General features: G+C 42.1%; 1 protein-coding gene across 1 annotated transcript; it reads right to left on the reverse strand.

The window, feature by feature from the left end:
- Positions 1-33,901: 33,901 nt before the first annotated feature.
- MYL10 (myosin, light chain 10, regulatory) lies at positions 33,902-56,306 on the reverse strand. Its single transcript, XM_009885119.1, has 7 exons — positions 56,118-56,306; positions 48,228-48,314; positions 45,367-45,442; positions 43,802-43,906; positions 40,164-40,242; positions 35,170-35,218; positions 33,902-34,416 (listed from the first exon to the last, which is right to left on the reverse strand). Exons 1-7 carry the CDS (start codon positions 56,118-56,120, stop codon positions 34,318-34,320), a joined length of 498 nt encoding a protein of 165 aa, XP_009883421.1. The 5' UTR covers positions 56,121-56,306; the 3' UTR covers positions 33,902-34,317.
- Between the last annotated feature and the right edge of the window lie 15,783 nt (positions 56,307-72,089).

Raw genomic sequence — 72,089 nt, forward strand, 5'->3', positions numbered from 1 at the left:
TACTCCTAATGTTGGTAGGGCTTTGTGAGCTTCTTATAGATATGATAGCAACAGACTTCATCAAACATATTAAAGCAGATGAAAGTCTTTTGGTTATTATTGATTCTACTCCATAGCTGCTTCTTTGCAAAATAGTTTAATTCCTAACGTGACATTCAAAAGCACAAATCTACTGTTCTCACCACTGAAGAAGTACTCAGTGGTGCTTGCAAGCATTGCCTAGTCATATTTTGTACCTGGAGCACTATTACATTTAGCAAAGTAGATTTACCCCTAAAGGTATACACATGGATCTTAAAGTTCTCTGGAAAGCCAAAGCTATTGGGGGCTTCCTGAACTACTTGTTATCGCTTTGAAGCATCTGGCTCGTGGTCAGCTGTTTCATGTTACTAACTTCTACATTTGTTTCTGAAGAAATTAGCACAGCTTCCTTCAATGCTACATTCTGCAGCGGTTTTGGTTTTGATTGTAACATCTCGTTGTTCATCTTGAAATCAAAGTCATTTATGGAAGCTGCAGAATTTTAATGTTCCTCAGACTCAAAAGCATTTGTTTAACCACCACCAGACAAGGGGATGAATAAGAGAGACTGTCTGCTCTTGATTTAGTGGGACCAGATTTTTAGAAGAGCTCAGCAACCAGTGTATGTCTTCAATACATTAACTTCTTTGGACAGCTTGAGTATTTATTACAGTGCTTAAATGAGAACAACTCTCGTGAAAACCATGACCTTAGTGAACTGGACACTATACATTCCTATATTTCCATCTGAACGAGGGGATTTATTCATAACTTCAACCTGCAATTTAAAAGGAGCTTTTGATTCTCATTATTTCTGCATCTGTTTTACTGTTCACCCAAAAGGCTTGTCTACACGATTATTGAGCTATGAACTGCATTTAAGAATCACCGCCTAGTACAAAATGATATGCAGGACAAAAACAAAGAGACAGTATCTTCTTAGGTTACTTTTGTTTAAGCCCTACACAGAGAACAGAATAGATTAAAGCAGTGGGAAAATAAGAGATCGAGCCTTGTGATGTGGCATAGGGTGCTCCTTCCAGCCAACCGCACTTCATTTTTCTCCACTGATGCTTCCAAGTGGTTTTCTAGGATACCCCTGAGCAGAACTCATTGTAATAACTGGAGGAAATAAATTAATGGAGAATTACCGCAAGGTTCATCTAAGAGAAGTTCTGATAAACAACACTTCCAGGCTGAGATATTCAGCGCAGCCTGAGGAATGCGGACTTTCCCACTCCCGTCGAACTGAATGGGAATCTGTACCTCTGAGTCAAGCTGGGAAGCGGCTGCCACAACCACCAAAAGCAATTCTGGATTTCAGGTGCAACCAGAGATCAAGAAGTACCCTTAAACCGAAAAATTCTGACAAAGAAAAAGGTGAAACAAAAAGTGTTTGACCTATCCAGCTGGCGTCACTGCCAGACTTAGTCTCAGCAAGCAAACTCTCAACTGAGTTGCAATCTCTGTGTTCCCAGTCTCAGTCAAGAAAATTGCACAATCTTCAGATGGAGGAGGCAGAAAAACGAACAACAGTGGAATCACAGCCCAAATGCTGCCACAGACAGAGAGATGTCATACACACATGCAAGCCAGAACAGAAGCTTATAAAAATCTGGGCAAATTAAATATTATCGTATTGCTTCTGCCTAGATTCTCCCCAGGCAGAGACCCCCCTTAGCAAAGAAACAATGCTCAGGGTGAGCTATCCAAGTCCTTTCCAGACCAAGATTTAGGCAAACCTTAATTGGTGCATGGGCTTTAGGCTGGCTCTCTGTACGGACAAAGTGTTTTCCACTTGAAATGGTTTTGAAACCACCTCCGACACCTATGCATCCACAGGTACATCAGATACTTCTGTACCTTTAAAAAGCAACACACACACCTGGCACTCTGAACCCAGATTCTGCCTCATGTGTACCCATGGGATGCTGGTGAAGTCATCTTGATTGCACAGGATAAACGAAGGTTGAAGTTGGCCTGTTTAAATTAGGATTTTTTTTTTTTTAAACCTGTATATTCTTCCTATTGCTAAATCTTTTACAGAGGCTACTAAGGCAGAGAGCTGCTGAGCTAATCCTCTTTGACTCCCTGCCATCCTGGCAGGTACAGCAAAGCCTAAGGTAAAGTGGAGCATCAAAAGGAAAATTAATGTCTTCTAACAGCAATTAGAGGAAATTATTTAGATATAAATCTTGTTTTATATCTTCTCATACTTGTTTTTCAATCTTTCCCCTTTGATTTTTTTTTCCTTTCAGGCTTTTCAGAAAGAAACATTTAAAATCCCTCCTGTAAACCAGTGGCATAATTAGCTGCATGTTACACCTGGTATTTTACTCTTCTACAGAGTAATTCCTTTGAGCTTTCTTTTTTACTAAGCCCCGAGGTCTCCCGAAACTGAATCTACTTGTTCTCTCATCTGCTGGCTGACAGGAGTTTGAGGGGAACCAAAACCCAGGCAGGGACTGCAGGGTGCCCTCCCACCGCCTGCCAGACCCCCCCCGCCACTGCAGCGGGTGACCAGCGGCGCCAGGCGTGCCCAGGGCCTCCGATGGCAGGCAAACGCACCTCTCGGTCGCCCGCACTTGGCCTGCGCCATGAAGCAATGCATGTAACCTAATTGTACTCTGATAACATCAAACAAAGTCTCTCTGATCCAGCACCTGGCAAGCCGCCATCCTATCTGGGGTCCGATCTGACAAGCTCGCCGATTGATCAAATCATTATCTGGTAGTGTAGGTGTATCGTCTAACACGAGCCAAATTCCTTCAGCTGCTTCTTCTCTTTTCTAGAGAGGATGCAAGGCTCCAGCAGGCTCCGTCCCCCCACGGTACACGACTGATGGCTTCAGCAGCATCTTTTACAAATGCAGCGAGTGGCTCACGTTCACCCAAGGGAGGCTATGCTTTTTGCTTCCCGAATGTAGAAGAGTTACTTTGCCCATACTGTTATCATAGAAAACTTGCAAAAACAAGAAAGAAAAAGTTAGCTCTTCTCAGTGGCACAGCGCAACAATTGACATTTCCAGAGACAGCCAGGCACAGCTAAAACTGCTGACCCTTCTAGTTTTGTTCATCCTCTAAGCTGAACTCGTGTTGCACTAGAACTTTGGGGCTCCCTTTCCACCTCATTACTACTCATGGGACAACCTGTTGGTAAAAATCTCAATTTTTGCACCTCCGCAAACCTGACCTCCACATGCAACCTCTCCCCTGACCTAGGCAAAAGGACGTGCCTTCTCCTGGAAATACATCCCCTCTCACCGCTCGCAAAGGATAAGGCCTCACTTTTACGCTTCCCTCATATAGCACCAGGCTTCTTAAACTCTTTGCAGACAATTTGGAGACAAGATGTCCCTCTCAGCAGGAACGTCCAGTTGCTACTGATTTTGAGAAGACTGAATTGGCCATTTGTCTGGAGCTGAACAACTACACCTAAATCCACCAAGACCAGAAGACCAAAGACACCCAAGTTACACAGGAGCAAGGCACACAGGGACTGCAGATCCTAGCAGGTAACCCTTCGTTTCAAGCAGCTTTGCTTTTGTTCCCATCCTAAGAGGCTGAGTAGAGCATGATGGGGTCCAAAGTCTCAGACGGGCATTTCTCAGACAAAAAAGGGTGCCAGTCAGCCACACTGCAAAACTCCCCAGGCATCGCTTGTCGTTAAGCTCACGGTGAAGCTATTCAGTTTCTGGTGTATCCCTCTCATCTAATCAGTCCCAAAGGAATGAAGATGACATAGGTGGATGTTTTTCCTAACAGCCCTTTTCCTCCTTTTGTAATCTTCAATCTCAGAGTTAAAGGAAGGGCCTGGCAGGGGCAGGAGACGGTATCCTCATTTTAGCACCACCAATTCGGGTCAGCATTTCATCTGGCCACCTCATGGCACTTCCCGGAGTCCTATTTCAAAGTAAGCTATCCAAGGTAATTTATTTGGTTTATATGCTTTATTTTAGCCACATAAATCATGAAACAAAGTCCATAGGGAACAGGCACTCTATACTTATCATAATATGTAACTTAGTTCCCCAGAGACTGAGTATGTACAGAACAGCTAATAAATGGTTCAAAAAAAACTGGGTCATTAAATCTTGTTTTATATCTTCTTGTTTCCATCAAAGTATGCAGGAGTGGAAATTCTCTTTCTAAGACAGGCTCCTACTTTTCAGCCAACTGGGAATAGAGCCAGCTGAAAAGAGAGAACCCCACATACAGCACTGACAGCTGTGCTCAAAATTCATGAGCTCAAGAGACAGACTGCTGCAGAGACAGGTGTCCGAGATCTAAGTTTAGCTTGAAAGATTAAAACAGCATCTACAAAGAATGCATTTATTCTAATCCTCTCTGTGCTAGAAACTACACATGCATCACTGATGTACGCATCCTGGAAACATTTGAGATATGTCTTTCTTCTGCAGGATTTCATCCTATTGTGTTCAGGGATAAAATAGGTTAGTGTTAAGACCACAGAAATGCACAAACCCAGCAGAGAGAGATGTTCCTGCTGTCTGAGGAAGGGTTGCAAGCGGTCAGGATCTACGGTTACAGAGGAGGAAGGATTCAGGCTTGCGCGGCAATGACGGCTGCCCACCCTGGCAGCAAGCAACCCCACCCCAGATGTTCTCAACACAATGAGGATGTCTTATGTAAATAAGAGCTGGGAGGCAGATCAGGTGTGGTTCCTGCGAGACAAATGCGCTTGGGAATTATGTATGATTCCATGTTTAGCTACCCTGGTATAAATCCAGAGTAATTCTTTTGATCTTAAAGTAGCACTCCTCTAAATATACATTAAATGGAAGAACGTATCCACTATTCCTCAGAAGAGCCAAAGGTACAGGAGGACTCTGCCTTTGCACCTCCCCAATGCAGCTACAGGTTTGAGAGAGGCTCTCATCCCCTCACTGGTGTAATTGGGTGAAGAATCAATTTCCTTGTAACAAACCACAGATATAGCACAGCAGATTTTGATGCCTTAAGCTTGTAGTCTCTAAATTAGAGACAGCCTGGGAAGGCAGGAGACCCAGTTTTTAGATTCACAAGGAACAAAGGATGAATCACGCAGTTGTTTAGTATCATGTGATATAGGGAGTTGCATGTATAATTGTCTATCAATACAGGTAGAAATTATCATATGTTAATACAAAGAGAATTTGATAATCTGGAGGACATCAAAGGGATTAAGTCAACAACAAGACAGGCTTAATAAACCTCACCTCCTTCACACAATAAAACAAGGGGCAGGTGCTCACCTTTGGAAAGCTACAGAGCAAAATTCCTGGGTTGATAACAAAAGGTTTACAGATTCTTTCCCCTCTGTGATACAGAACATATTGAACCATAATGCTGGAATTTATAGAACAATTCTCACTCCCACAGAAACAAAAATAACAGAGGGCAGGGTATTTTAAAAGGGCAGAGTCACTGTTTAACCACAGAAATGCTCTATATATCTAATTTCCACAGATTCAAGAAAATTCCCCAGTTTGTTCAGGGAATGGAATTTTACTGACATGAAAATTTGCAAATACTTGTTTAATTCAGCACTTTCACAGGGAGACAACATATCATTTCTAAGATCTCATGGCAAAGCTGCTCCTAAGGCTATCACAGAGATTACTTAGTTGGCGCCAACTGGCACAAAATTATAATACATGGCTGGAACTGCCACGCAATTCTTGCAAGCAGAAGTAATCTCTGTCCTTGCATCATCAGCTCTACCAAGCAGGAGGTCATGTGATGGGTGCTCCAGACAATGTGGGGGAGGACAGAAGTAGGGAGGATGTTTTTAATTTATGTATTTAACATATCTGTAATGGGCACCTGAGAACCGAAGCCACAGAGTAACTTTTCTGCAGCCTCTGGGAAAACCTCTTTGGGGAATTGGCTGGACGGAGAGGGGACGCAGAGGAGAGGAGCAGGGCACAACTGCAGCCAGTAGACAAACCTACCTATGGCTGGTCATGACCACACACAACCACCGAGTTTAGCCTTTTGAACATTCCCACGGCATGCAGAAAAACCTCTTGTCACTGAGGAAGAGCTCCCCCAGACCCATCACTTGAGATTTGGTCATGTTCTCCCGCCACTCCAGCATCCCAGACAGCCAGTGAATAATGGTGAGTATTGCCCTTGCAAAACACCTGTGTGGTAGGGGAGCACTGGCTGTCCCGACTGCAGAGAGGGACAGAGGGGGCACACACTACGCATCTTGCCTCAGACTTCGCCAGTACGAGTGTGGCAGACTTCCAGCATGCAGTGCTTTCACAGCAGGATCAGCTTTCCATGCTGAAGAATGGTTTGGAGGGGGGAACTCCGTGGGCTGTACGTCAAAGCTTCCTCCTAGGGCTTTCCCACAAGCAGATGGCAAACTGACTCCCAGTTAGCAACTCATCACAAAATGAAAAACATCTTCCCCTTCCCTTCTCATTCGGGGCAGGCTCATGTGTTAACTGTTTAGCTTTGTTTACAGGCTCCTTGGGGTTGGGCCTTTGGTTTTTTGCAGATTCTTGCCCTCATACAATAGCAGACACCAAGAAAAAAGAATAATAATGATAAAAAAACCCATCAGTCCAACACTGAAATTCACAAACATTGCTCGGGTTTCTGACAACCCAAGCGTTTTGGCTTTGTTGAGGTTCCTCAGTAATTCACAGCTGCTTCTTCCCTCTGCCTGGCTCGCCCCCGGGATCCCAGGCGCTCACAGCCCCACCACAGCTTCAGGACATAACAGACCCAGGAGGGGTCCCATGCCTCACAGCAGTAAGGCCCTCCAAGAAGTGGTTTCCTCAGAAGTATAAGATTAAAACTTAAGGGGAAGGAGCACTAACGTTTATTTGGAAGGGAGACAACCAGCCTGGGTAGCGAATCTAACAACGTTGTCCCAGAGTTCAACCCCGAGAGTGGCTCCACATCAAGAGCAAATGGTTGTTTCTCCCTTCCAGGGCTGGGGACACCATTACCACCCTGCTCCACCCATCCCATGTCAACACAGGAAACGCAGACCCAATCCAGCCACCAGACTCATTCTTTTCTCCTCCTACTCAGTAGCATATTACAAGGCCACTAAATTAAAAGGAATGCTCTTTAATTCTTCAGCTTTCAACCCTTCCCTTCCCAAGCACTGCTTTTTTATAGATTTCAAACCAGTTCGACCATAAACGGTTCTTTTGGTGTACGTGTGGGTTTTGGAGCAATATTTAACAACTAAATTAGATGTACGCGTAAAATACACACAAGGGTGTCTAGATATTAGGTGGGGTGTTATTATATAAAGGTAAGAACAAAGACCATTTATATTACAGTACGCAAAACCAGCATACAGATTTGTGCACAGGTACACTGTTTATAAGTGAACTAATAGCTCAGGCATTTTATGCAGCATTATTCATGACTTTCATATTAAGCCATCCGTATTCTTTTAAATTCCATTTTATGTTACCCATATTATTTTTAATCCGTGCCATTTACGAGGCCTTAGTGGACGAGGTCTGCAGTTATGTTGTGGTGAAACCTCTGTAGCGTGGCCACAGACGTGTGTGGTGCAGGACTGCGCCATTATGCTAAGCAGCCAGCCGTGAGCGTATGCTCTAAGTACGAGATCATCATCGCTTCAGACAAAGCATAGTGCAGCGTTAGCTCAGTGTCCTCATTGTTTGCCTATGCTCCTTGCAAGCAAGAAGTCGCTCACTGGCCAGAGGCCAGCGCTCTTCAAACCAATCTGCAAATGGCCTAATCAGAGCTGCGATCTGTTCTGTATACTCAATTTGTTGAGTCACATCAATTTGTTGAGTTTCCTCTCCCATTAGAAATACATGCAAGTGCCGTTTTCTAAACATATTAACTCTCTTCAGGCTATTTTGTTGTGTAAACAGGAAGACAAGTGACTAGGCACTGCAGTCAAGAAACTGATGTTCACTGTGGCCTAAATTCTGTTCAACTTCACCAGTTTTGTTGCACTAATTTTATGTATCTTTTGTTTGATGATACCATTTTGAGAATTATGCTGTGCCCTTTTTCCTAGGCAACTCCAGCTTAATTGCAGTTAGAAAATAAAACAATACACTATGCAGGGGAAGGATGCTCTTCAGTAAAATAGAAAAAGTTGCACCTTTTTCAGCCATGTTCAAAGACCCACCCAATACCCAGAATGCCAATGGGATTAACCTTGAGGTTGCCAAAGCCACAATTTACCAGCGGTCCCACCACGATCCTGGGATCTTTACTCAGTTCAGATCCAAGATTTTCCCATCACTGCCAGTCCTCCAACCCCGTGCTGCCCATTTCTGGAGCCAGCACAGGCTCAGGGCACAGAAGCCAAGCCACAACAACCCACCGTTCCCACTTCTCACCACTCCTCCCCAGCTCTGCTTCTCTCTACTGCCCACAGGGAGAGGCAAGCTGGCCTTCAAACAAGTCCTAGGAGGGCCCAACTTGCAAATTAGGAGGGCAATATAACTGGCTTTGCTGCAGGCTGCCAGAAACAACACAGACTGGTTAAGGTAACTTCAAGGTCAACATCAAGTACTGCTGTAGACATACCATTTCTCCTGAATTTTCTACCAGTATCTTCTGTCAGCCTCTCCCCATCACTTCTGAAGTACAGTCATCTTGATTGCTGTTGTCCATCCCAGAACTGGTTCGTTTTGGATAAGGCTCTGTACACTGTTTGTGAAGCAAACCATAAAATAGGATTATTCATAGGCTGCTGCTTTGCAGGATGTTTTCCATGCCACCATGCACAGCTTGTACAAAGGTAAAGATTTTCAGCTTTCTTCCCTCTGTATGGTAAAAACTGAAGGCCAATATTTGTTCCTTTTTGTGTTAGAAGATCACAACCAGGCTGCCAATCATCTGGCCAAGAGGGTTATGCAAGAGTCAGGTTTACAGTAAAGTTGTACAAATTTTATAGCACCACAAACACTTTAACTACCATGATGCTTAAAACTCAAGAGCATTTGGAGAACAAGGAGAGTTATTCAAGCTCCACACCATTTTGGCTGCATGTTTTCCAGGTGTATGATTTCACCACATGGAAAAACACAGCCATTGCCAAAGTGAACTCATAAAAAGCTTTGATGAGTAAAGTTTGGATAAGCACAAATCATTTGAACCGACAGTTGGTCCAATTCTCAAAGGGGTTTGGCAGACATAATATAATTCGTGGTTTCACACACAGGCCATTTTTCCCCTCCCTCTCCTCCCTCCCCCCCCAGTCTTCACAAATTCGGAAGACGATGTTCTAGAAGGTGCAGTGGGTTGGGTTTGCTGTGTTTTTCTTTTCCCCCGAAGGGTTAGGCACCACACTATTGCAACTCATTTGGGGCTGTGAGTAAGCTAGCAAACAGGTTTTCCAGAACTGTGTTTAGATAGTTGCATGATCTGCCTAATAGACATTAAAAAAAAAAAAAAGGAAAAAAAAAGAAAAGAAAAAATTAAACTCTAGGTCTCTCACCACCCATTTGCTAGCAGGCAGGTAATATAAGGCAAACGCTTTAACAATCTCTTCCTCTGACACATTTGGACATGTTATTTCAAGATGTGTGGCGTCATTTAAGTCTGTGCCATGAGATAACACAGTATTTACATCTCTGGGCTGGGAGCAATATTGCTACAGCTTTTAGACATTATTGACATAATATTTTCTTTGATAAACAATCTATCAGGAAATTGTCAGATTCATAACTGAGGTAATGCGAGGGACTAAGCAATCCTACACGGTCCAAGAGGCAACTAGAAATAACATGAGAGCATAAACACAATGAAGATGACTCCTGTTCCAAAGGGCTTTTGTTAAGCCCTGCTATGGAAAAAAGCGTTCATTTACAGCTCATGCAGTCTCTTCTCTATCCAAATGGGTAGATCAGACAGACAGCAGAGGTCTTCCTGATTAACCTCTCCATAAGCAAGAGCAAAACTTGCTTGCTCCTCCACAACTGGAGCGCAACTCTCATTCCTTTAAAGAGGAAATTTGAAATTTACCAGTTATTAGTAAGTTTTGGATACTTGGATGTATTTGAGCTGTAAGAATCCTGTGTTTTGCACTCCACAATGCAAATGAGGAATGGGCAGAGATCAGACATTTAATTTCTATAGCATGATTTATAATTCGCAGTAGACTTTATGCACTTCCGTCTTCAACAATTTGCTATGTTGTCTGACGCTTGGGTGAATGGACTTACAGCAAATAAGTAGGGCTTTTTACCCATTTTTCATTGTATGCAATTTTTCACAGTTCTGAATAATTTATAAACTGATGCATGACATTTGTAACTTCCTAACGTACACACCAAATCTAAAATACTCAAATTGCCTAAGAAGAGTGGTCACATGAGGTGCCTCTGTCCCTTGCTCAGACATATAAAAGAGAATCAGCTGCAGCTCCGCAGCACAGATTTTTGAAATTCACTCTCCATACAAGCTTTGCCATATTTCCTTATAAGCTCTTCCAATGAATGCTCCTGAAAATTCACGCCTGCAAATTCACTGGATGGAACAATCAGGATAAGCACATGCAAAGTGAGATGCAAGCTGAATCACCTTTTTGTTTGCTTTTTAAAAATTTTTAGTATTTGCACAATTTGTCATAACCCTCCCCTTCTTTACCCTTATATAAAAATCACATTTCCTTCTACAGGAACTCCACAGATGTGACAGAATTTGAAGTAGAAGTACACACAGCAATCTCAAAACATCACCATCTCCTCAAATCTGCCTACAGCGAGGGCAAATTTTCCAAGGCAACCAGATATATAACGGTGTTCCAATTGCCCTTCTCTTTCCAAACGCCCATATCGCTTGAGCAATTTGGGGCCTCAAGCGTGCCACTTTAACGTGCACGTTAACCCCGTGCCACAGCTGGTGAGGTTGCAAATGAGCCGGGCCTTCCCCTCCTTTCCATCGGACTTAACACTGACATACTCCCCTTGACTTCAATCAAGCCCCTAAGTCGTAACATGCTTCCATGTTCAGCTTCTTGGTTTGTTTTTAAGTGATCAAGCTCACACAAGCCTAACGATTCCCTTCAGTTTTACAAGCATCTTCATGTTTGCTGTCAAACGCATGAGTTAGTTTTCTGCAGGCTATTGCAAGAGAGCAACCATTAATTACTGCAACTGCACAAAATGCCTTTTTATTTAGAAACGTATTTCAAAATGTTTTCAGTGATTATACCATTACTCTCTCGAACTAAGTAGTTGCTGGTAAACAGTTTATCTACTCGGAATTTGTAGAGGTTGGTGTATTCCTACAGAATATTTCCTCTGCCCTTCCCTTTCCCCTACATGTGAACTGATTTTTACCTTTTTTTTTTTTAATTCTGTGCCTTTAGGGGCTTAATGGAAGATTTCCAAACACAATGAAGTGTCTTAAAGGGTAACAGAAATGCACATTTGCTCATTACTGAAGCTTTACAACACAATTTGTTGCAGCGGCAAGCAACTCAAAAATATGGCTTCCAGTGAGAGCCCTTGGGAAAGGCGCTTCCCTTCACGTACTCATGATGGCACCAGAGCTGATTGCTCAGAAGTTTGGTTTGCAGTCAGATACCTCACGACTGCAGCTTCAGAAAATTCTCTACGTTATTAAATGCTACATAACATGATGCACATTTTTGATAGTCCAACTTTTATTTAGCTGTCGAAATTGAGTTCTGGACTCCTTCCACAAAACAGGTTCTACCTCTCTCAGAGGAGACCCCAACCCTACAGCTTTTGAACAAATGAAAAAGTATTTCAGGGAACAGAAATGCAAGTTGCAGATCATTAGTTTCCTTTATGAAGGGAAATTAATATATATTATTATATGTAATATCTATTTTTAAAGTTCCATTCAAATATAATATATTAATGCACATTATATAATTTAAAAATATATATTAGAGATAAATTCTAAAGTCCCTCAGGAAGTTATCCTTTCCAATGCATCCCATGTTCACACGCCAGCTATTTCTTTGGACACCGGTGAGGACTGTCAATAGGACTTTTCCCAACATGGTAAACAATTACAGGCTGAATCCTTGAATGACACCAGATTTCAGATTTAGAAACTACATAAAATCGTACTTCTATAATTAGCTATTAATCAAGCACCAGCAAGTAAACATTTAAACAGCTGAGACCAGATCCCCTTTTTAGAAAATTGCTTCCAGTGACAATTAGTATTGTAAACTTTTCCTATTGTCCTTTTGCAAGAAAATATTGCTCTTATTGACAAGAACTAAAGAAAACTTCACCTTTTCATCCCCTGGTTATTCACAGGCAATAAAGGGCCCTTTATTTTAGAAAAAAGAAAAAAAAAAAAAAAAAAAAAAGAGGCTCGAAAGTCTCCTGTTTTGAGTTTGAAGACTGGTTACTGGGCAACTGGGACCCCATTCCCACCACCGCTTAGAAGATGAAGGTTGAAGACAGCCTGGAAATGGTGGCTTTGGCATGTCAGGTCTCCTACGTACTCTGCTGCCCCACGCATTTCTAAACACACACACTACTTCATTTACGCAAATATCTCGCTCCAGTAACTTACAGAGGTTCACCGCTGTTACGGACACCTCAAAGATGTACTACCACCACAGAAGTCATAACAACACCTTGCATAGCAACAGGCTAAGCAAAACAGCTAACTCCGTTCAACACATGCTATCGCTAACACTGCCTATGAAAATAAGCCTCTACCTTTGGCTCACCAAAGGGTTTTAAGCAACAACGCTGTACAGTTTCTTTCAATTTCACTTTTTGTTGGTTTGTGTGAAATCCTCAACCCTTACAGTGCACGTACTGGCTTCCTGGGTTTCCTTTCTATCCAGTTATTTGTCTTTTTATTTGTGAATGAAAGTATCCTCGGGCAGAAGGTGTTGTCCAGATTAGAAGCAGGCAGAGTTTCTCAGCTGAAACTTTTATCCCTGCCCAAAGAAAACAGGCATATTTGGGTCAACAAAAACATTGCAAATTTATGTTGGATTTGTCACTTCAGCTGAAAAAATAAGAGTCATCAGCCTGAAAGTGCTTACACATTTTCAAACTGAAATTAATAAATTAATTTCAATTAACAAGAAAATATTATGGGCACTTTAATGAAAGGAAGCATTATGCATCGAGTCAAACAAAATATTTTATTCAACCTGAACCGATTCCTTTTTTTGGTCCTTCGACTAGTATCCTCATCCTCTCCTGAATCTGGGAGGCTTTTGCGTTTTTTAAGAAATATTCTCCTTGCAGCTTTTTGGAGTAGACTGTTCAGCTCATTTTGTTCCCTGGGCTTCAACTCCTTCCTGCCTCTTCCAGGACAAGTTGTACCTACCAGTATCAAGACCTACTGTTACTTAGAAACCAAAGGGATTCTTGCTGACCAGAAAACTCTTCCCTTTGCTGGTAAGATCAGGGACAATCCAACAGGTTTTAAGTCTGGGTAATACAGAGCTGCTGTGGAAGGCGGTTTTTGCCCATGCCCAGCCTGCCGGGACAGGAACCTGTGATCACGCACCCTCCTTGGCCAAGAACTTTTTGACTCATTCCATCCAAGCAAATGTTCCTTAACTTAAAAAAAAAAAAAAAAAGGTCAGATCCCTCTTGGCCACTGTCACCCAAGGGTCAGAAACTACTTAAAATATATAGATGGATCTGAAGGAGTGTAATGGTCTGTAATGACAGATACAGAGACCCTCCAGCTGGATGTCACAAAAATTAGAGCAGGCACTGTACAAGGAGATGTGGGAAGAGGGATCCCTTCACTGATTCTTCAACCAGATATCTAGCTAATTACCTGCCAGATGGATGCTAACGTGCTCAGAGGGGCTTGTTGCATTGAGAGGGGGTGTTTAACATACCCTCCCCAAATACCCGCGACTGATTAGTTGCTGTCCCCTGCCAGGGCTTCACCTTTGATTGCACATGAATGCTCAGGCTGAAGATGCCCAGCTGTCAGCTAGGACACAATACCGATCCATTAGCCATTTCAGCAATACTCAGGGGTGTTTCTGCTCAGTGATTTGCTCTCTTCACAGCAAGGGACCGGCCAGTCTGCTCAGCTGGGCTCTCTGGCTTAATCAGGGCCCCCTCATAACTGCAGCCCTTGAATATTGAACCTTCACATTCTCCTGCACAACCATAAAATGCAGGCTCTCCTGGCTGGCACAGACTCCAGACTTGGATACTCAACAGAGCAGGACATGTGTTTGAGGAGGTCTGGCCCACAATGAGTCAAGGAGGGAGAGGATAGGCTGCTAGTGTCCATTCACAAGCCTTTTCGGCTTTTAGCCCATGAGGAAAACACAGGGCGTTATTTCCTCCCAGTGCTTCTCTCTACCTCCCCACGTAGCTACTGCCTCTCCAGCAGAACAGGTTGGGATTGCTTTCTTGGAAAGAGCTGGTAGATGCACGTCCCCTTTCTGCATACTGCAGTGACTACCTTTGAAAGAAAACAAGCCCCATTTCTGAACCATTAAATACATGAACTGCTAAAGATGTTCAGAACCGCATGAACGGTTTCTTTAAAGTTTGCGATCCTATGGGAGTATTCCCCAGAAAGAGACACTACAACAGAGACTTTGCAGCGTGGAAGGTATGATCAGACCAGCCACAGTGTAATCACCCTGGCGGGAGCATAGCAGAAGGACAGAAAAATGTTTGCATGTCCAGCACAGTTTGGAACAAGATTACTTGCAAATCTCATCTGCATAGCCCTACTCAAGAAAGCCTCTTCATTGGGGAGAAAAAAAAAAAACCAAACAAAAAAACAAGATAGAAATTCTTATACAAGAAGTATCTCTGGGGCTCATTCTTACCACTTCCTCCAGTCCTCCTTCCAACCAACGCATTATCTCGTGGCCACTGCTGCCGTGTGAGGCTGCATTACACCCCGGCTTGTGGGACTACAGGAGACCACACGTGGACAAGAAAACAAAGCCTCCCGATCTTAATAAGCACCTCACCCTCTCACCAAGACATGGTTTGGACTGGCAAATTTTGTCCTGTTAAACTGAGCAACATCACAAATTACAGCGTACAAGCATTAATTGAGACCACACCCTGGAAGAGCGACGGGAGTTGATGTGCAGCAGCGTGACAGAGCCGGACAGCGGCAACAACACAGCAATTTCCATCACACGAAAGCTGCAGATCAGAGTTTAACTTGTATAACCAGCCCCTCTACATCACATCAAGGACAAATCTACTACCACCCTGGAATTTGTGCTCTTGGGTTTGTCTTCCCAGGTTGCCAGCATTTAGTGTGTGTCTCAGGCAGAGCCAGCAAAAGCTCTTGTAAAATTGATCTTGGCCTGCACGTGTAGGCCTAAGGTAGTAATTCACCTGCATGGTCTGCAAATGGGAGGGAGGTTTGAGGACTGGCATGGTGGAATGAGATTTGCTTCATTAGAATCTGCAGGTGATCAAATTCAGATCCCTTTACACAGCCCACAGGGAAATTGGTGGAATCAGTGAAGAATCAGAACGGAATTTGACTGAAGATGATAAATATTATTATTTCTGGAAGCAGCAAGTTTTCCTGGAATTCTAGGTAAAGTCTAACCTTACAAAGGGGTGTTGTGGGACACAGAAGACACAGGAAAAGCAATATGGAAAAACTAGCACGGGATCTCTCTCGTAGGGATACAATATGATACCCAGAAATACACAGGTGGGCAATAGCCCTACTACAGGACAAAAACTATCCCAGCCACACCTCATCGTTCACCCTCCTTTAACAAGGTATTGCTGACAAAACAGAGAAATTTAAACACCAGCGACTGTGTAGGGGCCACTCTGGCTCAGTGGCTCCTGATGTACTGTTGACCCAGAGCTAAACTAATTAACCCCTTTCCTTTTAAAGTGTTCTCAAATGCCACTTGGCCATGTCACTCTGCACCGAGGAACTCTGAAGCAGACTAATTACACTGGCAAATCTTTGATTGAAAATTACACTAAAATGACATAGACTGCAGGAGGTTACCTCCCTCCCGATACAAAAAGCCTGATTCAGGACTCTGGGGCAGCTCCCCTTTAAAGTCAGTATAATTCAGCAAGTCCAGGAAGTAAGGTAATGAGGACAAAATAAGCTTATTTTTGGCACACAGGCCAGATTCATTTTGCTAGCAGTCCCCCTCTGATGCTGATGCAGCCCAAACGTGGCTGATGAGCCTGTTACAGCCTTGACTGGCTCAGATGTGGGCAGGAGAGAAGAAAATGCCGGCATTATTCTCCATTGGCGACAACAGCCCAGAGGCACCGCTCAGCGAGAATTTTAAGTAGCTAAAATGCTAAGCACCGAAGTGAGATTCTGTCCCAAAACTTCCTGTGGGTTACATTTGCACCTCAGTTTCTCTACCTGTAAAATAATAATTACCCAACACACCAGTTCTTGTAGGACTTAATTAGCACTTGTCAACCTCTTAGAGCTCCTCAAGGGAAGAGGAGCTATGCACCACAAAGTACTAATTAATGGAAGAATCCTTTGGAACAAAGTATACGATTCTGTTGTTGTCAGATCTAATAGAGTCATAAAAAAACAGGGCTGGAAGGGATATCAAGAAGTAACCTGGGCTGTTCCCCTGCCCTGAGGCACGATCAAGTATATCTAAATCACTCTTGATAGATGAATACCCCTAAATCTTGGGATGCTCAAACTGCGGATTAAAATAGATAAAGATGGACTCATATTACATGTACGTTGTACTCTTTGGCTCTCCTGAACGCAGATAAATACTCCTTCATGTGTGGCACATGGGGCCTCTCAAGTGCTCTCTGCAGTGGCCTGAGAGGCTTCACTGCACCCGCAGTGAAAATGTACGCCGAGATCTACCGATCTTTCCGACTCATTATTATTACAGCTCATGCAATAAAAGCCCCATTGTAGTATACAATCCCCAAATCTCAAAATCGGAATTAATGAGACACACAAAATGTGAAAAAGACCTCCAAACGGGGAATGAAGCAGAGAGGTGTTAAAGGATATGCTCACGGTTATGCAGGGCTTCAACGAGAATCAGAAATTTGGTGCAGATCACCCAAGTCTCACACATGGCGGAATTGCAAGACTTCCCTTCCATAATACCTTCGTATCATTTTTGTTATGTTTTTCCCCACTTCTCTCCCTCCTTTCCAACCTCAAGGGTCCATCTAAAGTACAGTTTGGCCTAACATATAATTCAGATGTGGCTACTGAAGCGTTGCACAGCCTTAAGTTTAAAATTTCCTTTTTTTTTTTAACTGAAGTTAGACAGGTCAGGCCTGGAACATTAGCTACACAAAGATTTTTAGAGGGTTTTTTTTAAATGCTTTAATTGTAAAAATGTGTCTGTTCAAGTAGTCTTTCCAAGACATACATGCAAAGTACAGTAGGAGATACCTTTTATTTGATTAACTTCATACAGGAAAGCTTTTGAAACTTATACTTTCTTCATCAGGCTAGTGGATAAAAGCTAAGCCAGGCAACTGATACAGCACTTCAGAAGTTTATTAAATTAACCAATTAAACTGAGGCAGTGTACAATATACAGAGGCCAAGGCAAACAATAGAAGGTGGAACGCACTCCTGGGGCTGAGACGATAGTGTTGTGTCAGCATTTCCATTATGAAGCTACTTCAGAGTTACTGTGGGAGGTGTGCAATAATAATAATAAAAAAAAGCTTAAACCACCGAATTCAGTCATTCTAAGGGATTCCCAAACGTGCCCAGGCGGATGGAAGAACAAGACACAAACCAGTTTTTCACTAATTTTGTGTCTTGAATTAGAAAGCAGGTTTGGCCTGGAGAAACAGGTTGGCACATTAGACAGGAAACAAAGAGAGGCTGGTTCTCTGGAGCTGCACAGCGCCCAGCGTAAGGGAGCCCTGTTCCTGGTTGCTTCAAAATTCGACCATAATGAAGATGATTAATCAAGTACAGTGTGTTTGCACGTTTGTGCGGGCTGAGACACAGAGCTTACTCAGTAACAAAAGGTCTTTGCGGTAAGGCTGACATCTTGTATAGCATCTTACCCTCGATCACAGCATCCATACACGGCAATGTAACACAAATTGGAAAACAAGACAAATCTCAAATACAGCAAAGGTGTTTGTATCGGCAGAGTTGAACCACAGAATTTTACCCAACTTGGAGATCTGTCATCTCTTCAGCGCTAGAAGAAGAACCAATGCGAATACTCTTCACAATAGGGAGAAATCGAGTGTGAGCTGAACTCCCCCAAAATTTTGGCTACTCAGCATCAGGTTCAGATCCCAATTTTGAAGCTTGCTCCTTCCGTGTACAAACAGTGCAGATTCTTTGGGTAACAGAGATTCAGTGGTTTCACATTACATTTTGCAGCACATAAAAACCTTTTCATGAGGTGCAAACCTTTTCACGCAGCCCCAGAACAACTCATTGAAGGGGCGGAAAAAAAAAAGGGAAAAAAAAAAAAAGGAGAGACCAATAATGGAAACACTGACACAACATTTACTGTAACAGCACAATCAGCAGCAACTATAATTCTCCTTCAGAAAATTACACCCACGATGCTTTCTTTGGCCTGTATACCTTGTATATTGCCTTGGTCTAACTGGTTAATTTAATAAGGCTCAGAAATATTTAGATGCCTCGCTCAAAAATTTGGACATGATTTAAAACCGGGTAGCCCAGTTTGTGACCACAAGTTCTTCTTGGGATGGCCTGTCCACGGTTCAGTACAGCATCCCAGCTCTGCTCCGCGCTAAGGGCCGTTGTGCCATGCTCCATTTCCTCTCTGGAAACCTCACAAATCCAGCTCAGTTCCCAGCAACGCAGAGCAGCCACACGGCTCTGGATATGAAAGCAGCTGGACAAATGAAGGTTAAATTGAATTAGCTGAACCCACTTAGTGTTCCAGCTCTGTGACAGAGTTTAAAAGAGGCTGGGCAGTGCTGGGAAAGCACATGGGTGTTTCAGGAGAGAGAGGATGCCATGGCGGGTAAGGACTAGCCTGGGACCTGGGAGACCCACCGCTATTCCTGCCTTTGCCAGTGACCTACCACATGACTCTGAAGACGCCACTCCACTTCATCTGTTTTTCTTTCCCCTCTTGCCCTTTTTCTGCTTTGATTATAAAGTTTTCCAAGTGCTTGCATCATCCCATTTGTAAAAAATATGCATTTGCATAACATCTCGCACAGCAAGGCCCTGATCACAGCTGGGGCTTCTAGACACAACAGTTATAAAGAAAAATATTAGCAAATTCAATGTGTTTAAATGCCCATTGCGGGTATTTTGTAACCAATATTTCTTCATTAAAGATTCTACTCTGTTGTTTTGCCAAACGACACAGGATAGAGGATGGTCCTGTGTGGAAGATGTTGGCTGATGCTATTCCTTGCAGACAGAACCCAAGGGGCATCTTGGAGATGGAAAAGGGATGGACAATTTTGTAGGCTAATAGTGAAAATCTAGAAGAGCTGCATAGCTCTGACAACCTGCAAAGACAGTTTTCTATCCCGAGCTCCAGTTTCACTAGCTGTCTTCACAAGATGTTGGTGCCTTCAAACCCAAATTCCTTGGTTCGCCCTCACGTGGACACACAACTCAGTCCTAATCTAATAAAAGACTGTGATCAAGAAAATGCCTTTTGGACCATTCCTAGAGTTAAAATACCCAGTATGCCTCCCTTTATACTCATCTCCAAAATGGTGGATAACAAATGAAGAAAAGAAGAGAAACAAAATTAAGACAAGTAGTGACCAATTGTCCACACCCCAGGTTTGCAGCTAACAACTGTCTAACCAGAAAGCTTCAAAAGAGGCATCCAAGCCAGCAATAGCATCAGCAGGAGCTGAGCTGGAGCCTCAGGTTCTGGCAGTAGCAGTGGCAGTGCCCCAAGAACAATACTTAGAAGGAGTAAGGCCAGTGGCAGCAGCCCCTCGGGCTGTCCAACAGCAAGGATCCCCATCTCTCACTGGGGAAAGCGCAATACATCTGGGTGCACCCAGAAGTCTGGCGTTGCAAACCGGAGGAGGGAGGAAAACCAGCTGTAACCTTGATCCCCTTCCAAAGCACTACAGATCTCCTAAAAGCAGAGGCAGGAGAACGAGAGCAGCACTTCATGCTGTTTAACAGCAGGAAAGAAACAGCATCAGCAAAGATGTTGCTTTCCTACACCCATTCCCAAAGCTTTTTTTTTTTTGACATTTGTCTTGTAAACTTAACATGCAAACTGGGTTTGAACGAAGTGATTCCACACAGCCCAAGAAACAGCAATAGATACGCAAGTTATCATCATCTACCTTGTAATTCCTGTGGGTCTTGAAGAATCCTTCTGCAAAGCTCCCACCTGTAATGTGCCAAGAATCCTAACGAAGTGCCAGGACTAATCCAAAGAGAATGAGACGGGCAAGTGCAAAGCAACTTGGCTTGTTCAAGAGTTCATTAAGCCAGTGACAGACTTGGGTTTTCTTAATCTTCACCTGGTGTCCTACATCCCCACCTTTGATCCTCAGTACACCCCGTGGAACACTGCCAGACAGCACAATTCAATCGAGAGAGTAGGGACTGACCAGCCCCCACAGAGCTCAATGGAAATTCTGCCACAATTTCTGCAAAACTTGCCATTTAGGTTCTTGCCAGCCCAAGTTGCCACATTTCCTACACAAATGTCATAGCACAACCGTGGCATCAATAGTACTGAGTCTTTGAGAGCTGGAGTTATAACACATAATGCTGTGCAACATGCGGGTACTCCAGCTGTCTGGAATAAACCCTTTCACACCGAACATTCCTTCTCTACTTGCTCCAGCTGAAGTTGAATGGTCTCTTCTTGATCTCAGCACCTGGGTTTTTTCCCTTTTTCAATTTTGAAGTTCTTAAAATTTGGGACAGGCTTGAGAGGTGGGCCTGTGCAAACCTCATGAAGCTCAACAAGGCCAAGTGCAAGGTCCTGCACATGGGCCAGGACAATCCCATGCACAAATACAGGCTGGGTGGGGAATGGATTGAGAGCCAACCTGAGAAGGACTTGGGAGTGTTGGTTGATGAGAAACTCAACATGAACCCACAATGTGCACTCGCAGCCCAGAAGGCCAACCATATATTGGGCTGCATCAAAAGAAACATGTCCAGCAGGGCAAGGGAGATGATTCTGCCCCTCTGCTCAGCTCTTGTGAGACCCCACCTGGAGTACTGTGTCCAGCTCTGGAGACCTCAACATAAGAAGGACATCAACATGTTGGAGCAGTACCAGAGGAAGCCACAAAGATGATCCAAGGGCTGGAGCACCTCTCCTGTGAGGACAGGCTGAGAGAGTTGGGGTTGTTCAGCCTGGAGAAGAGAAGGCTCTGGGGAGACTTTACAGCAGCATTCCACTATCTGAAGGCAGCCTACAAAAAGGCTGGAGAGGGACTTTTTACAAGGGCATGTAGTGATAGGACAAGGGGTAATGGCTTCAAACTGGAAGAGGGGAGATTTAGATTGGGTATTAGGAAAAAAAAATTCACTCTGAGGGTGGTGAGGCACTGGAACAAATCGCCCAGGGAAGTTGTGGAAGCTCCATCCCTGGAGGTGTTCAAGGCCAGGTTGGATGGGGCTTTGAGCAACCTCGTCTAGTGGGAGGTGTCCCTGCCCATGGCAGGGGGGTTGGAAGGAGATGATCTTTAAGGTCCTTTCCAACTTAAACCGTTCTATGATTCTGTGAAAATTAAAATACAAGGGTTTGCCCTTTTAAAAGGGAAACGAGACTGGAATGAGTAAAATACCCTTTCCTTTTAATGATCTGCTGCACAGCCAGCTGGGACAGAGTCGGATATGATGTCAGATTCCTGGTGCTTTAACACAACAGGGCTGTTTCTCCTAAGTATTTCTCTAACTAAGCAGAACTCAAAGGTTTCCTTCTCCAGCAGACACCTGAGCAGAAATGACTCACCCACTGTGCTGGCAACTGGCACAGATCTCTCAGCTCTAGTGCCAAGCCTACTTATATTGTTGAAACACCAAGAGGGGAATTTTCCTTCTGAGACTTCCAAAAAGGTTTGTCCATCTACATTTTGCATAAAAAGTAGCCTTATGCATAGTAGTCAGGGTAAAGCGTATTTGTAAGACCAGTCATACAGTGAAGTAATTTTTTCAAGCTCATGAAACATTATAATGCATCTATCTCTAATCAAATCACTTTTTATTTTTTCTGCCTGACTTCCTTCAAAAATAATGCATATATGATCATGGTGTGCATGAGCATGCATCTCTAATAACTTTTGAACGAGTTGCTGCTTTCAGCTCAATTTGATAGAGAGACAGGAGTTTCAGAGCTGTCACATTGCTACAAGTTTCATGAAAATAAGCAACTGGATAGAAAAGAGAGTTGTAGAGACTGGAAAGCTGCAGCATGAGCTCACCCAATGCCGGGCACCAGAAAACGACATTGTAAAGGCACTGACACGTGGAATAGCCTCGATGGAAGTTTACAGTCAACTAAGAGAGAGAAAGCCATAGTACACCAAGTACTACCTGAATATTTATTTTGAAGGACATTGTAACAAAAGTCACCAGTCAAAAAATGAATGGCCTTCAAGATACAGCACTCAAAAGAGCAGGCAAGACAGCTCAATGCTTTAAAGGGATCCTACAAGCAAAAGTACTATTAATTTTAACTAAATCCTCGGTTGGACACTCCTCTTACACCAATGTAATCATTCATTTCACAAGGGTGACTTCTTACCCCCACGGTAAGCCCCAGATCATACAAATCCACCCTTTATTGCCTGAGTAGTCCAGTTTAAAATCAATAGTATTACTCATAGTGGTAACGTTAAGCACCTGTGAAAGTGTTTGCAAGATTGAGGCCTAAGGCCTGGACTAGGCACAGCTTTTGTACTTGAAGAACTGGTTCACTTAAAGGTTTGTTTTGTTTTTGGTTTTATTTTTAAAGAAAACAACAGAATAATTAAAGCCATACAACCACTTTAAAGTGGACACGTTTTTACTACTATAACGGGAACTTCCAACAGCACAGCCATTCCCAGGTCAGCTACGCTGCTCTGGCTGTCCTCACGCTGCAGGGAGTTGTGCCAATGCCATTAAGAGCAGCCCCAGCTTTTGCACCTTGAGCAGCTCAACAAGGAGATGCCAGCCTACTATGTCTACTCTAAGCTCTGCAGGTAATTCACCCACTGAAAGCACAGGATGGAACAAGCAACATGGGCAAACCCATGTTTGAAGAACATTTGGTCTGGAGCGTGTTAAAAAGTAGGATTATTCTCCCGCCGACAATTTTCTTCCTATCCTGTGCGTGTGCACCAACATGGGGGGGAACAAACAAATAAACAAAGAAAACGTAAAAACACAACACACAGCTAAAAAACTTTTAGAGCTCAGAATTTCATGTGTGCAGAATTAAGGAAGGTGGAGAAGGCCAGGATCACCTCACAAGGCAAAAGGAGTGGCCATTCTAAGGAAAACACCCCAGATTTTAGGAGATGCTAGGAGGAAGAGGGGGTGGAACAGTGAACTAACATGCTTGGATTGCTAAGAGGTTAAAAAAATTGTCACACTTTCAAAGAAGAAGAAAAAGACAAAAGACATTAAGAGTAAACAGGAAATTTGGGAAATCTATTTCACTCAAAGTAGCAAACATCTGGAACAAATTGTCAAGAACTTAAGACCATCAAAGCAAAGTATTAATGAGGTTAAGAGGCAGCTAGACTGGAGGAGGAGACTGAGGAATACAGTGACAAAGGAGAGAGGTGGAGCCGAGATAAACCTAGAGGCAACAGGCTCATTAGCCTAAAGGGCTTTGTTTCTCTCTCTGCCCAATACTTACTTATCTTCTCATTGCTCAAGGGATAAAATGGTTTGGTTTTTTCTGCTACTTTTTGATTTACGGAAAGGAAACAGTACTTTTTTTTTTCCTCTTAGGAATTACACACTGGGAATCTGTGACATAGTGCTTCATTGTTGAGCCTTCAGATTTCTAAGTTTAACTCAGAAAAGTACAAAAAAACCTGAACACACACTACTCCTTCTACCAGGCAGAGGTTTCTGAAGTCTGGAGTCCTCATTCCTCCCTTTCACACTTCAAATTAAGAATAATTCTTACTTTTGTTACAGAATGTTTCTTAAAGAAGAAAAACCTCATCCCTTTAATCAAAAGGATAAACATCTCCGTGGATTCAAGAGACGTTTTTTAAAGACTCATTTGTTTTAAAGTAATTCAAACCAGGCTAAACAACACCTTTAAAGATGACAAAAAACAGTAGGCATAAATGAATAAGGAGTCTAAGAAGGAAATACTTAGCATGTCTTATCCCTTAATATCCAGATCCCTCTGTAGAAGGGATAATCAGAAAGCTATGTTGGCCCGTATTCAAAAGAAGAGAACGGTCTTCCATCTCTGCCTGCACTGTTATTAACTATATTGGTTACATTCATGGTCATTAACATCCTTTAAAAGATGATCTTGTGATTTCATTTTCCACCTCCCATTATTGAGCAATGGAATATTCATAAAACAGTAGACGGAAACAACTCAGAAGAAAAAGAAAAGAAAGCCTCCAAGTTCCCATCTCTGCCAGTTAAATTAAACTAATCCGAGGATTCAACATGAAATTGATTCAGAAGCGGCAGTATATACGCACACACATTAAAAAGCACACTGGGGGGGATACAGAATAATAAAACATGCGCTTGCCTGTCCTCTGCTCTAATAACCGCGTGCAAACTTCAGCCAAGCCTGACAGAGTGGGAGAGGTTTCAAAGATACGAAGTTCCTGTGGGTTTCACAGTATAGGCAGCTGGGGAAAGGATGAAGATGTGCTTAAGAGCCCCACCAAAGTAAAGTACTTATTGGACATAAGAGAATCCACACTATCCTTCATTACTGGTCTAATAGCACAGGCCCGCTCGTGCTGTTTGTTATCAGCCCAGCACCCACATCTAAGGAGTCAGAGCTTTATTGGGAACATCTGCTCTTGTCTTTGCAAAAGGCAGCTGAAGCTCCGCTTCTCAACCACTTCTCCACTAGCTGTTCTCAAATCCCTCTCTGCACCTTTCTGGCCCAAGAGGAGCCATCAGGGCTGTCATGGGCCACCCCGCGCTGGCAGGGACACAGGGAGGGCTGACGGGCACTGGGTCACGGAGCCCCACGCTGCCCCACAGCTCTGGGGGTTTCTTTTTAACCCAAAGCAAAAGAAATACGCCTTGGTACTTGGCAAGGAGCAATGAGTTAGAGCAGAAGAGTTTTGAATGACTGGATGCATTTAAGTTACCCAAATCTGTCGGTGAATTTCACTACCAACTCACACAGTGGTCATGAGGAGGGCTGTCTCCTTCAGGAGCCAGTTCAGGCCTAGGCCCTCCCCTCAGAGGTCTGAAGTGTCCTCTGGGCCATCCCTCACTAGGCTGACTATAAAGAAAGCACCAAACTCCCCTATTCCTCACTTCAGACAGAAGCCACGAATACCCCCAGCAGTTAAACTGGCCACAGCCTCGTATTTTTCTCCCAGTTCTAACATGGAGGACCACTGACAGAGAGGCTTCGAGGCACTCCGCTCCCTTTTTCTCCACCGTTTTTACCTCGCCATTAAAACATAACTAGTGAGAGCCATCTAGAAAAAACAGGATTAAAAGTTTTCTCCATCAGAAAGGTGTGCGGATGGGCAAGCGGGCCAGACCCTGCCGGTGAGCGCACACTGCCCAGCGCCTCCATCCCCAGGCCTGAACTGACACCAGCCCGATACGTGCAGGCACAAAACACAGCAGATCTTTAATACTAAAAGCAGGAGATTGTTTTTTCAGTGACTGAGGGGTGCTTTAACGAGCACACTGTGTTGTAGTGGCTGGAAAAAGGTGATAAGCTTTATATGTTATATGAAAAGCCAGGGGGTTACTTTATATAATCAGACACAGCTGACTAAACAGGGCACTGAAAGTCATTGGCAGCCAAGGTGAGACAAAACAAAACAAGAAAAGCCCCACAACCTTCCCCTCCCACCTCCCCCAAAGAACCGGTTCCCCAGGCACAAACCCAGGGTTGATACGAGGCCTCAAACACCCTCGTTAATATGCTACTTGGAAAAAACCACCGGCTTACCTTAGCGTGCCGAGGCCTCGCCTCCACGCTGGCTGTGCCGGAGCCAGGGCGGGAGAGCCGGGGCTGCGGAGAGACACGGAGCAGCACCCATGGCTGAGCCCAACAGCCTCTCCTCCTGCCCTTCCTCAGGAGGTGGATCCTGGGGGCAGAGTGGAGCCCGTTAGCGTTAACCCCCCACACCTGTGGGGCTGGAGGAGCTCTCAGGGCCGCCCTCCTGGCCCCACACAGGTGCAGGGAGGCTCCAGGTGTCAGCCATGCTCAGGGAAGGGCCCTGATGAGCAGACCCCAGCCCACGGGGAAGGCAAAACCCTGATCTTGTTTGCAGAGTGGGGCCACCACCTTCCACCAGCATGGCCATGGCAGGGGGACAGCTCGGTTGCCCGTGCCCAGCCATGCTGCGAGGGGCTCGGGCGTTTGCCCGCTCCAGCTAACATGCTTGTGTGTTTGACCCAGGAACAAAACCAAACTTCTCCATCTTTTCCAGAAAAAATAAGGCAGCAGCGGTGTTTCAGTGTTACCCGCATGCTGCTGTTTGTGCAGACTTGGGTAACACCAATTTAAAAAGAAATCACTAATATTTCTTTAAGGCTTTTCACAATTCCAGACAAAATATGAATACTTGTACTGCTTCAGCACTTGATTCACACCAGTATTATTTTTCCAAGCATTAAATTCCGTCACAGCCTTTACACCCTCAGCCCGGTTGGGAGTGCAGAGATCCCTGCTGAAACTAGCTAATTCCTGTTATACAAATAACTTTCTGGCTGCTATTTAAACTGCATCCTTTTTACATGTGATAGCTTAAAGGCAGTAGCTTACCAGTAAATTCAGAGAGATTTATCTTTTTCTAGCCTGTTAAAGGAAACCCCCAACCCCTCTCTCTCTGTTAATGAGCTTTATACTCATCACAGCTGTGGTGGTACTTGCAGCTTCCAAAACTTAAAGAGACAAGGTAGGAGAAGTGAGGTTACCTGCCATCCTCTCCAGTTTTCTGCAAAGCAACTTCTTTTTGAACCATGTGAGCCTGTGACACCCTGAGCAACACCATTTTTCGCTGTGGGTAGGTAGGTGCAGGAAGCCAAACCCCATACGAAGCAGAAATCAAAAGGCTTTCAGCAGCACCCTGTGGGTCAGTGAGAGGAGAACCAGCTTCGCCCCTTCCCCAGAGCCGAGTGGGATGTGGTTTATCTGTGTGGTGCAGGTATAGGCAAACTGGCTGCTGCTTGGTGAGCAGCACTCACAGCCATCCGAATAGCCACGCTTCGTCTCCAGAGGTGGCTTTTTTTAATGCTGTCCAGTAATAAAAAAGAGAAGCTGTAACACCTGTAGCAAATACCTGACTGAGACTATCAGGACATTTGTTGGGAGTCAGCTTGAAGGATCAGCATGGGGAACAGCGATGTAGCCAATGGCTACTGGCCAACGGAAGACATGGCTTATCCCGACTCTACCTACTTGCTATGTGACTTCAGCCAAGACGGTTCTTACCTCACTTTTTTCTGTCAGTCCTCTGGCTGTTTGGATCTCCCTTCACTTGCATACGTAAGGTCTCTTACCCTGTGAAAAGGCAGCTACTGTCTTCTAATCATTGAAATGAGAAATTCCTGCCTGGCCTAGCATCTGAGCTCTGTATTGCTGCTGAAGCCGCTGACCAAACACTGAGCTTGCTAGTATATTTTGCAATTAAAAAAAAAAAAAAAGGTTCCTCAGGTCAAAAGACACATTAAGCAGTCATTTAAACTGATAGGGACAGTAACAAATGGCAACATTTCCCCAGATGAGGACTCAAGGAGGTATTGCCATGCTTGACCTTAAATACCTGAGTTAGCATTCCTCGGCCACTGCGCTATGATCAGCTGAGCCAGGCAGATGCTTGCAGAGGCTGAATCGGAGGAGAGATGATCTTAAGAGCCCTGAAATGCCTATTCAAGGACCTCTCTCCCTTCAATCACTGAAGAGAAGTCCTGCAGAGATAAGCCTCCTTGAATATACACTAGATTTAAGTGGCCAAAGTTAAGTCAATACACATGAGAATCCCCCACGTTATCTAACTCTAACAAAAATTTCCAGGTTTGCATGTCAGAAAGCTATTATTTCAAATACTATGCCCCCATGTGCTTCAAGGATCCAAAGTCTGGCTCCTTTAACACGAAACCCCTCATGCCTTCTGAAGTCTTGAGTTTGGAAAAAGGGCATAATAGCATGTTGAAAGACAAGGGATGTCAGACACTGCAGCTGTACAGAGGGTTCTGCACAGCATCGACATGCCCAGAAGCGTTCCTTCGCAAGTGGTGAACCCCAGCCATGTAATCAGAGCTGTTGGAGTTGGGAGTCTTTTCTGGTGCAAGCCATGGGCTTGCCTTTAGGAATCCAAGTGGATTTGCTCTCGTTTCAGCTTTGCTGAAGTTGGTTTTCCCCTATTCGTAGTGGGAAATCCATTCTCATTGGGTATAAGCATTATCACAGAATGACCTAGAGCGATATGGCTGGCTGTGGTTCATGGATAACATCTTGCTGATGGCCACATGAATTTAAAGAGACTGATGGGGGAATGAAGCCAGGCCCACAGGTGAGAAACTTTTTCTGTATAATTGTCTACAGGCAGGTTAAAGACCAGTGACCTAGCGCACAGTTAAAAAACATGTCCAACGTGAATTATCACTGCTAAAGTCAGAAGGCGCTTCAAGGATGTCAAGGGAGAAGGAAGAGGAGGAGGAGAAGACTATCTTAGGGTCAGATACTGTTCAACATTAACAATTTGGAGGGCAAAACAGAACACATGCAAAATTTGTGGGTGATGGAGAGTAAGGTAAGGCAACTTATGTGGAGTTTGGAGGACAGGGATAGAATTCAGAACAGCCTTAAATGGAAGGGGAGATAGAAAATCAATGAGAAGGAATTAAAGATCATTGCAGATCATTACATGTTGGAAGAAAGGCCCCAGTAAAATTCAGAGAGTAAATGGTTAGGCTGTAGTTCCTCAGAAAAGGATCTGAGGTTCAAAGTGCAGCACAGGTTGATCATATGTCAGCCCAGTAAAAGGCAAGTGTCATTGGGGCAGTATTAACAACACTGCTGTATGTAACATCACAGCATCACAGATCTATTGAAGCTGGAAGGCACCTCTGGCCATAGTCTAGACCAAACCTCCCACTCAGAGCAGCACTGGCTGGAGCAAGTTTCCCAGGACCATATACAGTTGGGTTTGGGGTATCTCCAGTGATGGAAACTCCACAACCTATCTGGGCAACCCCTTTCAATATTTGACCACCATCACAGTGAAAAAGTTTAAATGTAATTTACTGCATTTCAATTTGTGCCCGTGGCCTTCCATCCTGTCAACCACGGACACCACTGGGAAGAGTATGGATTTGTTGTACTCAGTCCCATCATTCAGGTCATTTGTGAAAATGTTAAACAGTATTGGCATTGTATTTTCACACAGAAAACTCATACTTCAGACAATCTGCACTGTTTTAACATCAGGGAAAATTCAAGGTCTGTCCTTAGATAACTCATGCTGGCACATTCCCAAGGTAACAGAGGCAGAGGGGAATCAGATCTAAGGAAGTTTCTGGGATAGATAGAGCAGGCTACAGGGGGATCAGAAGCAAGCAGTTACTAAGAAAGAGGACTGCAATAAACTTTTACCCATATTGCCTAGAAACATGCATAACCTTCACTGCTGCTGAATCACGGGGGTTTTTTGCTTTGTTTGTTTTTTTACAGATAACCAACCCCTGAAATAATTATTCCATTCTGGCTGGTGCTGGAATTTTGTGTCCAAGTTGGCATACCACGTTTTAAGAAAAATATGCACAAATTTAAGGTAATCCTAAAGAGAGCAAGAAGAAATAGAAGTGTAGAAAAGATTGCTGAGGGGAAAAGTTGGGAAAAGAATGTTGAAAAAAATAAAACTAAAAGTCTTCCAGTGTGCTAACGTTCATTACAAAGAGGATGCAAAGGATGAAACTGGCTTAATTTGCAGACAGAAAGATTTAGGTTAGATGGTAAGGGGAAAAAAAATGCATAAAAATAAGGCTGGCTTTGGACTTGAGGCTACCTAGAAAGTTTAGACAGGTCAAAAAAACATTTCTAACAACAACCCTGCCTCCAAGCAGAACAACAAGCTGGGGGAAGCTCATGAGAACCCTTCTCTGCCTTTTCTGACAGTGTGTTTCAAAGGCTGCTCTACCCATTCACCAGGTTTCAGAAAGGTTTACAGGATTAAACGTTTAAGAGTTAATAAAGCACATGATCAATTCTACACTGTTTCTTTTGGTTTTCCCCCATCCAAATAGTAATTGTTTGTGAAAGGGCTGACACTAAAGAGCAACTGCCAGGGTTCATGCAAGTTCAATTCCCATCTGATCATTTTAATGATGCTTGGTGAGAATCTGTTTTTGTGGAATTAACCTCAGCTCTTTGTTGCCTTTAGTTATTTGAATCTTCATCCAAAACCCATAAGCACAGCTTTACATACCCAAATGAAAAAGGAGATTGAAATGAAATTGGGATTGATAAAGATTCTTAAAACAAGCCTATAATATTCTCATTATATTTATCTGAGTATTTGTCCTTCCCCCTTATAGAAGGGGAGGGTTACTGCTCCAAATTCTCTTGCACGATGGTCGAAGAGCCCAAGGTGAAGAAGTCCAAATGACCAACAAGCTTGGTGGTGTAGCCCAACCCAAAAATCTCTTCAAGCAGTCTGTAACAGGCACGTCTGCTGCACTGCCCTTCAAGTGCAGTAATTCTGGGGCAAGAGACAGGAAAAAAGGGAGAATGGATATTGGACAAAGAGAAAAGTGCACCAATGAGGAAGGAGCAGCAGAACTGAAAAAAACCTGAAAGCAAATAGGTAGGGTCATATGGAACTTGAGGCTTTCTATAGCCCATGAACCACTTCAGAGAGTCCTGAGAGCTCTGGGTGGTTGAGAGCACTCAGGTGGCACATGAACATTTGGCAGCTGCTGGAGGACCTCACAGCCTTCACCCTGGTTTGGTCCCCATCAAGAACTGGAGGGAATCTGGACTGAATTTCAGGCAGAGCCTCTGGTTCAGCCTCCTCCAGAAAAGCTACTTAGGTTGCTCAAGGCAAGTAGGGGCAATCAAGTGCTTTGCTTCTAAAATGCGCTGCTCCAAAACAAACTGCTCGTCTAGACAAAGCCTAGCTCAACCTAATCTGCACTAAGGTGGTCCTATTTTGCATCCTCCCCACAGCTCCATGCTCCTGCCCCATCTGCAGCTGTTAGGGAGCTGCTACTCCTTAAGGAACAGGGAGCCTGCAGCAGGGCATGGTAACATGGCCAGCAGGAAAGTGGCCTCACCAATATCCAAGCAAGGCAAGCCCAAAGATGGCAGTCAGGTTCAAGAGTGCAGATCATCAGGCAAGTCTATCATGATGAGGCAGGTCCAAGATCAAGCTGAAAAGTCAAGCTGCAGGTCAGGGTTACATCAGTGACAGTTCCTAGAGTCAGTGATTGCTAGGCAGGTCCATACTGGTAGGGAAGGCCCAAGGAGAAGCGTAGGTTCAGGAGCCTAGCTCAAGAAAGGTTTGAAGACCCCGGGCTGAGCATAAATGGGGCTCTTGGGCCCACAAGCAGCAGGGGTGGGTGGAGGTTCCAGGTAAGACTTGTCAAGGCCATTAAGGCCCATTAGTGCACTCAGGGCTCTCACCCCTGCAGACAGGCAAAAAATTTAGAGAGCTGATGAAGAGCAGGGAGGTTTCTTCTTAGTCAGTACCTGATGCGTGTGTATGAGCTCTAGTGCTGACCTGAGGGAAGAAGGGAGGGTGTGCAGCCAGGGGAAGAGGAGAATGTGGAACTGCTCAGACTAGACTTCCATCAGCCTAAGATGCCGCGGAGCTGCCCTTGAAAAACTCATGTACCTAGGCAGTAACAGATGAAAAAGGACCCATCAAAAAGTGTGCGTGCTTTGGTGGAAAAATGTGACCTCGTCTTTAAAGAGCATTATCCTCAAAGTTTTTGCCTACCAGCTTGCATGAGGAAAAATAAACCTCTCTAAATTGAAGGCTAAAGATAAGCCTGTATGCCATTTTATCTAGTCTTCAGTTTCATTCTGAAATCTTTAAACAGTGCAAAAACCATAAGCTACATCTGACATCTGATGCCTGAGTGACTTCAGCTCATATTAATGGAACAGTCAGTACTTATTTGTTTGGGTATGCGATTTTGTGGAGCTCATACAAGGTAGTATTAGACTTTGCACATGTGTTTGCACCATACAAGAGTATTTTCCAGACCCACCACTCAAGCAATTTCCAACTGAAGTCTGTAAATGAAACATTCATTTTGCAGCCCTCTCCCATAGGAGAGAGCAGCTCCATTCTTTGCTGAGAAGTGCTGCCACTTGTTTGGGTCTGCATAAGAGCTTAAAGCAGAAGCTCATAAATCATCTTTTCTACCGTGCCACCAAAAATCCTCTACCTCCATGACCTCCCATTGCCTGTCTACAACCCCATCCCATAAGCAGTGGTCATACACCTATGAAGAAAAGCACATTCTGTGAAGAAAAAAGCCATCATGTAAGAACTGTGCTTGTACAGGAAAGCTCAGCTTCTGGAGAATAAGCCATGAGGTGGAAAAAGAGATCGTGTGGACTTCTGCATTGCATGAAGTTTTACTAGTCCCCAAAGCCCAGTCAAGCTGCATGCCTTGTTGGGAGGGACGGGTCTGGTTGACCATGCGATTGTTCCAAATGTTACAGAAACATATGGCAAGAAGTGCTAAAGCCCTCTCCACATCTTCAGCATGATTCATGCAAGAAAGGGCTGAATTTTGCTTCTAGCTGTGTTTACTAGTATTTTTAAGAGAGATAATTACTGGTAGATACAATTGGGAATCGCCTACTTGCACTAGAAGAACATTGCTGTTACAGGAATATGCTCAGTGCTTCTGGACATAGCAGCACGGGGTGAGATTAATTTTATCAACTTTGTGTCTGCTAAGAGCCTTCTCATTCCAGTTGTTCTATATTACTGAAGTGCACTGAGTGCAGGGTTTTGCTGGAACAATAAAAAATGCAGGTGGGGATGCATGCCACATCCCCGAGGCATGCAGATGCTAAAGCTTTTTAGTGTAATTTCTGCCCCTCCTGATGAGGGCAGAATTTGACAGCTTGCCCTCAAGTTCTTTTACTACAAAGACTAAGATGGAAACAGAGAAGTGGCTTGTTACTTCCTCTCAATGTCTGTAGGACTGCGGTGCCAACAACACTGATGCAAAAGGAAACCATTTTCATTAGTTGTTAAAACAGCAGAAGCTTGTTTTACTTTGGCTGCAATATCCCTCTGACTCCCACGCAGGAAGCATTCATGCAATATTCCACATAGGCAGAATATGTCCAATTCCTAGAAGTCCAAATACAAGAAACTCTAGCCCATTTTAGAAACTATGCTGATCTTGGATCATGAAAGTGAGAGGTAGTCTGCTTTCATGTGTAACCCTGGGCTACAGTTCCTGAGTTCTTTTCTTGCCTTTGTCCCTAGACTTTTGTCGATCTTTGGCAAAACACATCTTTCCACTGTGTGCCTCACCTGTAAAATAAGGCTACTGATCACCGGGTGAAAGACTAGGCGTTATTGTTATTTCATGGACAACCTCCTACATGTAATAAATGCACTTCTGAAGGGGGAAATTAATTATTACTGGTTTCTAAGCGTGCCTAGGTAAATTTTACTATGAGAAAAATAGCCACTATTCCACTATTTCTGTGCCTTTGCACCAAAGCAAATGAGTCAAGTGTCTTATGAAACTGGCCACATCACTGAGATGGAAAGGGCATATTGCATATTCACAAGAGCTTAAGATTGTTTTATTTACACTTTCATTGCTAGGGGCTGTGAAATGGAACAGAATTCTATTTACCAAATACTCTTCCTGGTGCAATAAGTTAGAGGATTTCTCAATTAACACATGTATAAAACACAAGAGGTTAAGCAACACTGCAGTGCCCAATGGACCATCTGGTGAACATTAGGATTGTCAATAAATCACGAAAGCACCAGTTCATCAAGAAAATTCCATTTCAAACCACTGTCAGGAAAAAAAAGGATGGGCAAAAACTCACAAAATTGGTATTTTCATCTTTTATAAAAACAGGAGCATTAAATAACTTTAATCTAATTTCAATTGTTTTATTGGTTCTCTTCTGATGACCACATGGCTTCACATACTGAATGTTTAGCTCTTTGTCTTGCACACAAAACCATTATGAAATAACTTGGTGCATCATGACAGGAGAAGCTCATCTCTCCTCTTAGTCTTTCTCCTCACCATGGGTGATAACGTAACAGAGGTTCTTATAGTCCAGATTACCAGAGACATCTGGAGGGAAAGCAGCAAACATCTGGTTGATCTGCCAAGCAAACAGGAGATAAGTGTTACAAACATAGGACTGTGGGACAGCAACATGTACTGCTTTTCATTTCCAACCCAGTTCAGCTCCATTCTGCCTTGATCCATTAACCACTATGGAAAATATTTCTTTAGCTTCAGTAAAATTGAAAGAGGAATTAGGACACAACTAGTTAATACAGTCCTGCTAGAATCCCTACAAGTTCCCTGTCAAAAAGAGCTCCAGGTAAGCCCTGGCCAAATAATGTACTACAGTCTGCACTCCATTCTGTTCCTGCCATGAACCGATTCCACTCAATCTCCTCTTCTGAAAATAAAGTCCCTCTAAATTCCTCCCAGCCGTCAGAATCCATGTTCAGTCTCACACAAACCACAAAGTCAGTACCTCATTTCAGAACTCATTTCAGATTTCAAACAAAATAACTCCCACAGAAATGGAAAACAGATCACAGTCCCCACCCAAACCCACTTGAACTCTAGTAAATTCATTGCCCAGCTCACCATAGGAAAGAACAGCAAGAGATAGGCCACGCTTACACTTGGATGGAAGTCCAAAGAATCTGTTTGACTTTGATTTAGCCATAGAGCTATTCAGAAGAGATGCTTTGAATTGTTCCTAATTGCTAGAGCTGGCATCAACCTTCTCTCAGTCAGGATTTCAGCTGAATTCATGTATTTAAAGAGGGGCAAATACTTATTGCTGAATAGTAGCTGGAGATAGATTCCTATTTTGAGTAAAGAAGGAGGACCTTACCTCTTCTTGACTGAACCGGTCTGCCTGTGTCATAAGCATTTCTTTGATGCTGTTCAAATAAAATGAAATAATGTGATTAAAGGGTGATAATGGCACATGACAATTCAGATGGCAAGATCCCTCCTGAAGTTGCATGAAAGAAAATCTGTGTGACTGCATATATTAGAGCTGTTAATCCTTACATGATATTGTAAGAGATTTTCTGTGGGCACCCATCAGTGTCAATGCCTCGCTCTGCCAACTTATTTTGCTTTTGTGACATTTTATAGAGGTTTAAAATTGTTTAAGGTTATTAATCTAATTGAAATACAGCAATTTTGTATGCTTATCTTAACCTAAAATGGTAGGTTTTCTCACTTGCTGTTTAAAGTTTGGATCACTTAACAAAACCAAAAGAGAATATTTTCTGTAAAATCTGAGGATGAAAGGAACAGAGCATGAAATGAGAAAGAGGACTTGAAAGAGGACTCCAACAGCTATCCCGAATCATCATCTGAGAATCCCTTTATTTGCATGCAGTCATTCCCAGAGGAGACTGTGAAACTGCATGAGACCTGTTGTATTTCACGGTACAATGTCTTGATCTGGAGTTACAGCACTGTAACAAGGAGCTTATCCCACACACAATCTGCATCCTATGCAATTACATCAAAGAGAATATTCTGGGGACAGACTCTCAGCTGATTTACCCTCTGTTTTCAAACCCATTGTGGGAAGTCAGTTGAGCATGTAATTTTTATACCTAAGTGTATAGGTGACTAGAACTGCCAGGAAGAATGATTACTGTTGCTAGTCTAACCCCTTTAGATAAAATGTCTTTATGTTTCACCCAGTTACTCATGTGCTGAGGTCAGTACATGCACAATTTGCTAGAACATCCACCAGTACGAACTCAGTTATATCACATAAACATCCCTTTCACTTGCACTAATAATGTCCCCTTCCTGTAGAATTCCTATATTAATCTCAAAGAGGTTGCATTCACACTCAAGAAGCAGAGTTGTCTCCTTTTGTTACTACCAAAGGTATTTCTACATTATCAGGATTCTTTATAGATCAGTAAAACAGACTATGACCCTGTGATAACAGCTGAGCAGTCTGTTAGACAAAAACAAAAGCTGAAGCAAGTATAGACATCTGGTTTAGTTTGTAGATTTTTTTTAAAAGGCTGCTTTTTTGAAGAGTTTGTTGTGGGGAGAGCAATAGCTCTTCTGGAAACGGCCTTTCTGCTTTTTAAAGTGAATATATAAAACTAACTATTTATAATAGCAATCATGCCCGCACAGGAACACTTCTATGTGAGCAAAATTCACCTACTGTGGATGCAGATGCTCAGACAAAATAGTAAAACTTCCCTTTCTGCTCCCGTACACCATGCATCTCGAGTGAAAAAAGTCTAGTTCTGATGGCAAAGCTACAACTGTACTCCCTCATATCTCTGACACACATATTTTTTCCAGTAAAAGGCTACAACAAAAACATGTCCCAATTTGCATAAGAGTCATATACACTTCTGAATCTCTTTCTTGTTGATGTGAAGTGCTCACTTGGAAGGACAGAAAGGGAAACCAAAAATAAGAAGTTTCTGGGTAATGAATAAGGATCTTACCCACAAGGACAAGAGTGAAAATATCCATGCAAGTTTTGGGAAACACTCTGAAGTCACAGACAGAGTTTAAGCTATTGTACATATTTTTCCTGCATTACTTTACCATTCTCCTCACTTAGCAAATCTTCATCTCTTTCGTATTCCTGTTTCTGTTTTCTTACCCTGCCTGGTTGTTGTATGACTGCATTTTTTGAAGTGGAATTCTCAAGTGAGCAGTGGGTGCGAGACTAGAGAGATCATTCTCATCAGCATACATTGATTATTGGGTATGTGTGCACTGGGGCAAACGGCATTAACAGATGTAAATAGGCATGTGATACAGGAAGGAGCTCGGTGAACGGAAGGAAGCACTTAGAGCAATTTTGTCAGATGTCACAAATAAACTTCATCACAAATAGGTCTGAATTAAAAAGAAATCTGGGCACTGTGTGTCTTCTATTCACATGCTTAAAGTATTTAGGGGAAAATAAAAGATCAAATATCTAATTATAATCTTCTGATGCACAGCCCAGTAGGCTCTGGCACACTCATAAGGAAGAAGGACTGAGTTAAGGATCTATGCACATTTTCCATTATTTATTTTATAAGGAAACGAACACTCACAATTTCCAAAGCTAGAGATTATGCACTTTTTTCTTTGTGTATCTTGTTTTCTTTTTCAAAGACTATTTGCATCTCAAAAAAAAAAAAAAAATCAAAAAGAATATCCATTTGCCTTGACGTAGGAGTCTAAATGTTATCTCTTGTCCTGGCTGACATCAGTTCCTTCTACAGTTACAAATACTTTGTTGCATTCTTATATTTTCAAAACCTTTTTTTTAAATTATCTGTGAAATCTCAGGGACATTTTCATTTTCCATTGGGATTGCCCTTTCTACAGTGCTCTCTTGGAGAAAACCAGGTGAGTGGAAATGAGCAGTGCTCTACAACTATGATGAGAAACATCACTAGCTCAGCCAAACTAATCTCCAAAGGTCCAGAATGCACATAAACTCCCTGGGTCCATTTTCATCTGGTACAAATCTGAAAAGTTTTGTTGGCATCAGCATTAGACACAGTTGATGTTGGCCTGACTCACTTTGTCCAATGAATGGCATTTAGGGCTGAATCATCTAACCTTTCCAGAAGCTACGCCAATTTACACCAGCTGAGAATCTGACCTAAAGCATTTTCCCTTTTTGACATCATGCTATAGGAAGGGGTTTATGTGTGGTATAATGATGCAGACAAACAAAGTCTGTCATTGAATTTGGAAGTAAGTTATAAACTCCTGGAGCTTCTGGAAAGGTTAGAAGACTCCATCCCAGCTACCATCAGATGGACTAAGTGAGTCATTTCCAGACTAAAGGTGAAAACACGCAGAGGGAAGAGACATAAAAATCCCCAGAAGGATGTTAACTCCATGAACATAAAAAGAAGTTCTGATTAAAAGGTCAACATGGCTGGCTTTGGAGGGAAATATTCCAGGATTTTTTAATATGGAGAAATATTATTTATTAACATTAACTGTCATATTGAAATGGCTGTATGAGCCAACATAAAAATTATTTCAAAACCTTCAAATGTCTAAATTTTGGAAGCATATGAATAGAAGTTAAACCTCAAAGACATTCACGGAATTGATTTAATGGTTTGTTCTGTAATGATCAACATTACCCTGGGGTCTAATAAGTAAACATTATGCTCTGTTGTGGTGATGAACTAAAACAATTGTCTAATGTTAGCAGTGCAGTGGGGGTGGGGACAAGGTTGACCTTTTCCATCAAGGAAAAATAAAAGTATTTCTCTCTCATCTTAATTTTGGAGTGTGATACTGCATTCCTAATTTGCCCCAAACTCCAACTGCCTTCCAGCATCCAAGGAATGTAGAGCTGGACACAGGGTGGCAAGCTGCAGATTTTGTATGCAGTATATTGTTACAGATAGTGGTGGGAAATATAACGTTTCATGGGTTTTGTATTATCAGAAGGTTGTATTTCATGGTTGTGATTTCACTACCGTGTGATCTGGCCTGTTTGGGAATAGGCTGCATTTTATTCTGATTGTTTGAGTCCCTTCTGATGTATCTCTCTGACTGTTCTTCCCAAGCTGTTTGGATAATGTTAACCCCAAAACAATCAGGACGACTGCTAACCCTCTGTTCCTTCTGATTGTTTTAATAAATTTAGAAGTTCTTGAGTGAAAAGACTGTCTCTCTGCTTTTATTTTGCATATTGCTTACCATAATAGGACTGTCATGCCCACTGGGCATTACCACTGTCACAGAAAAGCATATTGGTAACGGAAGGAAATATTGTACGTGAATTTTGTATTTTCAACTAACTTTCATGATACATCGATAATTGCAGATAATGTCATAGAAAACTTCACCTCAGATGTTCTGGTAACAGGTTTAGTTTTCATTTATTGTATCACATTATCAGCAGAATTCCTTGATGCAAATAAAATTTTGTAACTCACGATTCCTTAATAAACTTCCTATACATTTTATGCTTTATAATTTCTACTTGAAAAGGCTGCAGCAGTAAAAGTATAGACCCGAAATTCACCAAGGAATTGAAGCATATGCATCAATGTGGGCACATAAAGTGTTTTCACTGGAGCCATAGGTTAGACCTCCTCATCCACTGCCCTGATTTGATATCATTTATCTTATTTACCCGAAGGCCTGCTTACACCATTGTGGCAGTGCAATGAGGATTCACATTTGTGCAATTAGCACTTAAAGTCCTTTTACCCTGCTTTGTTGGTGTAACGGGTTATGAATACAAATTAAGTACTGCCTCCTTATTTAAAAAATAGCTATATTGACAATATTTGCCATATTATTAATAGTATTATTTGGTTCGGCTCCCACCATGTCTAGTGGAAATTTATAGCAAATTATTGTCTAGAAGCAGAAGGCTCAAACAGTAAACACATAACAAGGAAAATGTCCTCACTAAAACCATGTCCCGGAGTTAATTAAATTGATCACTTTTTTAAAAAGGGGACTAGCTTTCCATTTAGTCAAGCACTCTGAGAGTTAGGCACCAGACGTTCATTTTAATTTTACATATGGAGTTAATCTACAAAGAATCATGTGTTGATTTATATCCAGACCTTCAAAAAAGGCTATCTAATGGCCTACATGTGATTGTATTTCCATTGCCTCTTGCAATGTCTGAAGACAATAACATCTCTTTTTGGTATACAAACACATTCATACAATAGTCCGGACTTTTAACTCTGGCTTACAAAGCTAAATGTTTCTCTGCCTGACAGTTCCTCTGTCTCTTAAAATACTGTGAAAAAGATACCTTTTAAGCAGTTCTTTAAACCTGTGCAATTATTATTATTATTGCTATTACTATTATTCTTTCTAAAGGATTTGAAATAAACTTACTAGTCTGCCTTTATGTGGCCTTTTCCTTCTGGGTCGAAAATCTTAAAAGCGTTCAGAATGGTTTCTTCTGGGTCCGTGCCTAAAATTAATGAAATACAATTTAGAAGCCTGGATGTATTTCTGTAGCTGCCGAATACTTGCTAAGTAATTGCATTGACATGAAAACAGTGCAAAATGGAGAATTCTGCAGTTGTAGGTTTGAAGACAAAGGTTCCTTAAGTCGGCAGCATTTGTCATGTCAGATAAACAATAGAGGTGAATAGTTCAATGCTCAGAAGCTTAAAAATAATAACTCATATCTATTCTATGTCTGCAGGAGAGAAAACTTCCAGGAACTGGTCTCCAATATCAGTACCCAGAGGATTAGTGGCTTTCAGAAATGAAAATATAACAAACTGTTTCCATCACTGGCTTCCTTTAATCTTGTACTGTACGTTCCTTGTAAAAACACTTTTTGATGTTACTTGTTCTTCACTATATAGAGAAGAGGTTATTTCCCTCACTAAAGGAAATGAAGCTCATCATAAAATCAGAATGTCAATGGAATGCAATGGAAACAGGATGATCAATGTAACATGGTGATTTGCACTTACGTTCTGCAGTGCACTTCCACTTAAGTATCTCTTCATTAAGTGTTACTTATAGAAACAGGATGGTTTAAAGCATTAGACTGTGGCTCCAAGATTTTGCTTCTGCTCTTAGCTGGGCCACAGACTTTTGGTATGACTTTAATTTCCTTGCTCCTCTGTTCCCAGCAGTAAAATGATAGTAATAGTCTTCCTTTTCTTCCATCCTTTATCTGTCCCATCTATTTACACTGGAAAAAATTTGGGTCAGGGACTAGCTTTCACAGTGCCTTAAGCTTGGCTGGGGTTTCTGACTGTTCTGTAATATTGCAGATTCTGAGTATACTCACTTACAGTCAGTTTCAACCCACACCAAAGGATACGCTACATACTCTGTTTCTGACTATTCTCCAGTATTTCAAAATATTACAGTAGTCTATATAATACAAATTATTATTTATAACTGTAGGAAACCAAATTTACAAGCAGGTAGACTGACCCACGGACAAATGAAGCTACTTGGGATGCTGAAATGGTGAAAGTGTGATTAAAAAAAGGTAATAACTTGAAGAATTGCAGTTTCAAAGTTTGCTTCACAGTTTGGCAGAGATAGAACCAGAATAGAACCCAGTCAAGGTTCCCTGCTCTAATGACTGCATACACTCCTCATGCCTTCTTAGTTTTCTTTGTTTAAAAGGTTTCACAAGGATTAGTAGCAGTATCCTAGTGGATATAACAGTGAATAAATCTAAGGCTATATGGCCGCCTCCTTGCCACACACCGGTCGTGTATTTTTTTGCCAAGCTGAAGGCAATGGATTCAAACCGCCGTTAACATATGATCAATACAAAGAGCATTGGTATTTAATGAGTGTTTTGATTGTCCCATGAAGAGAAACATCTTCCAGCTCCACGGAAAGGTCTGCATTTTAAGTAGTCACCACTGTGTGGGGGATTTTGTTTCCTTACTGTGTTTTACATCTTCTACTCTGTCATACCCTTGGACTTTGCCTTTGAAGAGAAGCAATGCAGCAGGCATTCTTTATTGATTAGCTGGTAAATAAAGTGGTTTCTTTGATGTGCGGCATCTCTGTTTTCTGTACAAATTGTATTATTCTGACTCCCTGTAGAAACAGCTCCATGTGGTTGGCATTAACATAAACCGAGTTTTGTTAGCTGTTCATCTGGCATCATAATCTCAATATACAAAGCTAAAGCTCGTCCTGAAAATCCCAGCTTCCCCTTTATGACAGAAATCAATTATAGCACAACAAATTTTACTTAGAAAGCACCTTTCACCAAATTCTCTGAGTGGTACTTAGCTAATAAAGAGTGTTGCAAAATTGCCATATCCACTTCCTCTAGCCCTTTCTCCCTTTCTAATTGCACTACAAAGGCTCTTCATCCCAATTAGTTTTGATTGGGAATGTGCAGTCTTTTGGCTCTGCTTCCTTTGCATGACAAACCCAACCAGAAGGGCATGACAAGCACAGCTGTGATTTTCCCTTCACCAAATGGAAATTAAAAAAACCCTCCTCCTCTGCTAGTAGCCAACAGGAAACCTGCAGACAAGAGGGGTATGCTTTACCATTCACCTTCCTGTGCTGGCTCTGGTTTTAGGCCACACAATCGGCAGGGCCAGACTCTTTGCCAGCTTCAGCAATCGTAAGAGACAAAAGGGAGGAGGGGAAAGGAAGAAGAGCTCATTTCCATGCTCTGTGTGATCACAAGCATCACAAGTAGACAGGAATGGGTAGCTGGGCACCCCACAAGAAATAGTCACGTATCCCAGAAGGAAGATTATGGAGAAGGGCACTACCTACTCTGCACGATGACATCTGGAATGTAAACGTGTAGGTACCGCTGTCATCAAGACAGATCAATGTCTGGGTAATAAAATCCCCTCCTCAGTGTCAGTCTACAGCCTTCTCCATCACCTCTTATGCTTCCCAGACATGCTGTGCTCCTTAGCAATACTGTATTTCTTTGAGGACTAGCTACATTAATTCTTTCTTTCAGACCTCTCTATTTTCTACTGAAATTCACTGAAAAATTTCTACTGAAATTCTACATTCACTGAAATTGTGCTGAGCAATATAAAGCCAGAATCCAGCAGCAATACAATAAATGTTTTTAACAAGGTGGGATCAGATTTTTCCATTTTTCTGTTCATTCGTTATTATAACAAACTTCTGGGATGTGCTTGGCTAAGACCATCATTGCTGTGAAGGTCAAGGCTTTCACCTATCTCTAATGCATATAGGAAGACGACCAGAGGTTTCTCTTGGCCTCACACTCCCTCTTGCGCAGTTTCTAGTCATTAACAGTATAAGAGATATGATTAAACTAATAGCTCCCACAACAAATTTAGTACCCACATTTTCTGAACTCACTACAGTGATCCCTATATATTCTGTGGCAATGGGCAAAATCCCTCCCCTTTATCATTGTAACTCCACTGAGATTAAATTATTTCAATTTATTCACTCCATGAAGAGTTATTCAGCAAAATCTTCATCCAGTGGCAAAATCACTATTAACCTCAAGCGAAAGCAAGGCTGGGCCACTGCGTTACAACCGTTACAGAAAATGAGGGAAGGCCATGTTGCTCCTTCATGCCCTATTACTGCAAGGATGATGCAGAGGTCATGTTTGCATAATGAACCAAAGGAGCGCAGAAAGTTTTTTTTTGTAGAAATACTGAAAATCCTTTAAAACCAGCTACCACTGGGAGAGATACCACTATAGCACGAGCAACAAACTTCAGCCTAGGAACCTACTGCCAGTGAATAACTTGTCTGCACTGTGCTCCAGGCTGCTGTGATTTCATTACTTTCTGGACCTCAGCTTACCACTTTCATGTTCGCTTATGTAAGCTGAAATCACACCTTTGAATTGTCCTCTGGACCATCCCTTAGCCTTTCCATACTTCAGCTCTGTCTGCAAAATGGAGATCACTCCTTGCCTTTAAGCATTGTTCTGTGGATACATTATTATAATTTGCAAGGTGCTGAGATATTTCAGTGCTGCGGATCTTTGACAGATATCTCTCCAACCCCCCAAAGGTACTTACCTTTCAGCTTTTCCCCAAACATAGTAAGGAAGACAGTGAAGTTAATAGGACCTGGCGCCTCCTTCACCATATCTTCAAGCTCTTCATTCTTGACATTCAAACGACCTGCAGAAGAGATCATTTTTCATAATAAATCACAAATTGTGTTTCAAAAAATGATTCCCATTCATCTCCTCCCACTGGGGAGCTCAGGGCTCTGTACAACTTTGCTAATAACATGGTAGAACACAACTCCAGAATACCCCAGTGTAAAATAAATTGGCAGAGCTGGCTTTAAGATCAAAGGGTGACTGAAGGAGTAAGAAGGATAAATAATAAGGACGTGGCCAGCAGTGGACAAAAGAAGGGGCACTTCCAAACAAACTGTTTTTCTTTTTTGTTTTTGTTTTTGTGTTGTTTTTTTTTGTTTTTTTTTTTTTACCTCAGGTGAAATACAGGCTCCACTGATATTAATATAGCAGAGTTCAAAGTGACTGAAGTGAATCCAAGGTCTCTGTCTTTGCCCTCCTGTATATTGAGATGGCTTTCTGAGTAGAGAGCAGATGGATGAGTTGAGTAGTCATATCCCTTCCCCATCCTCGTGCAGTCCTATTGATGAGAATTTAGACCCTACGCAACCCTACTCAAATTGAGTAGTAATTTGCTGTGACTGTACTTCATAGGCATTGAAGGGCTTCACTGAACAGGAAAGATACCAGAACTTGGCCTTAAGAAATAAATATTTCAGGGTAACAGTAGCTACAGGCCAAAGTTTGCAAACCTCATTGTCACAATAAAGAGTTCAGGAGCTTCTGCTCTTTGCACTGACTCTGCTGGCGTCTGATTCCACCCCAGGGAGCACTAAAGATTCTTATCAAACTCTTTTTAATAAGATCCAGATGGCAAAAGCCCAAATGCCTACATCACTGTTCAAGCCTCAAATGTTGCAACAAGGATACAGCTCCAGGTTTGGGATCATGAGCATTTTGGTTTTTCCTTTCCTTGGGAAGATTTGCTTCAATCTGCTTGATGTTATCGGATTGTGATGCACATGGAATGGACAATACTTAATCTCACGACATGTACATTCCACCCCACATAAATGCACAACAGCACAGAACCTCACATGAAGTCCTCCTACTTTTGTGTGGGCAGAGGGGCAGCCAGTCCATGGTAACAACATTAATTGGTAGATATTACATGGCTCCTAGATGAAAAAGGTGCAGCCTGTGAAGCCTGGATTCAGAGGCAAATCAGAAATGCCTGGCATGGACCCCTGCTTGGGTGGGCTTTTTATGGAACAGTTGCAGGGGGGGATCAGTGCCTTTGGAGAGCTGCCAGCTGCACAGCTCTGTTGCACCCGTCAGTGAGTCCCAGAGAGACCTTCATTTTGCTTCTGAAAGAGGCTGCTCAGGAGACTTCCCAGCTGGAGTTACGTAGAAAGACAGCAACTACCATAAAGGCTTCCTTTTGCCTCCTGTGTATCGCGTTACTTCTCCCACTGTAATTCTAATGCAAACTTTTCGTATGTGCTTGAAATTTAAACTGCATTTCTTTTAAGTATTTCATAATTACTACCAGTTTACCTAGTGCAGCAAATGTGTCTCTCAAGTCTGCTTTGTCAATAAAGCCGTCCCTGTTCTGGTCCATGATAGTAAAAGCCTGTGGAAGAAAAAGGAAAATTTGTTGCCATTGCCGTGTTGCTCGGACAGTGCCACAACCACTCATACCAGTCCAGGGGCTATTATATTCACGCTGGAAAGAAGAATATTTAACTTCCTTTGATTCAGCCACATCATGCCACATCATTGCACTTCCCTCACTTTCAACACATTACTGTATCTTGGCAAGGGCCTTAATTAAACCCACCCAAACTTCTTCGAACTAAATTAATGCTCAGTGCAGCATGTAGCTGGGCTGAAGCCAATGCTGGCAGCTCCAGCCATTCAGGCCTTAACCCATAAACGTTTGAATTAGGGAGGCTTTAGTTAGGGAGGATGTAGTCAGTGGTTACCCCATGTGTTTTGTACCTTTCCCATACCTCATTCCTTTGTGCAGCTATCACATTCTGTAAAATATTTAATTACTGCAGATCAAGCTAAAGTCAATTTCTTCTGGACCTCAGAATGATCCTTCATACAGAGATAGCTGAATTTTCAAAGGAACAGAGAAATGTAAGTTTCATAGTATTATTTATTCGAAGTTTGTTTCTCTTTCCAATAAACTGTATCCTTCAGACTGTACCCTGTGCTCTGACTGACCTTTGTGTGTTGACCTTAAATACTTCTGTCAGGCAAAATTTAACTTTTGATAGAAAAAAAACAGTTATTTTTCTATTTTCAGCCAACACAGAATTTATGTATTCTACCCACTATTTACCAAGCCAGCTAACTGCCTATCTATTTATTTACCTATTTGCATGTCTGTCCATTCGCTGCTATCAAACTTTTAATGTTTTATTGATTTTGAAAGATTTTAATGACCTGAAATTCCCCTGGTCATACTGTGAGGAATATTAGTAGAACCAGGCATGTCTCTGAAGCTGGTTATCTGTCTGACATGCACATCACTATGAGAGCATATCTTTAAAATGGCCAGGAATTATTCTTACTTCAGTATTATTATGAAAGACAACATTCTCCTGAGAATACAGCTAGTCCATTGCAGCTACAGTAACTTGCAGAGTTTTAATGTCTACTGCTCTACAGGGGGCACTTCCTTCCATGATAGTATTATATCAACATATCTTCATGTAGTTTTACCTCCAGTTTCTTACAAAGCCCCACTGCTCACATTCCAGTTTGCCCATGTGATTACTTGCAGCATGCATGTTCATAACCCTTCATTTACCTGCCAAACCATCGCCTAATAAAAAATTAAGCTTAAAGTAACTCTTTAGAGTTACTTTCCCTCATTTTGGAGGGGCTGGCTTTAAACGGTGATCCCCACAATCTGGAAGCAAAACAGAAGAAAATATGAAGAGCAAAGCAGAGCCCAGCAAGCTCACAGAAGACAGGAAGAGCATTAGGTATGTATTGTAATGGGTGAACCTGAAATAATGCAGTAACAGCAATGCTGAAACATTTTCTGGTGAGCTGGTTGAAATCTCTAGATAAAAATGCTCTGATCAAAACCAGCTTTTCAGAAATACTTGTCCCAAGTATGCAGTCTTTAAACATACCATGGTCTTGGTTTTCACTAGATCAATTCACTCCCTCATGCTTTTGCCATAATTCTGCCACCATCCTCCCAGAAATGCTCCTAGTGTTATCTTACTTAGAATAGATCAAATGTAACTTTCTGACCAGGTCTTCTTTTTGTTGGTACGTCTTCAAACAGTAGTCCTTACAGAAAATAAAACTGGTGGTTCATGTGATACGGAGAAGAGTTGGGAAAAGAGTGTTAAACATGTTCCCACTAACTCCAGGGGAAAAGTTAGTGGTTTTAACTCATTTACCTGGGCCATATTCACTGCCCTTTGCATGGGTTTTTAGACGCATTCACCACTGAGCTTCACTGGTGGGAATCCTCATGAAAAGTAACGTTGAAAGCCATATGCACAAAACGAAACAGTAGCTATTTATCACATCTGAAATTGCTTTGGAGATGTGAATTAGCAAAAAATAGGCAAAAAAAAGGAATAATTTAAAAAGACAAACCAAGGCAAAATGTGATGGCCTCAGACATTCTGCAACGTCCACTCAGAAAAAAAAGCATAAACTCATTGAACAAATTATCTGTCTTTAATATGCTTCAGCTTTTACGCCAGCCAATTAGATTTGCCTCCTCACAGGTAACTGGTCAAAGAATCTACAATGCATGGCAATACCGAATTCTTTGGGAGCTAAAGGATGCTTACTTAGTTAATCTCAACATGTTGCTTTGTTTTATTGGAATTTATGGAGAAAGTCAGCTGAGGGCTTCTTGGTATTTTTGTTTCTAGTTTGTGGGCAGTATTAGAAGGGCACAGAAGAAATATTTTCTATTGCTATTGTGGAACAGTCCAGTAATTAAAGCCCTCATTCAATAAGGTATCTCTATTCGGGATAATACTTAACCACGTAAGACTATTCTTATTTAAAATACCACTTAACTTTAAACATGTGCTCAAGTGTTTTCCTGAATTAGGGCTAAAGTGGATGAGATGGCAATTTTCCTTTATTTTGGGGCAGGGGCTTGGGGGCTTTTCAAATAAGTCTAGAGCTTGAAACAGGAGAGTGAGGGAAGGACAAAATGAAGGAAAGAAAGAATGAAAGAAAGAATGAAGGAAAGAACAAACAAACACACAAGGAAAATGATATACCAGCCAAAACCACAGAGATGATTCAGAAAACAACTGTGTGTTCTATTAAAGCAGATGGAGAATTGAATAAGGATTACAAACAAAACCTATGTTATTCATTAGCAATGACAGGAGACTATAGAGAACAGCAGAACAGCGACCAACCTCTTTGAACTCCTGGATCTGGGTTTGTTCAAACATAGAGAATACATTGGAACCACCTTCTATCTTCTTCTTTGCCTTTTTTGGAGCCTGTAATACAAATAAGAAGATCAAATATATATTACTTCGTCTGTTAGGCACCCATGAAAACAAATTCCGTCTTTAAAGGAAGGCAAAATATATACAGTCAAGTAATACAAGAGGATTGTGTTTTGTTATGACAAGGTTTTTAATTCAATCATATATATATATACACACATATACATAAATTGGATAAAAAATGCTGCTGTAGTAACAGATGAATCTCTCACAGAAGCTTTTTGCCATTCCCTTGCTCCCCCTGGAACCTGACAGCTCAGATAAACAAGGACAGCTTGTCACTCTGCTGCCTTAAAAAAGGTGAGGGACCTGAAGTGTGACTCTGAATACCACAGCTGGTCCACTGCTTGTCTCCCCAAGGAACGGGCAGTAGAGTCCAGTTCCAGTAGAGTCACCTGTGCCAGACCATTAGAAGCAGGAGACTAGCCCCCCTTCTGCGCTGGCTTTTCAGAGCTTTGTACTACAGGAGGAGTCATGTAAGCTTGTAGTCTGGCTTGGAGATGTAAGCTAAAATTTCCAACCTGCTGTTCTCAAGAAATACAAGTGATTCAGGTAAGTGGCTACAGGTACTCCTCCCCAGTTCCCACGCAGGGACAGGCAGCCAGACTCAAAATGAAGCCCTGCACGAGGGCTCTTTTCAGGAGCTATAAAGGGAAAAGATATCATTTCCTACTCACACAGAAATGTTTAGAAGTCTGCTCTGTCTGGACCAACACTGACTGAACAGATTCTTCCTATGTAGGAAGGACAATCTATATTCTTGCACCAACCTATGACACTACACTACATTGCCTTACTAGCCCATATATTTTTAATATTCAAGATAGTCATCTTAAATAAAAGGGCGGGCCTGGTTTTATCGCTGTTCTGCAGTCTGACGACCGAGACAGAGAAAGACTGGGGAAAGAACTACAATGATATCTAAGAATCTAATGCTCACTAAAAATCAGTCAGAACTAGACCTCATTATCTATCTTTGAATAAGGGCCCAACCAGCTTGCCTAAGACAATACAGTTCTTGTTCTGCAGTAAAGAATAAAATCTGCGATTCCTAAGGATTACAGAAGTGTTTTAACCACAGCCTTATCCTTACTTGAGGCAGGATAATGAGCGACATCGCCTTTTGAGTTCCCTTCCAGACAGATTATTTTTTTCTTTATCATTTTTACTTTTAAACTTCATCATCATAGTCCCACCTGGTTCTCATGTCATGGAAAATTAGTCTTACTTAGTTTGGGCTATTCTGCATGAAACAGAAGGCAACTTCTACTGTCTCCTTTCATCAAATAAAAAAAGCCTGTGAAAGTTCAAATTCAATACTGATTTCAAATATCCTGAGGAGCAGAGCAGCTCAAGGAAATATTCCCACTTGACTCTGTTTGAAGTACACATTGTCTGATCAATTTAATTTGCCAGGCAGATTTCTGCACTCAGCCACCCTGTTTTAGATCCCAGGTTGAAAATTAGAGCTATGGTAGACACTCATCCACGTACCCACACTCCAGACCTGTCAAGCTCCAATCAGTTAATGCAAAACACTAAAATCTGGAAATAGGAATGGAAATTAAAAGAAAAATGTATCTGTAGTGAGGATAAAAATAAGGATAGAATGCCACCATAGGCATGGAAAAAAAAAGTGAACAAGTGGAATGTTTAATGAATGTAGAAATATTGATTTTGGAATAAACAGATTCCCTCCTCCTCCTACACATGAAATAAGTGTTATTTTGAGCAGTAATGGGCAATCTTCCATATAACGTGAGGTGTCTGGTGGAGGTTTTCAACACTTCCAGATAGAATGGAAATATTAAGAACAATCCTATGTATTTACATGTATTGGTTCCCCACGGTAAAAAGAGAGCAGATGTTACCCAGCCGAATGTATTGCAAGCTGTCTGGGGGAAATGACCACAGGGCGCGAGGCTCGCCTCAGCATTTTTGGATGGGGTAGAAGAACTGGATCTTCTGTGCTCGTGTAGTTGGTCTTTATGAAGACAAAATACACTTTACCATTCTCGTGCTCTGCTCTGCTGTGACCAAATACAGCATCCAGATTCAGCATGATAAATATTCTCCATGCTAGCAAATAATCTACATCTTTTTAAGCTTCCACAACGAAGGACAGTGGGCTCCACCTCCAGGTTTTATTAACTTTAAATGCCAAACACTGGTGATACATCTATCATTCATCAGTCTAATAGGTTCTCTGTGCTGTAAGGCTTTAGCTGTAAGAAAGGATCAGATAAACCCAAAAGCTGTGGCTCAGTATCTGTTAGAAACAGACTAGCAACACAAAAAACACCCAAAAGTTTCTTTACATTAGTGAAGTCCTATTCAAGGCAAAGAAGACTGAAGACTAGTTACCCACAGAACAATCACTGTACTAGGAGAAATTCATCCTAGCATGATATTTGTTCACTGTTACTCTCTGGTTAGTCATCTCCAGGGATCATAAAGGAGATCAGTGCCCATGTCGCTCAATCTATCTTTAGTTTTTCTGCTGAAGCTCTGGGTGTGGATCCTATTTATGATCTGCTCACTTGTGGAATGGGGCTGAGACCACCAATACATTTCACAGGGGCCAATGAACAGCTGTTGGATGGGAATGGCTTTCCATCACCAGTTTCAAGCTAATTCTCTTGGCATGAAACGTATAGAGCATCTTGGATTATCAGTCTCTTGGTTTTTGTGTACGCAGTATTGCGAACATAATTTATCTGCTCTGAAAGGCTAGGAAATCCGTAATCACAGGAAGAAACTGCACCTTGATTTTGCGTGACTGGTGGGTAGGCAGGCACTATGAAGAGGAAAGCTGAGAGATAAGTTGGTGGAGCAGGAACAGAATATAGTACATTGTCACTGTCTTTCTGGTGGGTAAGTCAAATTAAAAGGCAGCTCTAGGAGAACAGAAATAGGTCTGTGCTGCTCTCTGACAACTCCAAACACTCCAGAACTTTTTAATGAATTGAATCTGGATTCTGACTCTGGAGTATCTGAAAGAATATCATAGCAAAAAGAGCAACACAGAACTGAGCAAACGTATGGTTTCCAAACCGTCGAGGATTTAGTGGGGGACCTACAGAGGAGCAAGTGGGTGACTGACACATCACTTCTGTCTGCCTTGATTTCCCCATTTGTAAAATGCAGTGTGCCGAGCTGCACTTTGCAAAGATAGCTGATATATCATTGCAACACGTGCTTTGAGACTGACATACAAAACATGCCAGATGAGAAACTGAAGCGCTGAGGGTCCCCTGGGCTTGGATTCCGAGGCCTCAATAGCACAGCAGTGGGAAGAATGTTGCAACAACTGAACAAGCCTATTAATATTCCTGCCTGAGTGTATTAATCATCCCATTGTGAAGAAAACAACACTTCACTTTAGAAGAGAAACCACAGGCTTGTCGCATATCACTCACATTCATCTTACTAGTGTTAGCACTCTCTCAATGAGCCTGGATTTTAAAGGTTCTTTTTTTCTTTTTTCTTTATTTTTCCCCCTGGTTTGCTTAGAAGCTTTAAATGAAAAAATGGAGCCATACCAAAATCTGGTCCCAAGAAAACTGAAAACTCTGTTGAACCAGGCATTTGCTTTGAGTTGAGTTTCCTCGCTGAGGTTCTTTATATTTCTCCTCTCTGGCGGTGTCAGGGAGCCAGAGGGAACAAGGACAGTGCAGTGACACAGGCAGGCAGAAACAAGGAGTGTGCGCTGCCCTTGCCTCTCTGGATATCAGAATGGGATTCAATTTTTATATGTTGCGGAGCGGGGTGTATGTTCAAGAGAATCAGAGTAAAGAAATCTCTGATTTCAGGGTGATCTAAAAAAAAGGGGGGGGCAGGGAATCAGTTTATATTTCTACATGCAAAGGAGGAAGGAGCTGAAAATACTTGGTTCTTACTTCAGAACATGAGGCGTTGTTTACCCTGATAAATTCACAAAAGGCTGGTGCTAGAGCAGGTTCATGACACCAGAGATACAAAGGAAGCGACAGTGGATAATTGCAGAACTTTATCATCTCAGGCCCTCGATGAATTTTGCAGACAACCCAAAACAGACAACTTGCTGCAAGATAAACAAAGGTACAGCTCCATAACTGGTGCTACTCTGCACTGACTGCTCAGGTGCACACTTCTACCCTTTAGTGAGTATGAAGTAATCAACCTCTACTTAGCATTTTCTGCAGAGCAAGAATGTCTGCACAGCCAGTCAGGAAAAGTGGGCAGTGCTGCCAGAAGCCACATTTTTGGTTTGGTTTGGGGATGTCAGTTCCCTGTTTGGTTCACCATGCCTTTAAACACTCAGAATATACTAAAGTAAATAAAGATGCCATGGTTTGATATTCCTGACAGCCAAAGTTAAAACACAAGCAGAAAGTCTTCCCCACGCAGCAACTTACTGTGTCTTCTTTTAATTTTTTTTACCAGAGGAGACACCAGTGGATAAGCAGGTCACCTGGGAGGGAGTCCTTCAGAGAAAAAGCACGGCGTACACTATTAAGAGCCTGATTCTGTTGTCTTGTACCCTTATGTGCTCGTTCAGCCCAGGGCAAACCAGACATAAGACAATACCAGCTTTAAATTGCGCTGTTTCACATTTTATACTTCCTTCCTCTGCAACTACGTTTGTTACTACAGAAAAGACAGAATCATCCATCATCTCACTCAGATTCTGTCCCCTACTGTGATCCACAGTATGAAGTTAACTCTGAGTTACTATTACTTTTTCATCCATCACACTCCCTCCTTGTTTTTCATCCACTCTGGGATCTCAGTGCTGACATTTCCTGTCTTTGAATTTTTGTTATCATTGAATCCAGCTTCTGAATCAAAAATTACAGCTCAGGCCCATCCAAGGGATTTTTGCAGCACTGGACAGACTTTTTGTTGATTATTGTCTCACAAGTTTGCTCTGCTGAGATAATTTACTCAGCATCCACACCGCAGATCCCAGCTATGGACAAGCTACCATTTTTTTAGCGTGGTTTATGTCCTTTTAATGGCAGGTGAGCCACATAAGGCCAACCCAAGTGCATGCCTTTGAGGCAACAATCTAGAGGAATAAGCAACATAAACTGCTCTAAGGGCACAATTTGCATTTCAAACAGGCAACAGCCTCAGATCATTCAAATAAAAACCCACGTTATCAGAACTGAGAAACAGAAGATCTTTTTATTACCTGCTCTTCACTCACAAACAGATCCCTCCCTTCTCATCCTCACTCCATTTTATATGTAGTCGCAGCCTCCCACACACCCACACAGACACACACCTTTGATCCCTGCTAGATACAAAAATCTGTTGGACTGCATCCTCCCTGCTTCACACTCCCATACACTAAAGCATTCTACTTTGCCCCACATAAAATCCCTTCCCAATCACAGTCTCCTTTTTTCTCTTGCACAGATATACAGAGAGAACGTATTATCTCCCCAAACTTACCTCGGAACAGCAGATAACCTCTCCAACCACAGACTGCTTCACCTCTATGACCCTAAATTCGCCAGCTGCTTTCCCCACCCAACAAATTTTCCTCTCTGGCATTTATGTGTCCTCCTTCGTGTAACCAGATGAACGGTCCCTCTCTACATACGCAGCCCTCTATGCTCACGGACGTGCACATGTGTACGCACACATGCATGTGTGGACACATCGACAAACACTTCAACAGCTAAACCACTGCCCACATTTTCTGCTCCTGTAATCGGCATTGCTCCACTGAGGTCAGTACTTGTTTCAGTACAGGTGGTACATTCCAGACAGTTAAGCAGGCTGCAAAACACATTTGATCAGAATGCAATCTATTTCGGGGAATGCAGTTCCCTTCAGCATACAGAATTTGCTACAAGGTGTCACTCGAACTGAGTAAACAACAGGAATGTTTTGGGAATAAGAAAAAGGCTTCCCCGTCTTTCTTCCGCCTCTCTTCTTCCCTTCCTTCTCTCCATCAGCACAGAGCACGCGGGGAGACATCGCAGACCCAACTTCACTGAATTTCCCTGGAATTAACAGAGCTGCAGACAGTTCTCAGAACTCCATTCCACAGCACTTGTGTGGTCTGCTCTTGTTAGAAAAAATATCTCCCTGAACCCGGCCTCTCTCACTCTCATCAGCCCTGTATGTCAGAGCCTAGTAGCACTGGCTGACTTGTAATTATTTTTTACTATGCTGCTTTGTCTGCACTAATCCTTTGAAAGTAGCTTTACTGCACATCTGAAATATTATGATGCTATAAAACCTCTGTAATATTTATAAATCCCTTAAGACATCATAAAGAGAGAAAAAAAACTCCCCACAGAGTTCATCTAGCATAATTACATATACATTTCCCTCTGATTAATAAAAAATGATCACTTCCTTATGTAAAGATATTCTTCAGCTTTCTTTCATTAAGGCTATTTTTTTTTTCTTTCCATTTTAAATCTGTTTCATGTGTCCCTGTATAGTAAGGTACCTCAGAAGATTTTTTCCCAAAACAAAAGGCACAATGAAAAGAACCACCACAGAGAATCGTCAGTCGAACTGGGAGTGAGGAGGCAGAATAGTCTCTCACTATATTTTCACATCTCCTAACTTAAGCAATTTCACCACAGAATGTTCTGAAATATCTTCAAACCTCAAGCAGTGTGGTGTGTCATTGAACTAAATAGGAGGGAAGAAAACTGGTAAATAAAATTTAAAAAAAAGAGGGGAAAAAGAAAACCTAAGACCCAGCACTTGCCCCCCACCCCACAAAAGGGCTGGCTTAGACTTTAGTGAAGCTGATTAAAGGGAAATCTGTAAATCCACAACTGAAGAGGCATAATCAGCACAAGGCACTGCTCACTTGTAAAGCAGTGGTGAAGAACATGATTAGTGGCTTGCGTGCTCAGTGCGAAACCACTGACACTGGGCTTGCACTGACTGAAACTGGAACCTGATTTTGCGCGTGGATTTTAGAAATTATTTTGAATGTGGTTTTATCCTGCTCAGAACAGCACTTGGAGCACATTCATCACCTGCTTAAATGGGATCAGGTTTGAACTAAGCTTTGAGAAAGCTTTTCATATACAACTCCCTCTCCAGTGTTCTCCAGAATCAAATATTCCACAGCCCCAGGGAGCCACTGGGCAGCATTACTTTAAGACAGCCTGAAAAGGACCTGCAAAAAGGAGAAAAATAAAGGAAGAGAAGATCACCAGATTTTTTTTTTTTTTACTATTGTTGTAGCCATTCCTCTGAATTTGCAGAAGACAGAGATAGAACCCAATGTGCCCACTGCTCCTTAGGCAGGAGTCCTTCTTTGCTCCTTGGAATCACATCAAGCGCACCTTCGGTGCAGAGGTGGCTGTTGGAGTCCCAGAGCTAGAAGTCAACAGTGAGCAGGGCAAAGACAACACACACAAATTTCCGCAGTACTTCCTTCTTCTCCCCACAGTCTCAAGAGCAACACAATTACAATTATAGATATCCATTTCCCTCACTCCCCATCACACCATAGCAGACCTTAGCGCTAATTAACAGCAGCCATGCCAGTCATTGCTGCCCTAGTGTATTAGTCTGGGGAAAAGATGCACGAGCTCTTCCCTTCGGCAAGGGCATCTATGTTCCCTACCTTACTCATTTGTTCACACATGCAGAAAAGTTCTTGGAAGTTCACAGGTCGCTCTGTGGGATATAACTTCATTCTGGATGCGATACTAAGTATGAGATTTCATGGGGTCCAGTGTGATCGTTATTGCTCTGTTTGAATTGTTAGGGTCAGAAAGAAATACAGACAGACATAAACAGACAGACATGGGAAAGAATAAAACCTACCATACTGCTGCTGTTCCTTCTACCCCTTCTCTGCCAACTAGTCAGCCAGCAAACACAATGCCATTTGTCTCTTTATATAGTGTCACCAAGGAATAAAAATATGCCTGCTCCAAGTTTAGACAATAGATGTAAGGTTGGAAAAGTGCAGTAATTGGATCCCAATACCATTCCAAGCATCTGTTCCATGGACGGCTTTTGCTTTCACAGAAATAATGCAGTAGATAAGTAGAGTAGGCAGTTGGGATACAATTGTACAGCGCTCACAATAAGCTAGAGCTGAAGGGGCTTTCCCATGCACTTCTAAATAATGAACACAGGGCACGCACTAAGAAGATTTTAAGTGGACATGGCATCCTGAAAAAACAGAAAGAGAAACATGCTCCTTGAGAAAACGCAGAGGAAACCAGCAATAAATCCAGGCCACTGAGATGTCTGGTAGTTCCAGAGCCTGGTGCGTGCATTCAGAGCTCCAGAAAAATGACTGAGATTCTGCATAGGCGCATCTATAACTGGGAGGTATCCTGAAAAAGCACTGCTCTGCAGGTGGCAATACAGTGACTCAGATCGGGTCTGTTTTCCCTGAATCTGTCACTCATGCCTGAAGTCCAAGGGCCAGATTGCAACCCACTGCAAATCAATGGAGAGTCATGGACTTCAAAGCATGAAAAAAGAGATGTTGGTAATGAATAGGGTGTTAAGAACAGGAGAGAACAGAAGGCGGGGTAGGAACCATGAGGGCTGTGTCTCCTGGGGAATGGTCATGGACATTAATGCGTACACATTCCATTCTATTCATAAATCATGTTTGGCGTTATCACAATGGGCCAAAACATTAACCAGTACAAAATGGCGTAATTTCACAGACATGAAATCGTATTTCCTAAAGGTCTAAACTGTATCTGTGAGAGTACCTATACAGGATAACCAGTGCATTAAAAATAGCAGCAACAATAGGTTTTCAGGAACATACACTAGGATCTGAAATACTTGCCAACATCAGTCACACTAACCTTGAGTCACAAAAGTGCTTAACCAATCAACCGAACTTTGAGACAGACATACATTTAAGTATCTAGTTGAACAACGACCTTTTTCTTTCTCCAGGTCCAGCCGATTGCAGTGCTGTCATCTCTAATCTTAGATTTGACTGCGTGCTCTTCAGGGCAAGGACTGTTTTAGCTGTTGTGAAGTACCTTGAACACCTACAGGGATAATTAAGTAATAAATAAGCATAATACAATTCATCTGGCTTTAGCGAAATTGTTGTGGATACAAGCTGGAAGTTAGCCCAGTGTTCATCGTTCTGAATTCAGTGACATTATACCAATACCCAGTGTAACACAGCATAAAAATAAATCCCTCAGTCCTTTCGCCTGCAACCGCCTGCTGGGTAGCAGACCCAGGTTTGTATACCAGATTGAGTTTGGTAATACAAAAAGCTCAAAGTAAGGTTTTTGAGGAAAATCCCACATAATTTCAAAGGTTCATTGTGATAAAGCCTTAGGTCCTGATTCAGCAAAGCCGTTAAGCACCCACTTAACTTTAAGGAAGGAGTAGTCCCATTGAAATCGGGGTAACAGGTCACACACTTACATTTAAGAATATGGCTACTTGTTTCGCAGGCTCAGTGCTCTAATCCTAACAAGACAGCCAAATGAGCGGCAGCTTTGTCACTGAGTTCACTGGGCCCATCCTGTGAATTTTGTGTCCTTTTTTGGAAAAATACTTATCTTTTCATCCAGCCATTTCATGAGTTTGTCCTAACAGCTCTGTTAACAGATGCTTTGTACTGTTTCTTTGGGAGTTTTGTTTTCTCTTATCTAGTATATCATCAATCATCATTATTATCATCAATTTGCTCCTTAGTGTTCTAGCTTGATCTGCAGGCATTTTCCAATAGTGCATGTATTTTCTACATTGATCTTTGTCTTTTCACAGAATTTTTATATTAAATGAATTCTTCCAAGCTGTTTTTAAATGACATGACATGTTAGGATAAAACCCACCCACCACTGTGTTTGTAACGCGCATGTCCTGAGAGACCGGAACCCTCTCTGCTTAGTCTATAAAACAAATCCACAGAGGAATTAAGGGAGACATACATCTTGTCTTTAAAGGTCTGCTTGCTACTGCAACTGCCTCCAAATTATAGAAAGGCTCCAGACTGGAGAGGGGAGGGAGAGAAGGGGGGAATAACATAAGGACTGAAAAAGAAAGGCTTGAATTTAATTGCCCTAAAAATTTCAATCATTCAATCTGGTAATTAGAGAGCTGGCTGATTCAGAAGGCAATTTCATTGGGAAAAAAAAAAAAAAAAAAGAACCCAACAAGATAATTGATGCTAAGTGAATATTTTACCTGAAATATTAAATACCAAACTTAAGTCTGCCTCCGGGGCCCTTTCTGCTGCCCCTTTTTGATCTGTCTTTCTACTTCTTTGTATTTTCCTCTCACATGACTCAACAGAACAGGACACTCCTTCAGAGAATCTGATTGTCACAGGGACAGGTTTATTTGAACTCTGTGCTATGAAGGAGACAACATAATGACTTATTAGTAAAGAAAATAATAATAGGAAGTCTCCTGAGATCCAGCCTGGCTGCAACGCTCAGTGAGATTTTCCAGTGTTGAGGCTCTGTGTCTCTCTGGCCATAAGCAAGGTGTGATGTCCTACCAAGGGTAACAGCTTTCTTTATGAGCTTATCAAGTATAATGTAACAACTTGCTTTATGAACTTAACAATAGTTACCAGAATGTTTCGTGTTTAATTCTGGACTCTCTGATGCTGCAAAATGATACTTAAAGGTAGATCTCCGCACTCATGCAGAGCACTGTGGATGTCAGTGTCACAGGGGTCTGATTGCAGAGATCTCTTTGCAGGATGGAGAGCAGAGCTGGCTTATTGCACACTTCAGAAGAACTAACTGCTAATTCTCTAATATTTAATGGCCTAATAAACAAGGACAGCATCTCATACACATCTTAAAGGAATTTTGCATGCCTGGAAATTAAGTAGTTGGTAATTTACACTACATTTATATATGGAGAAATTATAAAGAAAATGTGTGTGACACACATTGGATTCTGATACCATGTGCTGTTCTGACGGCTCATTCATGCACCTTTTTCACACAAAATGCTACACTCTATTCCTGTTAGCAATATTAAATTTTAACCTTAAAACACCTTTTTTAAGTGAGATTCCACATCTATTACTGCTCAGGAAGACCACATCAAATGATTCAGGTGCCTTTGCAACTTCCGTCTTTGAGACTGATCACAAAAATATTTCTGATCCATACAACATTCACTATCTAAAAAGATGCAGAGGACAGGAATTAGTGACAATTCTTGTAGTGAGATTGGATGCCAAATGGAATGTGGCCTCTTCTCCTAATTCAGTGGGGAGAGAAAAAAGTCTCTAATGCTGAATATGTTGCATAGGAAATGTGTAAGTACCTTTGTAAGTATTCTGGCTATCGCAGACTGAATTTTGTGACCAACTTCATACCACAACATTACACTTCTTCTGTACACAGGTAGTTTCCCTTCATGTGTTTGAGTGGGACGCGTTCAAAGGAAGACATGTGAAAGTTAATCATATTTGGGAACTGAAACCTTCCATATCCTGCCAATACGTAGGGACAATCCCCAAACCTGTAGAAGAGATGTATCCCAGCCTTCATACCAAAGGACTCCACTTTCTACGCGCTGACCAGGCTTGATCTCTATGTCTGATATCTAATTTGGTGCTGAGGGTAAAGACAAGGCCAGTCCTTGTTTAAAAATAGGACTCATGTGAGCCCCATCCTGGCGCTCTGCAAAATGTACCTTGTGGAATTGCCAGCTACTACTGTTCTCTGGCCATGTCATCTGTTCCCTCATTGCTATGAGCCCCTAACATCCTCTAAGCCACAGATGTTCATTTATTCTGCAGGTGAGGAACAGATATGCCCAGTGATTTATCCAAACGTAAATAAGAATTAAAAGCAAAGCAGCAAACTGAAGCATAGTCTTGCAAGTCCTGGCAGGTGTGGAAACCATGAATGCGGAGTACAGACCAAGTGCCTCTCAAGTAGGCCCTCAAGTGAGACCACCAGCTTATTCCAGCATTGCCAGCAGCAAGAACTACCAAGCTGAGGTAGATTTCAAGCCCTCCAGAGAAAATCAGCAACTTCCCTTTAACCATCCACTTTTCCTTATCACCTTAAATTAATGAGGAGGTCCCCTTCTTTTCAGACCCATGATGATTCCCTTTTCCTTTCTCCCTACAGTAGTTTCTTAGCAGCTTATTAAATTCTTGATACAGAGGATGGGTTACACAGTGCTGCTTAGAAAGCCCATTGGCCAAGCTTGGTCTGACTACTGTATTTTGGAGCCTGGCAACAAGGTGAGTCACGGCAAAGTTAGTCTTATGTTCACTGTTTATCGAGTTCCTACAGTTCGGGTACAGAAAAGAAAGAACTCTAACAGATACCTCTGCAGGATTTTAAATAAATTAGACAGTGCAAATCCCACTGAGAATCTTCTCTCTCTGTTGAGCAGAGACACATACACCTATTTGGAAACTGCCAGGGCTGCTGTAACTGTTAATTAAGTTCTGTGCATTTGTTGTTCAGGACACTGAATCCAAATCTCCTTCTCTGACTTTACCTCTCCCTCTCTGAGAATTCATAGCTGCTATCTAATCTGACAAAAACTGTGTTCTCTTTTATACTTGGAGGTCACTTTATGTTACTTACAGTGTATTGCATTATGTCAAAAGGCATAACACAACATAATGAAAAGCAGACTAATATAACTCAACCTGACATCAATGACATAAAATGATGTGGCTACTGAAAAATGCACTGTTGTCATTGTTTTGTGTTTTCATCCGATACCTACTTGCTATTCCAGCATGGGGCATTTGTTGCAGAATTTGGAGAAGGTGGTTACAGACTGAGCATGCCTGATTCTGCTGTAGCCCCCATCAGTTTTTCACTGAGATCACTTCGTTGGCTTTGCCAAGGTTCCTCCTGATTTACTCTAGCAAGAATCAGGCTCTAAAAAATCATCACATAAAATGCAATTACATTAGGAAAGCCATCAAGTTGGAAAATGCAGCTCCTGGGAGTACGGAAATTACAACACTCTTACAGTCCCTGTAACCTTAGCTCTGCCCTCTTGGGTAGTAAATGAGCCCGTACTATTTTTCCTGCAGGATGTCATTTCATTTTGTAGAAGTGTGTAGCAAAGCAGCTGTTCAATATTTCTCTTAACTTCATCACGCAGGCTGTGGTCCCATATCTCATTTGCTGCACATCAACCAAATCCTTTTGTGGGTTAGGTACTTTTCTTCTTCCTGTTTTTATTTGCTTTTCTATTGTTCTAATTACCGCAGTATATGTGTATTTCAAAACCAAGGCTGACTATGTCTTCACAACACACCCGCAAGGTTGAAAGACACTGTTACTCCTTCCGTGTTCCACAGACAGAGAACAGAAGCACAAAACTGTATCATACTATACGCCCAATGGGAAGTCTGTCATAGGCAAGGCTACAATGCAAGGCAGCAAAATCCCAGCCTTTTGCATTAATTCTTTATTTTTCATTCCCTGGCTACTTTATACTGCCCAGGCCCCCAGTGGAAAAAGCAGACATGAGCCTTATTTGTCAAAACCTCAAGCAATAATCATAAATGAATATGGAATGTTCTGGTGATGTTATGAATCCCTATTGCAACAGCTCTGCCTGGTTCTCCATCCAGCAAAACCAAAACAGAAGGCTCAACAGTAAGCAGATTTATTGAGCTGGTGGTTTATAACGAAATCTACCATAATCTTCACTAGTGTTTTACACATGAAACAATCCAAGAACCATCTCTAGCCTCTGCTCCTGTCTAACACAGGCTGCATTTTATAGATCAGTTTATGTATCAGGCCCATGTCTTCTGGTTGAGCTAGGACATATTGTTAAGCATTGTTGTTCTTCTTCTTATCATCATCATCGCCACCATCATCATCACCTTATGCTGATAGCAGCTGGCCAAGCCAACTCAAGCCATGGCATCCCCAGTGACAGAATTCAGACCCCATTGACTTTGAGCTGGTCTGGTTCGTGGACTTGTGCCCCCTGTTCCACACTTTGTCATGTCTGCAGTTCACCTTGTCCTCCACACTCACCTTAGACTGTGTACCACACAAGAGGTGTCATCTATCCATGAATGATTTGGAAGGCACTGGAAGCAGTGGGACAGATCACAATATTTTTGCTGCAAGATAGGATTTGATGAGAAAGTAATTAGTTTTTGCTGACAATGCCTCTTCTTTCTGGCAACGAGATACCCTGCTGAGAAGTTAGGGTTTAACAAAGCAGAAGTCAGGAATTGAGAGAGGCTGGAGAAAAGCTAAAGAGTTCTGGGAAAGCAGGTGAGGTTTAGACATCTGCTAATATTTTGGCCAAGTATCTTCACAGAAGGAAGATTCACTTAAAGATTCACTTTAAGATTCACTTAAAACTTTCAAAGAGTGGAAGAACAAGGCCACCACTTAACAAATATTTCTCCCTGTCAGAAATTTTGCCTGAATGTTTCTGTCTTTTATTTAGCTTTTCATGGGGGTCTACTATGCCTTTTTCTGTTAGGCTAAAATCTACTTTTCTAAATTAATCTGATGTATTTCTGTTTGTACACACATACATGCATAATTTCTGAAAATATTTGGAATATATATGGCATGGAGCTTCCTAAAATTTCAGGATAAACAATTTGAATGCTTGACCTAAAATCTAGCTATATCAGGATGTGCTAAAATACAAGGTTCTACCTCCTCTGTCAAAAATCCAGCATATGAAAAGCCAATTTTGTTTACAGAAGATAATATCTAAATATTGATCCATGTCGTGGTTTAGGCGACAAAGCCTGGGCAATCCAGCGGCTAAATTCATGCCAGCTATTTGTGGTTTAATTACAGGTGAATCCCAGAATATGTTGGATCTCATCATACTGAGGTTTGGAGCCACTTACGTTGCATTGCGCGTTACAACAACACAAACATACACATGGGATTTAACACCTCTTTGTAAATGTCACAAGTTCCTAATTCAATCCTTTGGCACTTTCCTAAAAAATCATTATGGGAGAATCATCACATGGCATAGTAACAAACTCTCCTGTTTGTACTAAAGAAACAACCCACACTCATAAACTTGGCTTAAAATTATGAAAAGGAGCACAGCGCATAAGCAAGGTGCCGTATTATGACCTCACAAAGAATAGTATAAATCCATCGTCACCTCTTAGAATGAGTGTGATTATCTGCGATTGACCATCATGTGGCTGAGTACAGAATCTGGCCCAATAGAATTTTTCTTTGTAGCATTCATCGGATCATAGATTGGTTTGGGTTGAAGAGACCTTTGAAGATCATCTTGTCCATAATGCTGGAAACCGTGGTTCCACTGTAGCCCAGGAGCTGCAAGAGAAACGTGCGGGAGGGTGCAGTGTGCTGACAGCGGAGGCTCAGTTCTCATAGCAGGTGGCAGCGCATCCTGCCAGCATGGGAAGTCAGAGAGGGACCCAGCCTGGCCAGACAGCAAACGCCCGCGAGACAAGCAGAGCACCTCATGTACCAACCTTCTGAAAACAAGCAAAGTGGCACATTCACAATGACGGTCAAGCAACTTGGATCTGAGAGACTGGCTCACTTGGGACTTAGTTCCTAAATATTTTGGTGATCGCGGATAGAACCTTGCAGAGCTGGCAGCCTAAGCCATGTCTGAATGTCTGTGCTCCTGTCTTTGCCAGTCTGTGGTAATCTTTACTCTGAGCTGAAACTAATCGAGTTCTTTTAACTTAGGACCCCCCAAGCTATCCTCATTCTGTTGGATGAATTATACTGTTGTGACATGTCTCGACCTGCTGTTCGACTCAGTTAGCTAGCTAACCCATTTTACATTCCTGGCACTTCAAAACACAGACATTAGTTATGTATGCATGTGAGCCAACCCCAATGTACTCAGAAATGCAACACAAAATCCCATGGTAGGTTGAAAATACACAACACAGTCACTTAAACAGGAGGAAATGCAAATGCCACATTCAGAAATATTGTCATATTCCAATATACTCCATACAAGTACCCCAAAATTATGAGTCAACATCCCCAAAGTCATGTTTTAGTGGACACAACGTTTGAAAAATAATAATAAATTCTGAGAACTGCATCTCAGGTGGGCTGAATCACTCCTTGAGTTACTAGTTTTCCCCCCTTGTCTGTGAAAGAAATATCTTTAACTTGAGCTTTTTGGTTTAATGATATATTAAACCAAGAAATATATTAAACCAAGAAATCTGGACCATGAACCCAACGTCTTGACCATACAGAGAGAATCCCTACAGCACAAAGTCAGATATCAAACTATTAGTACAGACAAAATTGAAATGCTCTGGAAGCACAGAGTTGAACTTTTGTAAGAAACAAAATTCACCCACATTGTACCTTTCAGCAGAAGTCAAGGTAAAGGCTTCTAGAACCCAAAAATCTCTCCTGAAAGGAAGAACAGCAAACTGCTCATGGTACCACCTTTGCTAGTTGGTTGCAGGTCAGAGTATGCATGTGGTGATACCGCTCTACAGACTGTTGTACCCTCTGCAGGCATGAAAGCTGCTCCCTGCTGAAGAAAACAAAGGCAGGCGAGGATTCTGGTTGGCTCATCCCTCCCACTGAAACTCAGGCAGCTGCACTGTCAGCTCAGGCCAGGTTCCTACAAAGGGGTGAAACTAGGCATACAGTCTATCCTCAAAATGAACTTGGGTCAGACACTTCCGTGATACTGCTCAGCATCATTGTGGGTGGACATCACACACCACCTCATTGAAAAAGTAGAGAGTAATGAGGTGAGGAAGGAAAAAACACTGAGAATCTAAACTGGAGGACACTTATTGACAACTGTGGCTCCCAGCCAACCTTCAGCCCAACTTCCAGGAACAAATCGCATATAGGTAGTAGTAGCGACTGCAGAGGTAGAGTTACTATGACCTTCTACAGCAAGCCAAAAACTTAACAAGATCTTCAGAAGACGCAAGTAAGGAATAGTCACTTTTTTTCTACTTTTAATTTTCTTATGGGGAGTGAGTAATGCTCGCTCACCAATGACAGACATTGAACTCGTGGTATTGGAAAGAAAAATGCATAATAACCCAGGAAATTCTCAGTGTTCAGGTTCAGACATAAGGATGCTATTCAGAACTCATAGATCATATGTACGTATCAGTCAGAGAGAGCACAGAAGAAAAGAAAGTCCCTCAGGGAAGATTCTGCTGTGAACTTCTAGCCTAAGGTTTCTCTCAAATATGCCAGGCAGAAGGAAATCCAATTTTCATTAACCTCATTAGGCCAGACACTCTTTTGCCGACGGAGTGCATACTTCAGTGAGGCAGGTAAATCCGTTTAGATCCTATTTTCATTTATCGTTTAATGTGTTTATATATGATCAAGTCCTCTACAGTCACTTAGCCATTGTAGTTGTGCACTGTGGAGAAACTCACGTAGATAAATGCGGGTTAGTGAAGAGAGGTCATTTGCATTTTGGTATTTGTCAGTGTGACATGACAACAGGTAATGTGCAAGGAGGCATCAGCTGCACTCATTCTGTATTTCGCCTTTAGTATTTGTAATTTTTTTGTACAAGGAAAGACACAAATATTCAAGATTAACAGAGGTGCAGAGAGAAGTAACTTTAGCAAATCCAGTCATCACTCCTCACTTGAGGCTTAGTCTTTGCCTGCTTCTTACCAGTAAGCTGACAGACCCTGGATGATAAGAACTCCCTGAAGACAGTCTATGGGTGGATTATTCCTGTTACCTTACTCCAGCCTTTAGGTCAAGGAACGTGTTTTGTACCCTGAGATATCAGTAGGAACTCTTGGATATTCAGGGCTTTTTAATCAACTCACTTATCTACTTGACAGAATGCACAATTTAAGTTTCTCATGTATAAGATAGGATGTCTAGGTGTCCTGCAATGTTAAGAGGCTAAAAAAACCACCCCAGAGCTCTTCAAGTAGCTCTTTTTCATTGTAAACCATGCTTGACTTCCTGATTTGTTTGAGGAAAAAGCCACTGAGTGTGTAGATGTCTTTTATCCCTCTTAGCCACAATTCCTTTGAGAAATCCAACAGCGAAGGTGGATACAATTATTGTAAATAATGTTGGATAGAACACAGAGCAGATGAAGGTAGGAGGATACAGCTCAACAAGAACAGAAGTGGTTTCTAATGAGAGAGGGAAAATTTCACTCTCAGCACGGTTATTATTATGTCCTACACATTAATTCAGCCGAGAAGTCTTGAAGTAGCAGAATGAGTTTCTATTCACTAAAGTGGCAGGCACTGGCATGGTTGCCTTCATTTCAAGTCTTACAGTTAATACTTTCCTGATTCCTCAGTGAAGAAGTATATGATGAGTTAAACCCTGTGAGGCACTGGGTACCTAGCAAGGTCTCAACACTGGCACTGAAGGCAAATATTCCTGTCCATCCATTCAAAGCAGCACTTACTTCACTTTCAGTTTTATTTTCATTATTTTTTCTATTTTTAGTAGAATTGTGGGACAGGATTTATGTTCTTGAAAAACTACCTCAAATAATTCTAGCAGAGGTGAACTCTTCAGCCCAGGAACACCCACGGTTGGACAGTTTCTTAAACCTTCCCCTACAGTTCTCCTGGAACTGTCTACTTTGCCCTGAACTGTCCATTTTGCTGGTGAGTGACCAGCACATGAGCTGGTGTAATGGTTTACCTTAAAATCCAGAGGTATTTCTTTATCTTTCTTTAAACCCCTGCCTCTTCACTGTTCTTTAATTCTCTAGACCTTCCTGACTTCTGCCCAGGTGGAGGTCACTAGTCCTTCGAGCCAATATGTGACTAACTTCCTTCTCTTCTTTCCGTTCTAGTGCGCTGCAAGGAGTGCAGGGCAGGATTACTGTGCTGTTTGTGAGGATCTCTCTTCACACTGCTTCCCAGATCTAGAGCTGACAGAAAAGGAAGAGAAGGAAGACAGGAAAGGTGAGGGGGATTATTTTCATGCTGACTGAGGTACCCATGAGTAACCTCTTTGGTGGTGGCCCTCTAAGGCCTCCATCTCCATGTAGGAACTTTGCATTCCCAGACCAGCTAAAATCCTGAAAATTTGAAGTTGAATCCCATTGCAGTTAGATTCAGGAGTTGCTCTTCAAGTCAAGTACAGCCTATTTGGTTCCCTAAAGGATCTAACTATAAATCATATATACTTGTGACATCTCCCATATCACAGAAGAAGCAAAAATGTCCCACACTCCTTTTTCTGTATATTTTTCTTGTCACTTGTCTTACACATACATTTGCAGCTGACTGTGGCAGGAACTGTTACTTGTTCTGTAGTTGTACAGCACCTGGTACAATGGAATCTGAGCCCATGACCACGATTTCTGGGTGCTATTGCAAGGCTGATAAATAAATAACTGCAATCAGCAGTAAAAGCTGCTGTCAGGCAGCGTACTACTGAAAATGAGAGCAGAATTCAGGCAAGGGCTGAGTGCCTGCAGTTCTCACTGACTCCAGCCCAGGCTGTGGTAGCTCAGCAGCTCTCAGCATCTCTAAGGATTTATTCTGCAGCATGTTTGCTTTTGCCTCCAGTATGCAACGTGAGGAAGCCAGTAGGGTGACTGAAAACCACAGCTCCCAGCCACTTCTCCCCTCAGTGTTGAGTGAGAGAGTGAAAGCTTGCAGACTAGCCGTTACCTTTCTCGTGCGGGTGTCGCAGCGGGAATAAAAACAAAACATGGAGCTGAATTTATTTCTAGCCAACGGAAATTTCATATTGAGGGTTACAGGCGTCCTGTGCCTCTTAAAAGCAAGTAATAAAATGCTGCTCTCAATTACAAATTGTATTTACATTTTAAACCCCCATATGGTTTGGTGAGGTAGAGGGAGGTTTCAAATGCATTAGCAGCAGCACTGTGCTGTGATTAGTTACAATTTTTTCTTTTTCGTAATGAACAATTAATGCCTCCACCTTTTTTTTCTCTGTCTTGGAAACTAACCCTGTGGCCATGCCAGGTCAATAGTCAGTAGACAAGACGCAACTCCTGCCTAATGCTATGAACCAAAACAAGCAAATGTATTGGAATTACTATCTTGAAAAAGCCTTCTGCAATAGGATTCACACACTAAGTATAAATTCAATAGCAATTGATTTTTCTATATAACTTCCTGAGCTAAACTTTTAAAAATGTAGGGGCATTTAACAGGAAAATGCAAAAGCGCATGCAAATCTGCACAGTTTCATCTTCCTGTGCTACAAAAGCCAAATTCCCTTCTCCCTGTCCTCGAGCAGTGATAAAGACAAAGCACTCATTGTCTTACATGATGCATAGGTCTTGTGGCTGGACCTTGGTTTTTGCAGAGCCCGTGTGTGTGTCGCTGAGTGTCAGCTGCTCTGGTGAAAGCCTGTCTTCAGGTGCAGTTCTGATCAGAAATGTTCGACATTGCCTAGAAGGTCTCAAATATTTACACTGACTGTCTACTCAAAATTTTAGAAAACCTGCTCCAGATTACTGCTCTGACAATGTTTTTCCTCTTCAGACAGGCTCAGCTTACACAGGAGATCTTCTCTAAAGTCCCTGGAGACTATCTACCATCTGACGTCATGAGCTGCCTTCTCAGAAGTCTGTATCAGCAACAATGTCAAAAGGTGTTTTGATATCAGGAGGTGTTCTGTAGATATAATCAGTAGATCCTTTTCAGCTTTATTCAAAATCTGACATGGATCTGATAGAACAACCCTACTCTGAGGTTTGTGGGTGCTCCTGATGTGAATAGCAACATTTTCGCTCTGTGTTCATGAAAGTATGTTCAAGTCACTGGTCCTGGCCAATAACACTTATTTGAACCGAATGATACCCAAGTAGTGTAAGACTATTTCAGAGGGTACAAATGGGAGTGTCTTTATTAGCTATGAAGTCAACCTGCAATTCTACAGGGTAAGGTCCCTGAAGGGAGCAAGTCTAGAAGCATAGCCAGCAAGAAAAATCAGGAGAAAACTCAGTAACACTGCTGTGACATTGAGAACAGATGGTTATCTCTTATTCCATGGGAATTATTGATGACAGATAAGAAGTAATAGGCTCAAATTGCAGCATGGGAGATTTTAAATTAGGCACCAGGAACAATTTCTGTCTGGAAGGATAGACAAACAGAACAAGATTGTCCAGAGAAGGTGTAGAATTTGAAGGGTTTTGCTAAACATTAGCTAGTCTGATTCTGCTTTGGTTGTAATGATGCTCACACCCAGGTATTGCTGACCAAGCCTGAGGCCTCAGAGGTGAGACAATATTCCAGGCTGAAAGTGAGAGAACCAGCGCAATACTTTACAGGCATGTCTTTTCCTCCTATTTTTCTCCAACACAGCAGTGACAGCCACATTGGAAAAGGCTGGGCCACATCCACTGCTCGTGTAAATCACCTTTACACTCAGTAGAATCATAGAATCACAGAATAGTTTGGGTTGGAAGGGATATCTAAAGTTCATCTAGCCCAATCCCCCTGCAATGAACAGGGACATCTTCAACTAGATCAGGCTGTTCCGAGCCCCGTCCAACCTGACCTTGAGTGTTTCCAGGCATGGGGCATCTGCCCTCTCTCTGGGCAACTCGGGCCAGTGTTTCACCACCCTCACTGTAAAAAAATTCTTCCTTACATCTAGTCTGAATCTACCCTCTTTTAGTTTAAAGCCATTACCCCTTGTCCTACTGCCCTGCTAAAAAGTCTGTCCCCATCTTTCTTATAAGCCCCTTTTAAGTACTGAAAGGCTTCAATAAGGTCTCCCCGGAGCTTTCTCTTCTCCAGCCTGAACAACCCCAGCTCTCTCAACCTCTCCTCCCAGGACAGGTGCTCCAGCCCTCGGATCATTTTTGGGGCCTTCTCTGGACCCGCTCCAACAGGTCCACGTCCTTATGTTGGTGGCCCCAGAGCTGGAGGCAGCACTGCAGTGGGGTGTCCCCAGAGCAGAGCAGAGGGGCAGAATCCTCCCCCCGCCCCAGCCCTGCTGGCCACGCTGCTGGGGATGCAGCCCAGGATGCGGGTGGCTTTCTGGGCTGACAGCGCACATTGCCGGCTCACGTCCAGCTTTTCACCCACCAGGACACTCAAGTCCTTCTTGGCGGGGCTGCTCTCCATCCCTCCATCCCCCAGCCCGTATTGACACCGGGTTTGCCCTGACCCAGGTGCAGGACCCTGCAGAGCTGCGAGTAGAGCTGCCTCAGTTTACCACAGCTAACCTGCTTTGCTTTTATTTATAAATAATACATTTATGACACAATGGCTATAAATAGTATTTCGTTAATTTTATTGCTTATTTAGATATTTCCCTAAAGGGCTAATACAGAGTTACTCTTGTGTTACTATTTCAGCTTCTGTTTTTCCAAAAGTTTAGTTTGCAGCTAAACCATAGAGTCTACTCGGAGCTGAGGCTAAGCTCAGCAGCTCCCCTTTGGATGAAGAGCACTTTTGGTGTAATTAGATTTGTGGGTTTAGGTGTTTGGGGTTTATTTTTTTAATGTATAACAGTGTAATAAAAAGAAATGGCTGTAATTTATAGCCCAGCATTTGGCAAGTGGCTTGTCTGGTCAAGGATTATTTTTTTTAATGGCAGAAGTTTTAAATTTAGGTTAGAATTTCAAAGAAGCTTAGTACCCACAACTAAGGCAGATGTTGAGTGCTGCCAAGGTCAGGCATTCAAAAATCATGATTCAGGCATGAAAATACCAATATTAACTTAAAATAAGAAGACGTTGACACGAACTCACACCCATATACCCACATGGATATACAGGCACCTCTGAATAAAGCTAATGTTTGATTTTGTATAAAATTCACTCTTGGTGTAAATTTATTCTATTATGTTTTCACATAGAATGTGGTATTTGTGACATCAAAATGAATCTTATAAAAAATGTTTTTGTGCTCAATTAAGTATCCTTAAGGCAATAAAATTTAAAAAATATTTTTATTTTGCTTAATAAGCAGCAATTTTCAGTGAGAACCTGGGACTAAATTATTCTCTATGCCACAATATTGCACTAATTTAGCTTATAACTTTGGGTTCCTTTTTTTAGCATTCTGGTATTTGTTTTCCATGTGCATTTATTTCCAAGCTTTTCTCTACAATAATGAAAGCTCAAAAATTTCTATTTTGAGTTTCATACTAACCAAGATTCTCTAATCATCTAGCTTCAGGGACTCTAGACTTAAGAAGAACACTAAGCATGATAACAATCACAAAAAATCAGGAGAACTATGAATAAGGTGTGTTGTTTTTCTTTATCAAGAAAGCTCAAACTTTGCTTTCTTTGCAAGAGTTCAATCCTCAGCATAACAAATATCTACTCATAAAGAAAACTTCTAAGACAAGAGCTTTCTGAAAAATATAATTGCACTTTTAGGTGCTGAGTGCCTTTGTAGAGCAAATACTCATTAAATGGTACAGACAAATGCCAGCATAACAAATAGAAAACTTTGGTCAAAACATATTGTATGAGTTGCCACGTACATTGTACTCTGGTACTGTAAATGCTTACGTTTAGACATTGTGAAAGAGTGGCCCCTTTGAAATGGAGTACTGACCCAGCTTGATGCAAAGCTATCCAGAAGCAATGAAACAGTGTGCCACTGACTTCCACTGAACCTTGGATCACATCCCTGGAGTGTAAAGGTAAGCACATAACAAAGGCTTCGTAGGACTCAGAAGCCTTTTGAGAGCGTGTCTTGCACTCAGGCACAATGTGAAAAGTGCTGATTGCATCCCACTATCCCACTGCATAACACTACTGCATAGACTGAATTATTCTGTTTTCTTAAAGCAGAAGTCCACTTGCCTGTGTTATTGTAATCCAAAGAAGCGATGCCTTGGTGCTGAAACACAGAGAAGCAATGGCACATTAACACCATGTTTC

The sequence above is a fragment of the Charadrius vociferus genome, unplaced genomic scaffold, assembly GCF_000708025.1.
Source record: "Charadrius vociferus isolate BGI_N301 unplaced genomic scaffold, ASM70802v2 scaffold54, whole genome shotgun sequence".
Lineage (NCBI taxonomy): Eukaryota > Metazoa > Chordata > Aves > Charadriiformes > Charadriidae > Charadrius > Charadrius vociferus.

Coding starts and splice junctions, on each gene's coding strand:
- MYL10 (XM_009885119.1), bottom strand. Junction 35,219..40,163: donor GGCCACATAAAGGCAGACTA/GTAAGTTTATTT, acceptor TTATTTGAACAG/CATCAAAGAAATGCTTATGA. Junction 34,417..35,169: donor ACCGGTTCAGTCAAGAAGAG/GTAAGGTCCTCC, acceptor TTTGCTTGGCAG/ATCAACCAGATGTTTGCTGC.